Source organism: Sciurus vulgaris (genome assembly GCF_902686455.1).
Source record: "Sciurus vulgaris genome assembly, chromosome: 5".
In the NCBI taxonomy this organism is placed as follows: domain Eukaryota; kingdom Metazoa; phylum Chordata; class Mammalia; order Rodentia; family Sciuridae; genus Sciurus; species Sciurus vulgaris.
In genome coordinates, this window is record NC_136465.1 from 74085040 (window position 1) to 74155576 (window position 70537).

General features: G+C 42.3%; 3 protein-coding genes and 1 long non-coding RNA gene across 10 annotated transcripts; 2 read left to right on the forward strand and 2 right to left on the reverse strand.

The window, feature by feature from the left end:
* The first annotated feature begins 395 nt into the window (after positions 1 to 395).
* On the forward strand, positions 396 to 3384 carry LOC306661849. The gene is made up of 2 exons (XR_013763981.1): positions 396 to 1115; positions 2240 to 3384. It is a non-coding gene; the product is annotated as an uncharacterized lncRNA (long non-coding RNA).
* Positions 3124 to 7903, reverse strand: PHB2 (prohibitin 2). The gene is made up of 8 exons (XM_079141106.1): positions 7637 to 7903; positions 7375 to 7459; positions 6995 to 7074; positions 5955 to 6139; positions 5315 to 5444; positions 5091 to 5194; positions 4606 to 4683; positions 3124 to 4355 (listed from the first exon to the last, which is right to left on the reverse strand). The coding sequence occupies exons 1-8, from the start codon at positions 7761 to 7763 to the stop codon at positions 4275 to 4277; spliced, it is 870 nt and encodes a 289-aa protein (XP_078997232.1). The 5' UTR covers positions 7764 to 7903; the 3' UTR covers positions 3124 to 4274.
* Positions 7904 to 7988: 85 nt separating this feature from the next.
* On the forward strand, positions 7989 to 14915 carry EMG1 (EMG1 N1-specific pseudouridine methyltransferase). Of its 6 annotated transcripts, none has more exons than XM_079141109.1 (6): positions 7989 to 8319; positions 13293 to 13394; positions 13498 to 13639; positions 14024 to 14082; positions 14161 to 14310; positions 14653 to 14915. In XM_079141109.1, exons 1-6 carry the CDS (start codon positions 8128 to 8130, stop codon positions 14764 to 14766), a joined length of 759 nt encoding a protein of 252 aa, XP_078997235.1. In that variant the 5' UTR covers positions 7989 to 8127; the 3' UTR covers positions 14767 to 14915. The 6 variants fall into 6 exon arrangements, with proteins under 6 accessions (XP_078997235.1, XP_078997236.1, XP_078997237.1 ...); XM_079141110.1 differs by having other exon boundaries at positions 14658 to 14915; XM_079141111.1 differs by having other exon boundaries at positions 14029 to 14082; positions 14234 to 14310.
* A 254-nt stretch (positions 14916 to 15169) lies between these two features.
* LPCAT3 (lysophosphatidylcholine acyltransferase 3) lies at positions 15170 to 59434 on the reverse strand. Of its 2 annotated transcripts, XM_079141100.1 has the most exons (14): positions 59061 to 59199; positions 54060 to 54141; positions 22074 to 22181; positions 20701 to 20807; positions 20039 to 20132; positions 19834 to 19871; positions 19240 to 19418; positions 18074 to 18182; positions 17220 to 17306; positions 16958 to 17124; positions 16259 to 16406; positions 16022 to 16180; positions 15801 to 15929; positions 15170 to 15568 (listed from the first exon to the last, which is right to left on the reverse strand). In XM_079141100.1, exons 2-13 carry the CDS (start codon positions 54064 to 54066, stop codon positions 15813 to 15815), a joined length of 1320 nt encoding a protein of 439 aa, XP_078997226.1. In that variant the 5' UTR covers positions 54067 to 54141; positions 59061 to 59199; the 3' UTR covers positions 15170 to 15568; positions 15801 to 15812. The 2 variants fall into 2 exon arrangements, with proteins under 2 accessions (XP_078997226.1, XP_078997227.1); XM_079141101.1 differs by lacking the exon at positions 54060 to 54141 and having other exon boundaries at positions 59061 to 59434.
* Between the last annotated feature and the right edge of the window lie 11103 nt (positions 59435 to 70537).

Consider the following 70537-nt stretch of genomic DNA (forward strand, 5'->3'; position numbering starts at 1 on the left):
CATCATATCAAGGGACAGAACTAGCTCTCTGGGAATGATGGTGACAGAATAGTTTCTGTCCTTCTGGAACTCAGGAGATTGGTCAGGGAGACAGTTTGTGACGAGGTACACAAACCAAATAATTTCTAGCAGGTGTGGAGGAGGCACACAAAGAGAGCAGGAAGGGCTCAGGGACAGAGCCACACAATAGCTCCCTGGAGCTGCCGCCCTCCAGGGGGTGGATGGGTGGGGCCCTCACCTGTGGGCCTCAGGGCTCTGTGCCCAGCAACGCCTGAGCAGCACGGAAGAAAGGCAGGTCCCACCCCTCTAACTGCCCTTGGGCTAACTGCCCTTGGGTGAGAACTTGAACTCCTGAGGGCTTCGGAGGACTGTGTTGTAAGGTGGGTCCTTGAGAATGAGCAGGTCGTTCATTCCCCCTCCCAGGACTTATGGAAAGCAGTTCCCCGCTTTAATCAGAAGGGTCAGGCTAGCTGGGGCCTCTAGTGGGGTTGAAATCCCAACACTAGGGGTGAGGACCTGGAGGCACCCTGCTGGTACCTGCTATTCACAGACCCTGCGGAGCCTCTCCTCTCCCCTGTCCCTCAGGGGTTGCTCAGTCCAGGCCAGCACTGGGCAAGGGTGCAGCCCAAATCCTGCTGAGCTGACCCCTCACTGACCTCAGGGATTCTAGTCCTCCAGGTCTGGATATGGGCAGGGTCAGAGGCTGCAGAGGGGGCTGTCTCCTGAAGGCATGGTAGCCATGGAGAGTGGACGCAAGGACAGCTTCTTCCTTGTTCCCTGGAAACTGGGAAGAGAATAGGCAGATAGGAGGAAACGGGCCACCAGGAAAGAGTGAGAGGCCTAGTGGGGTAGCCAGGCCTCATAGGAGATGACTGTGGCTGATGCTGGGAGAGAAGGGGTTAAGACGGTGAGGGGGGCAGCCTATGGCAGGAGGACACACCTGTGCGCAGAGCGGCGGGCGGGGCCCAGGTGAGGCGCTGGTGCTGCCTGGCAGGCAGAGAAGGAAGAAGGAAGAGTGGAAGCCACAGCGGGCTCTAGGTCGTTGAATCCGGGCTTTGACGCCCCTTCTTCTCCTCGGCACCCACTCTCTAGGGGGCAGGCAGGCCTGGTGACAGGTAAAAGCCATCAGGCAAGGGGTCCTGGTGCTGAGCTAGAACTGTAGAGTGGGGTCTGAGGGCCAGGGAATTGGGGTGTGTTGGGGGCAGGGACAGGCTGTAAGGGTGGTAGGGGAAGGGGCTCAGAAGAGAACAGAGGGACAAGGGGCTGCTGAGGCACTGCCTAGGCCCTGGCAATCTTAACCACTCAGGGTGGGGCTGGTGGTGGGCAGCAGGGCTCACCCGGAAGCGTCCCCAGGGACACGGGTGGTGGGGGGATGGGAACCAGGGATCTGTAGCTTCCCCGCAGGGAGTGTGGAGCTGGGCCTGCTGACTGGAGGTGGGCAGGCTGGGTGGGGGCCCTCGTCTTACCCAGCAGTGTTTGGGTGCTGGTTGGGAGTCTCTAATACTGCCGGGTAATGATGGAGGCCTCTGACCCTGTGTTCGTTCCATCCATCCGTTCGCTTAGGTCCTGGGCCCCCCAGCTGGTTGTAACTACCCCCACCTCCCCACATAACCTGGAAACTCCACGTCCTGAGCAGAGGGTGCTGCAGGAGGGGTGGCTCTCTGTTGGCTGACTGCCCGCTAAGGGAACACAATGGCCCCAGCCCTCCTCCAATCCCGATGTGTCATCTGTTGGATCCAGAACCCATGCCCGACCTTGAGCGCGGGATTGGCTCATACGCTTCTCAAATGGCCTCAGCAGGCTTGCTGCCAGGGTCCCTGTAGCAACTGGTCAACTGTAGCCTGGAGTTCCATGTTGGCCGGCTCTGGGTCCATCTTCCAGTACAGTGTTGGATGGTCTTTGTGAAACTCCTAACACTGTCTGGTAAAGATGGCCCCCGGGTTGGTTCCTTCAGCAGTGAACTTCCTGGAGTCCTGAAGAACGTGGAGGCCTCCTGACCAACAACCTATGAAGCTTTCCCCTCTTGATGAAGGTGTAAATCACTAGGAAAAGGGGAACAATGGGAAAGGAGACAAAATGGCTACCTCTAGAGCAGCAGCAAGATTTGGAAACATATTTATTCCCTAGGTACCTCCATTGTTTTCCCACCTTGGGAATTTGAAAGAAATGAAGTGTGAACAGCAACAGGTGGATGACTAATCCAGGTTTCTTGATCCTTAATTTGTCAATCTCACCTTAGGGAGAGTGGCTACCACATCAACTTCATCTCCGTTTCCCCTTCTTGACATTTAACCCCCAGAGGATGGAGAAATTATCTACTTATTTCAAAACCCTTAAGAGGTTTACTTGCCGCTTCCGACCCTATTAAAGTTTACTTCCTCTTCTACCATGTATCTTGTAATTACTTCATCCCCAGTGTTGTCCCCTCAAAAGGACAAGGGACAAGAGTAGGGCTATAGTGGAATTAGGTATAATAGGCAGACTTCATTTTCTTGGTGCTTGAGATCCAGTGAGGGCTGTCTTTTCCTGTGAGCCAGCTTACCTATGGATTAAAACTAGGATGCTCTTCTGTTGGGGCTCCAGAGCTGTAGGAATGAGAAGCCCACCTCCTTAGGTCCATCCCTCTCTGCAAACTGCCCTTCACATCTTGTGAAAATGAAAGTTGCAGGTGCCCACAGGATACACAACCCATTGGGCTTTTGCATGCCACTGAGGTCCCTCAGTTGGTACTCATGATCTTCACCACAACTTCATGGAGGCCTGTTACCAAGGAAGCAGCCCACAACTCCGTGGAGGCCTGTTACCAAGGAAGCAACTCCCATTGGGGTCATCAGATTTTTTGTTTGGCTCAGCAAAGCCACAGCTGCTCTAGCCTTAAAAAAGGAGATGTTGAAAAATAAATGGAGTGGTGTGGTAGATGTGCAGGGCGGGGTGATGGGTACAGCTGGGCTTCTAGATCTGAGCCTCACTGCTCCCAGCTTGGGTGCTGTTTTGGAGCAGATTGCTGGGTTTGGAGAGCTCAGGCCAGACTCCTTGCGCCCTCTGCTGGCAGATGGAGACCTGAGGCACAAGCTTGATTGGGTAACATTTGCTTCCCATATGACCAGACACCTAAAGCCTTAATTTTGGCTTAAGTAATAAAAATTTATTGAGAATTCCTGGTACGGCGGTTATCTCCTCCCACCTTGAGGGAGGGAACAACAGTGTAGGAAATCACTGAGAAATCACAAACTGTCCCAACACCCCTGGCCAACACAGGGAGAAAGAAAGTCATTCCCCTAAATAGGGTTGGTCTTCAGTCTTCCTCAATCCACGAGGGCTCAAGAGGATGGGCACAGAGGGGACCATCACATGATATTGGGATGGGGTGTGCTGGACCCCTAGCTGGTTCCTCAAAAACTGGTGGAGAAACACATCTGCTTCCTCCCTGGGGGTAGAGTTCTGCTCATCAGGCTCATTTCTTACCCTTGATGAGGCTGTCACTGGAGAAAAAGGACAGAAGGATGACATTACTGAAGACATAAAGGTGAGATGCAGAATATCCAGGTCATTCCCACCTCTTCTGTTTGAGGGTCTGTGGAGGAGGTGACTTAGGGGAGGTAGTAGGGCTAGGCACTGGGAGAAGATGGACTATAGGACCCCTCCCCCACCCCCTAAGGACAGCAACAACTTACCTTCCCCTGTGACCACCAGACCATGAGGTGAACAGGAAAGAGAAAAAGAGAAATGCATGTGATTTAACAGCTTCAGGCCCCAGTCAGCTCTAGGGCCTCCACTCCCAAGAGAAACACACAAACAGTAGAGACCAGGATCTCAGGCTCACAAAAGACTTGCTCTCTTGGCCACTCTCATTTCTGCTCCCTCCTTTCCTTATACGCTTCCATGTACCACAGCAACTGTTTGAGAGTTCTTAACACTGAATATTATCTGTGATTACAATCAAAGTGCCTTTTATACAAATAATCAACCACCCCCTGGTTTTTGGGTGGTTCTAGAGATTAAACCCAGGGGCTCTCTACCACTGAGCAACATCCCCAGCTCTTTGGGTGTATTTTTAAGATTTTGAGATAGGGTCTTGCTGGCCTAGAACCTGCAATTCTCCTGCCCCTGAGTGGCAGGCATATGCCACTGCACCTGGCCAGCCACCCCCTTTTCTAATTGTGGTTGAAAAAGTATCAAGAGTCATATGAGTAGCTGTAACAGGCTCCAGAGCCCAAGAGACCCCAGACTCAAGCCTCATGTTTTTTGTGACATCACATTGTGCAGCTCTATTCTCACCGGGTAAAACTTTCATCCTGTAGGTTCAGCACAAGGTTATCAGCCGTAAGATAGATACGATTTTGTGATGTGGCAATCTACAGAGCAGCAAATAAGACAAATGCAAGCATTAGTAAAGACCTTGATTCCTATGCTTTTGATTCAACAGCTACTTAATGGAACATGTGGCTAAGACAGGGATATAGCAATAAGCAATGACTATGACATATTAATACTATAACAGGAATGAATGGAAGGTCAGGGAAGCCCTGGGCAATCAAGGGAATGAGAGTCAGAGAACTCAGTTTGAGTAGAAACCTGAATGAGATGCTGAACTCCCAGACTCACCGTCTTGGAGATGTTCTGGGCTGCCCGTATTTTGCGAAGCTTGATGTAGCCAGGATTTTTGCTCAGTGCTTCTCCAAGGTGAACAGGGCAGGGTTAAGGGTCCACACAAAGTGAGATCTCAACTCCCGGCCCCACTCTTACTTACTCTCTCATGGCAGTCCACCTCTGGGCTGTCAGATCCAAGGTTGTGATCACATGGCTGGTGCCCATCCCTTTTGGCTCCCACCTGTGGGCCTCCCTGCAAACTGCTGCCAGGAACTAGGGGCAGCAACAGACATGAGGGCAAGGCCAGCAGTGCTATTGATCTGGCCTTACAGTAGGGAGCCAGGAACTCAGGTTCCCCACCAAGATTTAAGATCCCATCTGTACCTACCCCCCAGGAGCCAAGGGTCAGAGAGCACAAAGTCACATTCGCCTTATTCTCATCAGTCGGCCCTTGAGGGAGGATGGGGAAAGCAGGGTGCCTGGGGGCAGGCCAAGGATATCATCTTGGCAGCCTCTGCCTCACCCTCAGCCTGCACAATTTTCTGCCGTTGTTCCTGTTTTGCTTTTTCCACCAAGAACTGGGCCCGCTGGGCTTCTTGCTGAGCTGTGGTGGGAAAGTGGGGGTGGGGGGGGAGCACAGTGAGGTGACAGGATCCCCAACTTTGGACAGCTCTGTCTTCCTCCTGTCTTCAAAAGCCCTTGCTCCACTCCTCTTGTGACTCACCCACTTGTTTGGCTTCTACAGCAGCTGTGTACTCCCGGCTAAAACTCAGCTCTGTGATGGCTACATCATCCAGGATGAGGCTGAAATCCTTGGCCCTTTCTGTCAGCTCCCGTCGGATCAACAGAGATACCTGGGGGCAATGGTGGGGATGGTAATGAAGGGATGTTTGAGGGGACTGAAGAACTGGAAGGCTGTACTGCTGTAACCATTTGAATACCAGATCTCCTGGTATAGCAAGAAATTCATCAGTCCATTCTCAGTTCCTTAGAACTAGGACATTCACTAGGACAGCTGAATTGGAAGGACTTGGTTCAATCTATCCATTTGATAGATGAGACAGCCTCCAAGAGATAGTATGATTGTCCCAAGTCACAAAGACTCCTAAACCTTCACTCTTCAATATAGCAAGCATTCCCTTAGCTTCCTACCAGGCAAACTTACAACAAAACTTTGTCATTATTTCCTCCTATGCTTCCTTCATAATATTGATTGCTACTGTGTTCTGTGCCCTACAGTGGCAATTAGTACAGCATTTATGTGGAAATGAAACTAGGATCACAACCCTTTTTTCCATAATTCCTAGTACCCTGGGTCTAGGAGGGAAATGTTTCCACCATGCAGATGGTGATGGGAGTCAGACCTGAGCCCTCTGGGTGATCAGCTGTGACGCATTGAACTTGGCCACCACACTCTTGAGCACCTCGTTGACAATGGACGGCAATACTCGCTCCTCATAGTCTAGCCCTAGGCGCTGGTACATGCTGGGGAGCTCTTGGGCATTGGGTCGAGACAGCACGCGCAGGGAGATGTTCACCATCTGCAGGTCTGAGAGAGAGGTCAGCAGTGGCTGGTCAAGGCCAACTCTCCCCTCAAATATTTTCTTCTCCATGTGCTTTCATCTAAGCCTACTGTACACCCTAGCACTCTCCTGGGGGAGAATAATCAGGTTGAGAAAGAAGATGCTACAAGGCACATGCAAAGTGCATCCTTGTCCACCATGGACCTACAACCCCTACATTAGTAAACTTTACTCCTATTTTTACCACTGAATCTTGAGCAACCTCTTAATGTAATCTTTATCATGCAGTACTGCGATCAGCTGCCTCTTTTTACTACAGTATTAAGACTTCATAAAGATTGTGTTTTATGAATATTATTCCCAAGGCCTAGGGCTTAGTGAATGAATAAGTGATACACATTAAAAACAATATGAAGAAGCACATTGCCAGTTATATTAAGCTACATGTCTCAGGGAGTATGTGTGTGTGTTTGTGTCCAAATGAGGCAGGGGTCAGGGGAATCTCAAAGGCATGCTTCTAACTAAGTAGTCTGTAAGGAAAGGACAGTGAAGAGAGGAGTCAAACTTTTTCAGGGAAGGGCATATGAGTAAATGTTAACTGTGGATGTAATTAGTAAGTAAAAAAAATAAGAAAATGCTTAAAAAAAAAAAAGGCTTTGACTTAGGCACTAAGACATAAAACGACAGAGGGAAGGGGCTGTTAAGAATAAAAACATGCAGACACTCAGTGTGTTGGAATATACTGCTTTAGCCCCAGGAGGCAGACACTTTTCCAGATGTGGAAACCAAGGCCTAAAAGATCCCACACTACCATTTTGCCAGGCTCCCTGTTCACTTCAGGTATCTATTCTGCCACGTGACTTCCAATTGCCCACACTTACCTTTGGAGCCTGTGGGGGAGGATATTTTTCTGGGTCTGGCCCGAATGTCATAGATAATGGGGTACTGGAACCAGGGAATCCTGAAGGGGAGAGGGCAGGGACAGAAATTAGGAAACTGAAGTTTCATTAATTCGGTCTGGCTTCCCTTCACCTCACCACTGTTTTTTTTTTTTTTTGCTTGCTCCTCTCGATAACAGGAGATTCTCTTCGTCCTTTGCAGAACAGTTTATGTTGCTAGAGTTTGAGGAGCCATCACTGTCCTGGGGCCAGGGGTGATTATGGGAAAGAGCAGCGCTGAATCCTGATGCAAGTTCTACTAGTCCTTGGTGGGTCGCGTCAAGGGTGAAGGGTCAGAGTTAGTACGCTCTGCTCGCCATTACCTGAAATGAAGGCCCTCGGCCAGAATGGTGTCCTGCTGTACGCCACCGATCCGATTAAAGAAGATGGCTCTGTGCCCGCCTTCCACTGTGGAGAGATGGGTAGGGATCGGACCAGGCCGCTGCTCAGAGTACATGCGCGGCTCAGAGAACGGGATCGGTTCAGGTGGGACAGGGTGAGGCGCTAGGTGAATGCGGACAGTTGGAGAGACAGGGCAGGGATTTGGGGCCTGGGGATTCCAGTGAGCGGGCGGAGGTGGCTCACCGGTGAACACGGATTCGCGGACGCCATAGGCCACAGCGCCGGCCCCCAGCAGCAGCTTCAGCGCCGTGCCCATACCCCGAGGCCCGGCGGGCAAGCGTCCCGCTAAGTCCTTCAAATTCTGGGCCATATCTGATTCTGAGGGCGGCGGCACCTGAGGTCAGGAGGGGGTGCCCGCCCGTCTCTACCCGACTCCAGTTTGGAGATCACAACCAGCACACGAGGGATCGGAGCGGCAGCGCTCGCGGGGAAAGGGCACCGGAAGTGCGCTCTCTTCTAAACCCTCCCCTTTTGCCTGCAGCGGACCCGAACTTCGCGCATAGGAATCGCGCATCCGGAAGCTCCTCCCCTTTCTGGAACCCTCCGCACCCTGAGAGGCTTCGGTAGCGCCAGACTTCAAGCCCTCGCCATTTCCAAGCGCCCACTTTCAAAATGGCCGCCCTCAGGAAGTTTACGATTCTGACGCGCGCGAGGTGCTAGTTTAAGACGATAGCATGACTTCCGGGCTGGCTGTAAAGATGGCTGCTCCCAGTGATGAATTCCAACCGCGTGATCTGCGCTTTGGGGAGCAGGAGCAGGACTGGGATGCTGCGGCGTCCAAGAGGCCTCGACTCGGGGCAGGAAGCAAGAGCGGAGGTCGTAGGCTTATTGTGGTCTTGGAAGGGGCCAGTCTGGAAACCGTCAAGGTAGCTTGGAACAGGAAGTCCACACTAGTAGCCATATAAGCTGGTACTTCGTGGGATAAGGGAGGGTTAGGGGCACAAAGTGAATGGAGAAAGAGTTGAAACATGCTTTTGGACGATGATGGGTCACCTAGTTGGTCATCTCTTGGTTTCACATCCTGTGTTGGCAATACCAGTTTTCTTTTTGTCTTTCTTGACACCCACTCTAGCCCTCGCCTCCTTGATTCCATTTGTTTACCAAGATTCCATAATAGAAAAATCAACTAAAGTGAGGCGAGGTCATCTATCGCGGCCTCCTACATCCCAAAAAGAAAGGTAAATTACTGTAGCCTAGGTTGCCCAGTCATTTATTGCTAAAGACTTGACCTTTCATTTCGTTAAAAGGATCTCCACTGTCAGCAGTTTCTATCCACCTCGAAATACTGCCTGGACCAGATTATAATTTAATACATTTTATTTTTATCATCATTCATTAATTTTTCTGAAAGGAATAAAACCAGGAGTTCATTGCCCTAAAGCCTTGGGCAGTGTTCTCATTTCCTCTCTTACCATTGAGAGCTAAATTTGTTCATCGAGTAGCTACCAAAGTAGTTTAGATGTCAGACCTTGGTTTTTAACACTTATTTTACTGTATGATTTTGGGAAAATAAGTTTGTCTTCATTTTATAAAATGGGGATATACTTCAATTGTGGGCCACAAGGGGGACTGTAATGAAAGTCCTTCAAAAAGTAGTAGTACATTTTGGGCTGGGGATACAGCTCAGTTGGTAGAGTGCTTGCCTCACATGCACAGGCCCGGGTTCAGTCCCCAGCACCACAAAGAAAAAGGAATAGTACATTTTAATAATCTAAGGTGAGACTCTTTTCCATATTTTTTTTTTTTTTGGTACTGGTATTTGAATCCAGGGGTGCTTTACCACTGAGCTACATCCCCAGGTTTTTTTTACTTTGTATTTTGAGACATGACCTGGTAAAATTGCCAAGGCTAACCTTGAATTTGTGATCCTCCTGCCTCAACCTTCCATGTGACTGGGATTACAGGTGTGCACTGGTCCCTTTTCATTTTCTCTGGTATTGATACCTTTCTTCTTTTCCTTCCTTCTTTTTTTTCCCCTTTTCTTTTCCCAGGGGTTCTCTACCATGAGGATTAGGCTCAGAAGTTCTTTACTACTCTTTTTATTTTTTAAATTTGAGACAGGGTCTTGCTAAATTGCTTAGGGCCTTGCTGTGTTGCTGAGGCTGGCCTCAAACTTGTGATCCTCTTTGCCTCAGCCTCTCAAATTGCTGGGATTGTAGGTATGCAACATTGTATCTGGTGGCACAAGCTGGCCTCAATTTGTAATTCTCCTGCCTCTGTCTCCCAAGTAGCTGGGAGTACAAACAAGTGTGCTCCACCATGCCTGGCTTCTGTAATTCATACCTTTTTTCTTTCCGGATTGAACCAAGGGGTACTTTACCACCAACCTACATCCCTAGGGCCCTGCCCTCCTTTTATGTTGAAAAAGTTTCTTATTGTCCAGGCTGGCCTCCATCTTGGAATCCTCATGCCTCAGCTTTCCTAAGTCATTGGGATTACAGGTTTTGTGTCTGTCTGTGGCCCAGCCCTTTTTGTTTTGACTAAGTTTTCCTAAATTGCCCAGGTTGACCGTGAATGTTATTCATATTTCTACCTTATAGGTTCTTATTTCTCAGTAATTACCTGCTAGCTTTCTAACCTGTTAACTGTGTTCTTTGTTTTTTTTTTTTTTTGGTACCAGGGATTGAAGCCAGGGGTGCTTAACCATTGAGCTACATCCCCAGACCTTATTTATTTATTTATTTATTTATTTATTTATATTTTGCGGTACTGGGGATTGAACCCAGGGCCTTGTGCTTGCGAGGCAAACACTCTACCAACTGAGCTATATCCCCAGCCCCCTTTTTTATTTTTTATTTAGACACAGGGTCTTGCTAAGTTGCTTAGAGCCTCACTGATTTCTGAGGCTGGATTTGAACTTGCAGTCCTGCCTCAGCCTCTTGAGCTGCTGGGATTACAGTTGTGCACTACCTTGCCTGGCCTAACCTATTAACTTTGAATGTTAATTTTTTTTTTTTTTTTTTTTTTTTGTGGTGCTGCGGTTCAAACCAGTGCCTGACACGTGCATGGTAAGTGCTCTACCACTGAGCCACAACCCCAGCCCCTGAATGTTAATTTTGACATTTGTCATGTCAGGCTATACCATAATAACTGTAATTTGCAAATGTGAAAAGCTTGTTTGTGTCAGCAGTATTCGAGAATGCAGACTCAACAGTAGAGTGCTTGGATTCAGATCTTTTTGGCTACTAGTCGTGTGACCTTAGGCAAATAATTTTACTTAATTGCTTTAAGTAGTCCATGGGGATAGTAATGGTTAGAAGGATTAAAGGAGTTAATAACATATAAAGTGTTTAGAATAAGTCTGGCGCTGGAATAGGTTTGTTAGTAATATTAATTCCAGATTACTTATTGAGAAGTTTATGGCCAAATTAAAATTCCTAGAGCTAACTCTAGAAGCCATTTGGGCCAAGTTGTCATAAGTGGTACTGTTAAGGGTGATAAGAATTCATAGCTGGTGGAAATCTTCATCAGACTGTATTGTAACTTTGTCTTCCTTGTGCTGTCATTTGTTGCTTCTGCCAGTCTTCTCTGAGCCTGTTCTTTTTATTTATTCCTCTATTCTGACCTCACTGACTTCCTTTAAGTTCTTTGAAAGCACCAAGTTCTTATTCCTTGAGGCCATTGAATATATTGTTCTTTAAATGCAAGCTCCCCTTGGTCAGCTTGTTGTCACACTGATTACTAATCTGTTTATTCACTTAATAATTGAGTTTCTGCTAGTCATGGTGTCACACACTATAATCCCAGCAATTTGGGAGACTGAGACAGGAGGATTGAAAGTTTGAGGACAGACTCAGCAACTTAGTGAGAACTTGTCTCAAGATTCAGAAAAACAAACTGTATAAAAAGGGTTAGGGATGTAGTGGTTGAGTGTCCCTGGGTTCAATCCCCAGAAAAAAAAAAAAAAAAAAAAAATCCTGAATTTCTATGATGTTGCTCATTCTTTTGTTACTAGGTTAAACCAAGGAATTTCAGGTTGTTTTATTACATCCTTAAAAATGAAGATGTAGAAATTCTTTTCTTCTGTCTCCAATGCCTTTTTTTTTTTTTTTTTTGGTACTGGGGATTGAACCCATGGGTGTTTTTTAATTTTTATTATTTTGCGGTGCTGGGGATCGTCGAACCCAGGGCCCTGTGCTTGCAAAGCAAGCACTTTTACCAACTGAGCTATCTCCCCAGCGCCCCCATAGGTGTTTTACCACTAAGTTGCACATCCCCAGCACTTTGTGTGTGTGTGTATGTTGTTTAGAAGGGGTCTTGCTAAAGTTGTGCAGGCTGGCCTCAAATTTGATTCTCCTGCCTCAGCCTCCCAAGACGCTGGGATTACAGGTATGCCAGCATGTCTGGTTTCCAATACCTTGTACAATAAAGATACCTGGTATTCATTCTCATTATTCTACTCAGTGGTTTTCAAGCTTATTAACTCACCAAAAGTTACATTGTGAGCCAGTATACACATTGAACTATATGAAAGCAAAAGTTTTATAAACCGTTATTTATCATTACTGTGTGAAGTACTTTCACCCCCCCCCCCCCCCCCCCCCCCCCCCCCCCCCCCGTTTACTGGGGATTTAACTCAGGGGTGCTCTAATATGGAGCTACATCCCTAGGTTTTTATTTTGTAACAGCCTAAGTTGCCCAGGTTGGGCTTGTACTTGCCATCCCCCTCCCTCAGCCTCTCAAGTAGTGGGGTTAATAGGTGTTCACCACCCACTCAGCTACTTCGATGTTTCTATTGTTTCATTCAAAGAACAAAATTGATGGTTAAATTCTAATGGGTTGAAACTGGATTAGTCTATTCAAGGGATGGTTCTTCAGGGTAGCCCATGGCTTCAGGTTTTGGTTCTTTGTTTTTTTCTTCTTGCTTACTCTTGACATTTCTGTTCTTTATTGCCCAGCACATGCTGGGCAAGTGCTCTGCCACTGAGCTATACCCCTGGTCCTTGTTATTTAGGCTGTTCAAGTGATTTCAGAGTCTATATTCCATTCCCCCAAACTTGGAGTTATTTCTTGAGCTGCTACAGGTGTAGTCCAATTCTTTATCACACTTCTAATTCACATAATGAATAGAATTACCAGACTAATATATTTGAGACATTTCCATCATGCTTCTCTTACTCTAGAATTCTCACTTTGTTTGATATATAAGGATTCTGCAGATTACAAAGCGATTTCATACATAATTCCTGTCTTTCAGTGCCTCTATTCTCTCTTTTCTCCAAATAATGTTTTTGCTTTTTGATTTGTCTGTAAATCTTTACTCATGCCAGTCCAAAACTAGGAGTAACACTTCTAAATTGTTTCACATCCTAGAAAAGTGTTCCTTGACTTTGTACATCATTAGGATTTCCACATTAATTCCTGTTCATGTTTGTAGCATATGCACTTAGTGTATGTTTGTTTCAAGCAAACTAAGGGTATTGATGATGTATTGTTTTCCCCAGTACATATGAATACATATACTCCTGTAATAAACATAAGCTTTCAGCCAAGTTCACTAACCTAACTTCTACCTGGTTCTAGGTGACCTTCCTAATAGCCACAGGTTTTAAAATTAGATTTAGTATAGACTACAGGTTGTGCCCTTCTTCCCTTCCCTTCTAAGATAGGTTACTTAGGAGGGTGTGCATGTAAATGTGACCACACAGTGATCCCCTGAAAGGCTTGCTGGGCCTCACCCCCTTAAGTTTCTGACTTTGTTGTAGGCATTAAGTCAGCCTGAGAGTTTTCTGTTGAACAAATTTTCAGATGACAATGCTGGTTCAGGGACCACATCTTTAGAAGTCTTGTGCTAAACAGAAGAACCTTCTGTTGCTTTATCATGTTCTCTGTTCTTCAGGTAGGAAAGACATATGAGCTACTCAACTGCGACAAGCATAAGTCCATGCTGTTGAAGAATGGACGGGATCCTGGGGAAGTGAGACCAGACATAGCCCACCAGGTAACAGAGCTCACAGCCCTTTGAACTTTTGTATAAAAACGTAAGGCAGCTGAATGCTGCCTCTCTTTAGCCTTCACTGTGCCTTTGTTTCTGTCTTCCTCAGAGCTTACTGATGCTGATGGATAGTCCCCTGAATCGAGCTGGCTTGCTGCAGGTTTATATCCACACACAGAAGAATGTGCTGATTGAAGTAAACCCCCAGACTCGAATTCCCAGAACCTTTGACCGCTTTTGTGGCCTCATGGGTGAGAAGCCTTAGGACTTAAGTTCAGAATGAAAAGTTGGCAGTGGTGAAGAAGGAAGAGGAAAGGGAGAATGAAATGTGGCATTCTTCAGTGAGGGAGAGGGGCGTGACTAATGCCAGGATAGACTCTTTTATTTTTCCACATGCATGGAAATTCCACTCTCCTGTTTGTTATAGTGGGTTCCTGGCTGAGCCAAAAAGGGAGAGTCTGAACCTATTACTACCTGCTGGTCAAATGCTTGATAGGTGTTTGTTTGCAACATTTTAGTAGTACAGTCTGGATATAAAGGGCACATGGAACCCATCTTACCTGTGGGTTTTTCTGGTTGTATCACTGGGTAGGAATACAGACTCTACCTAAATCTGAACTTTTTTCCTCTCCTAGTTCAGCTTTTACACAAACTCAGTGTTCGAGCAGCCGATGGTCCCCAGAAGCTTTTGAAGGTGAGGTGTTTAAAACCTAATAGTTGGAGGTCGGGTTATGGGACTGTTACTGGGGCTGATTTTTCTGTTTTTCTTTAGGTAATTAAGAATCCAGTGTCAGATCACTTTCCAGTTGGTTGTTTGAAAGTTGGCACTTCTTTTTCCGTTCCAGTCATCAGTGATGTGCGACACCTAGTGCCTAGTAGTGACCCTATTGTTTTTGTGGTGGGGGCCTTTGCCCATGGCAAGGTAAGGTCTGGTTTAACCCTTAGATTCTTCAGAGTTGAAGCTTAGTACAGAATTCCAAGAGCAAGCACTTAACAAGTGCTCTGCCTAAGCCAGTTCCCCAGCCCTGACAATCCTTGTCCTTACAAATTGATAAATAGAGGGTAGCAACAGACTTAGAAGACAAATGGTGGTTCCAGCTCCTGCTGGCATATTTGTAACAGAAAAAGCTAGCATCTTCTTTATCCTTTGTGGAAGTTTGATGTTAGACACACTTGTGAAATATTAGTTCAGCTGTTTTTCCTGCCCCAAAGGAGGGCTGAACCTGCTATAGAGTGACGGTTGACCAGATTCTTCTTTTCTAAGGTCAGTGTGGAGTATACAGAGAAGATGGTGTCCATCAGCAACTATCCTCTTTCTGCTGCCCTAACCTGTGCCAAACTTACCACAGCTTTTGAAGAAGTATGGGGGGTCATTTGACAGTAGCAGAACCTAGCTCTGAAACAAAAGACTGTTGGCATTGTAGCCCTTGACCCCATTGACTGCTGCTGCACTGAAGACTGTGGAGTTTGGGGAATACATTGCTGTGTATTTGTTCTTCTTTATCCTATAAATACTGTTTTTGCAAACCTAGTTGTTTCTGGGGACGGCTGGGGGGGGCGGGGGGCGGGTCTTGAACTCAGTATCTACTGGTATAAATTGTTCCCCTTAGACATCAGGGACACAGAGTTTGCAGATTTGGTTGGTTCCAGGATTTGAAGGCAGGCTTTAGCTCCTGGTTTCCCAGATTCCTGTACTGTGAAGGGAAAGGACTTGATGACTCCAGCCATGGCAAGTACAGATAATTGTGTGTTTGAAAGAAAGTAGTCAGGGACGCTAGCAGTGAAAAACTGAACAAACAGAAGTGATTTTATCTGGTACAGTTCCAAGATAGAAAAAGTGGAGCAGGTGGGGCCTTGTGCCCTCCCTCCCCCCCATAGGGGGGGTGGGTGGTATCGGCACATATACAATCATAGTAAATTGGCAGAGAACACAACAGATTCCTGGCTAGAGAGGAGAGATAAGGCAACGTGCATGGGGGAGTCTGAGGGGGTTGCGGCCCCTGTGCTCCTCCCACAAGAACTTCCCCTTTGGCCCAGTGAAGACTTGGCGGGCAGCAGAGGCACAGCTAGGAGTGGCACGCTTCCAGCTCCCTGGCTTTTCTGTTCTCTGAGCTCTTGGGCGAGGGAGTGCTGTGAAAAAGGAGACAAGTAGTTTCTGCACCAGTCCTGCTCTAGGCCACCTGCAAGGAAAGATGTGATTGGAAGGCTGGTCAGAGTGGCACCTCCAGGTCCTGGTCCTGGAGCTTCCTCCTAGCATTCCTTAGTTAAGACTATCAGTGCCCCATACTGTGTCCCCCAGCAGCCAGGCTACCTTGAAATCCACCCCAAATTTCCAATACCGGCTTTTCCCCTAGTCTGTGGCTCCAGTCTAAAACCTGGCAGTTTAACGTTAGGTGTAGAATATTTACTTACCAGGGAAATAGATTATTCCATTTTCTTTAACTTCTCTTTCCTTGGCACCATTGATTTGTGAATATAAGGCAATATGAATAGTAGGCTCAGGAAGAAGACATGACCAAGAAAATAGACAGATTTATATACCTGTGGGAAGAGAGAGAGAAGCATGGGGTGTCTTGAGGTTTGAGATGTTTCAGTGAGTCTCTTGGCAACCTTTCAGGAGGGCCTTCACTAACCTTAAACCACTTGTCCCACGTGAAGAGGCAGAAGGCAGTCATTGAGTAACCCATGAAAAGCCAATGGATGGTCTGTTGCACCAAGTAGAAGAAGGGCTGCAGGACAGTAACGGAGGCCAGGTTGCTCAGGGCTGGGCTCTCTCGAATTAGGTTGGCAGCCTGGGAAGGAAGGAGAGTAGTTATCAGTGTCTTCATCCCTTCTGACTCCCCTTTTTACTTAGCAACCTTGAGGCCTACCTTCTTTTCCACAATAACAATGAGGAATTCCATCTGGAAGCAGACCAGGTATCCTGAGTGTAGGCCATGCCAGAGGGCCAAGAACAGCAACGAGAGACCCTGGGACAGTTCTTTATTTCCAAGGAACTTGAGTCGTTTGAAGAAGTAACTAGAGAAAAGGGTGGGCAAGGATAAGCCTTACACCGACTACTCACATTCCTACTATCCTGCGTCTGGGCTCCTGGTGCCCTGACAAGTAGAGTGGCAGCTGACTCCCACTTGTGGCCATGGGGGAGTTGGGGTACAGAAGGCAGTGGTAACTGGGTATCTTTAGAGATGGAAGGTGATGGCCATTGAGAGTCAGAAAACAAGACTCCAGGTTAACAACTGAGTGCCTACTCGGTGCTTGACGCTGAAAGGGCAGTGGGAAAAGAGATCAGTCTCAAGCTGCTACACTCTAGTGGGGACAAATGAAGATACAAATAGGGCAAAGGATAACAAATATAGTGGCAGAACTGGGATTAAGCCGGGGCTTGAGGCCCTTTTATGGAATGTTTTGGAGGGATGTGAGTAGGGATAATGGATATGTAAGAATGAATGGAGATTCTATTCAAGTGGGAAAGAGGGTCAGAGGTGGCATAATACATCCCCCACCTTCCAATGTGGGAAAGCATCAGAAGGAAGGAGCTCAGGTCCAAGCCTCTTCTCCCAACTGCTTACCGGGCTACCCAGGCATTGGTGTTGATGTTGAAAGAGGCAATGGTGCCATTGAAGCGGGGATTTGTCTCGAAGAGCCACACCTTCATGTTAGCACAGGCATCCCACTTTGCTTTTCCATTTTCTTCAAAGCCATTGAAGCCCAGACCCGTCAAAATGCATACTCCTTCCTGAGGGGAGGCACAGCTCAGGGTTCTCGCCACTCCTGCCCAACCAACCCCCACAGCTTGTCTAAATATGACCTTGTCTCATCTTTCCTACTTACTGTGACCAGCCAACAGGTGACGTATTTGTATAGCACAAACTTGCCCCAGATCAACATGTACATGCAGCGGAACCAGAAAGGGCGGTTCTTGAGGGAAGAGAACACGTGTGTTAGAGATAGCACACAGGCATGTTCCCCTTAGTGCCCTTCCTCTTCCAATCTGTGTCTGGTTTTCTCATTCTTATAAAATCCTGCTGTCAGTTAGGCCCTGACAATCTGGCCTAAGTGCCTTTAAGGCTAAGGGAAGTAGGCAGGGGAGCCCAGCGAACATCTCTCTCATTTTCCCTGAAGAGTCCCAGAAACAGCTCTGTCCTAACTCTTCTACTGGCTGGCTGTCTTCACAAGGTAATGTCAGGAACAGTAAGTACTGGGGGACCTTACATTTTCACATTTCATGTTAGTTTAAGGAGAAACCTACCCAGAATGGATACGAAACTGCTGCAAGCCTTTCAGCTGGGCAGGAACAAAGCCAGCATTTCCCTCTCCCTTGGTTTCTGAATTCCCTAGAAGTCCCCAAGTCTGTCAGTCAAGAGAAGAAAACAGGCTGGAGGATCAGCAGCTGCTGCGCTCCAGGGAGGAACTTGGACATAATAAAGCAAGCTAAAAGCTGCTTTAGGGGGAGGAAAAGGGTGCTAAAGTGCACCTGGCACAGCCCTGTGCCCACGAAGGTCATTCAGTGCAGGCTGATGAACATGTCCTGGCCCGGCTGGCACTGACACCAACTCTCACAGATCTAGAGCAAAACCAACATGCATTTGTAGATGGCATTGCCTACTTCTTTTCTATCTACAGGGGTCCTTGCCTATCCACTTTTCTATGAGGCAGTGGCAGTGCTGCTGTTAGCAACCACTCACTTCATAGTCTTCAGTGAGGAGATAGTCTTCTGTGATGTGGGGGCTGAGCAGGGTGTAGCCCACCAGGTAGATAAGACCAAGACTCAGGCGCTTGAGAGCAGGTATGGTGCTGGAAAGGAATGAGCTGGGTCACAGAGGGCAGAGTCTAGCCCTTCACCCTCTGACCCTCATTTACTCAGAGAAGTGTTTCAGGGAATGGCTACTGCTTGGAATGGCATGAGGACCACTCTTGCCCAAAGCTGGTACTGTTTCCAGGAAAGAGATCTCCCCTGAGTGGTTGGTTATGAGGAATAGTACCCACAAACCTGCAAGTTACAGGATGAAAAGGGCAGAGGAGAGAAGTGTGGGTGAGGCCCCCTTGGCGATGCTACTGAGCTCAGGTTCTCACCACGGTTCTCAATCTACATTGGAACTGACAATCCCATGTAGGTAATAATAACCACCACCATCAAATTCCAATTTGCTCCTTCCTATCTTGGTGGAACTGATGCTGAAATTCATGTTAGACAAGTTCTCAGTAAAGGAATTCTGGTGACTTTTACATTTTCTTCTGATATATCTTCATATATACTTTTATATATTTAACAATCTCTTTGTTTTTTCCTCTTTAAATGAGAAAACAGACTTTAAGGCAGGGATGTGACTGGTTCAGGCAAAATCCTGTGGCATAAAAATGAATGTTTATGTTTGTATTACAAGTGCAGCACGGACAGCTAGAGGTAACCTGGGTGGAGAAGTGTCTACTAGGACAACGAGCAGGCAGAGTGCCTGGTTGAAAGTCTAGGTCTGTGTGACATACATCGGTGTGCTAGGACCTGGCTGGAGAATGCAGCTGGGACTGGCCTTCAGGAAAGTCATTTCAGAAGTGAGTGTCAGAGCCGGGCGTGGTGGCACACACCTAAAATCACAGTGACTCAGGAGGCTGAGGCAGGAGGGTCTCAAGTTCAAACCCAGCCTTAGCAACTTAGCAAGGCTCTAAGCAACTCAGCGAGACCCTGTCTCTATAAAAAGTACAAAAAAGGGCTGGGGATGTGGCTTGGTGGTTAAGTGCCCCTGGGTTTAATCCTTGGTACCAGGAGAGGGAAAAAAAAAAAAAAAAAAAAAAAAAAAAAGTCACTGTCCAGTGAGACACCTATACAGAAGTCTTGACCAGGAGAGGCAGTTACCTGTTCGGCATCTTCCCTGGTATGTCAGTCAGCTGCCCCTGCACCAGCTTCATGTAGTGGTTCATTGAGAACTGGGGCCCTACCAAGAAGGCCCCATAGAAGTAGGAGAAACCAGCAACTTCCAGCAGGGAAGGGACACCCCGTATGGCATATTTCTGTTGTTCAGAGGACAAGGAATTCTATGCCGAGAAGAGAATGCATGGTTCAGGATAGCCTCGAATCTCCCCCCATGAGCCAGTTTGAGTGTCCCCCACCCCGGTGCCCCACTGTCTGGGGTTCTTCAGCTTGCCTTTTCCTTTGGGGATGGAAAAGAGCTGCTTCAAGTGGAAATGAATTATGTGTGGGGTAGCTCAGCAACTGTTGGCTGTTACTGCCTTGTTGGCATTGGTCTCTGGACTTTGTGCAGGAGCTGGATCCTGAGCAAGTTAGAGTTGTTGATCCTTGCTCAGAGCTATCTGAAATGAATATCACACAGGCTCGGGAATGAGAAAGAGGCTCTGCCCCTGGTATCTGGGTCCAGTCTTTTGGTAAAATAGCCTTCTTCCTTCCCTCTGGTTAAATCCTTAACCTCTCTGCAGAGGAACTGGCACTTACCTGATTTCTCCCTCCGTCAAAGTAGTCAACAGCCAAACCTGAGCAGAGAGAGAAGGGGTAGGTAGAGTAGAGGGAGAGGACATTGTGAGGATGTGGCCTGTGGACTGAGTGCAGCCAGGAGTGTAATGGGAAAGTACCAGTAAGGTTTTGGTCTGATGGGAGTGGGGCCCAGCTGGAAGGAGGAAGGCAGTGTTCAACCACTCACCAATCAGCTTTAAAGTCAAGACACAATGTGGCATTGTCCACTTGATATCGTAGTTGCCAGTGGCTGTGAAATAATATCCAGCAAGAAGGTAGGCCTAGAAGAGACAAACATTCCACCATCACTACTATGTCTTCCTTCACTTTCTCCTCGTTCTGGAATCCTTTGTTTTCTTTCATTTTTCCTTTCTCCTGGTCCCATCATTAAAAGCTTTAAGGAGTTCCTACAAATGGAGACACCTGAGCCTATAAAGGAAGAGAGTTGCTCAAGAATTCTTAGCAAAATAAGGGCTAAACTGAGATAAGAACTGAGATGCTTAGCTTCTTTATCTCATTCTAAATTGGTTTTCTTCCTTGCCTTTAGATAACTTCCCTCATGGATTGCTAAGCAAATCCCGATGAAAACTAGTGAACCTTAGTTGCATAGTCCTATGCAAAGGATTACCTAGTGCACCTTCCTTGAGTCATGGAGGGAGTTACTATTACAATCTGCATATGAAACACCTGGACCCATTAAGAAGTGACCTACCAAAAGTCATACTGCTAAGTGTTGGAAGGAGGGGTTGGAAATGAGATCTCCTAGTCCACACTGCTTTTCTATGCCATAGTCCCCTGCCTCTCTCCTGCCTCAGCTGTGACCTGAGATGCTAAGAGAAAGGTGTTTACCATTTGTAAGCAAAAGGTAGTGAGGACGGCAGTCATGGTGCGGCCCATCAGTCGAAGGATGAGGAACTGAAGTATAACACATAGCAAGGAGTGGTAGAACTGGTATCCTGGATGCAGAGAGCAGAATTTTAGCTTGGTCTTTATACTCACACTATTCCGAGGACTTTCAACCACAAAAAGGACATATAAAGACAACACTTTGGTATCAGTATTTTTTTCTTTTTTAAAGAACCTGTGGAAGGGATGCAAATTAGTTGTATAAACATTGAGATTATCAGGGTGTTTATGGTATTTCTGTATGTTTGAATTGAGGGATCATCTTGAGTGGGGACTGCTTGGATCTGCCATTCAGTTACAGCCACAGCAGAGAAACAGATCCTTTGCTGTTGAAGGGGTCTGGCAAGCTTGCTTGTATTTATTATTTAAAATTTATTTTCATAGTGCTACAGAATGAACCAGGAACTTATGTATGCTAGGCAAGTGCTCTACTGCTGAGGTACATTTCCAGCCCTAAATTTATATATTTTTTGTGGTACAAGGGATTGAACCCAGGGGTGTTCTACCACTAAGCGACATCCCTGGCCCTTTTAATTTTTTTATTTTGAGATGGGAGGTCTCACTAAGTTGCTTATAGACTTGTTAAATTGCTGAGGCTGGCCTTGAACTTGTGATCCTCCTGCCTCAGCCTCCCAAGTTGCTGGGATTACAGGTGTGTGCCACCAAACCTGGCTTTGAATTTTTTTTTTAATTGATACAGAAACATGTAAATATTTTACATGCTTCTGGGGTACTATGTGACATTTTGATACATGTATAATTTTTAATTGTTTAACATTTTTCAAAATGTTTTTATCTGACAGAGGAATGTACATAAAAGGGGGAAAAAGGAAAAGTTAAGCTGAACTCTGTCCATATAACCCTCTCTTTGCAAGCAGAGCATTAATTAAAACTTTCCAAGCCACTAAATTCCTCAAGGAGCCGGGCACACACCTGTAATCCCAGCAACTCGGGAGGCTGAGGCAGGAGGATCGAGAGTTCAAAGTCAGCCTAAGCAACTTAGGGAGGCATTTAGCAACTCAGTGAGACTCTGTCTCTAAATAAAATACAAAAAAGGACTGGGGAATGTGGCTCAGTGGTTGAGCACCCTGGATTCAATCCCCCATACCCAATAAAAAGAGAGAGAGAAAAAATTCTTTTTTTTTTTTTGTGGTGCTGGGAATTGAACCCAGGGCCTTGTGCTTGCAAGGCAAGTACTCTACCAACTGAGCTATATCCCCAGCCTGAGAGAAAATTCTTTAAGGAAGTTTTGTTCAAGTCTGTTCCTTCCCAGCATCCTTCTAATCATGGGGTCGCTGCTAACTTGGTTTACTTACCAAAGTTAAAATAAGCAATTGAGAGGCCAGTGAAGGCATGGAAGAGATGAATGAGGTAGCTGTCCTTGTAGAAAAGGTAATGCCGATAAAACAAAGCCAAGGGGTACCCTAGACGGGGAGAAAGATAACAAGGTTACTCATGTTTGGTGCCATGGAAGTTTATGTGGCTTGAAGCTCAGACCAGAACAGAGAAAACAAGGACAAAAACAAAACCCCACATGTATTATATGGATGTCAACAGAGAGGAGGATAACAGTACCCTCATGATTCAAAAGTTGTTTTGTAAATAAAATTGAGAAGTAAACATACTGATCTTTTATTGAGGTAATATAGTTTTGGATCCTAGGACTAGGTTTTATTTATAACCTATTAGCTATTGCTGGGAATTTTCTCTTCATTGAAAAAAATCTTTTTTTCCCTTTGGTGCTGGGATCAAACCTTAGAGCCTTTCATTTGACAAGCAAGTGCTGAGCTATAGCCCCAGTGTTTTTATTTTTATCTATCTTTTAATTCTTTTATTATTCTTTTTAAACAGCATGAGGAATAGGGGACCAGGAGAAGGGGGAGAAGGGAAAGTGAGGCTTCGGCCCCGCAATCCCTCCCCACCCACCCTTTACCCCTTGTGTATTTATAATCTATTACAAGCCCCAGGTAGTCGGGTGGGGGTAAGGGGAACTCCCTCAGCAGGGTGGAGGCAATTCAGGATACTTGTCCCTTTGGATGGAGGCTCTTTTGCCCTTCTGGAAGGCTCTTCTAATGAAGGAGGCCCTGTTCGATCCCAAGGTTTTGGCAAGCAGTGCAGGGTATGGAGGCCTGAGGATAAAGGTTGAAGTGCTAGGTGTGGAACACTTGACTACGGGTGGAAGTAGGGGGGCCTTAAGATGGGAATTGAGACCAGATAATTCCCTCATGAGGGAATATAAGACAACCCAGGTCCTCCAAGGCTGCTGCTCAGCTTTTGATAATCCTGGAAAGGTTTTTAGTTCTTCTAGGTACAGCTCTGCTCACCCCAGCTTGGGAGGAAGGGTCATGCAGGTGAAGGCAGCAGGAGCAGGTGGAGGCTGCACAGCCAGGCTGGGAGACTGCAGATCAGGGCCCACAGGTAACAGGGAAAGGGACTGGAGATAGGGTAGGAGCTAGTGCTGGTGGCAGGGAGCCAAAATTCACCATAGGCAGCTGTGAATATACAATCGTAGAAGCATCTGTAATGCAGGGGCCCCTGAGGAAGCCGCTTTGGCCACCAGGCTTCAGAGGAGAAGACTGCAATCCAAAGCAGATGGCACATCCTGGCATACCTGAAGCAAAGGTGGGTCAGGCAAAGAGCTGGGGCAGAAAGCTGGAGAGTATAGGAAGGAAGGTAGAGGGTAGAGAACTCTGCCATCAGCTTCCCCAGTTCTTTCACTTGCAGTGCTGAGAAATCAGGAAAACTGGCCCTTGAGTGCTACCCCAGAAGTTAGGTACAGGGGCTGTTGACCCATGGTGGAAGCCTCCATTGTTGAGATGTTAACTGAGAGTCCATGGCTACCCCAGAGATCAGGGAATTGAGAGGTACAAAGCTGTCATAGAAGACCTGAGGATACAGGTGCTAGCCTGAGAATGTCAACAGTGCTCAGAACCCAGGCTCTGGGATTGTGGCTCAGCTGAGGCAGAAGTACTGGGGAGTAGCTCCCAGTCTTGGGATATTGGAATGGCCTCAGTGACTAATGTCATTGTTTCCTTCTCTGCTTTTAAACTGTCTCCCACTACTATGTGCAGGTCTGTGTCCTTGTCACTAGATTGAAGGACCAGGTTGATGGGATGGCTGGGGGCCAGGCTGAGGCCCTCAGTCCATATGCTGCAATTGTTTTGTGCCTATGGGGTCACATGGCAGAGTCTGCTCTGGGGGCAGCTCCTTTCTGTCCCCATCATGGGAGTCAGGTGGCTGTCTCCTAGGAGGTTCAGAGCCAGGTGGACCCTCACCAGAAACAGGATTCAGGGATGAGGGGCCTCTGGTGTACTTGGGGGATCCCTCTGATGCCCCCCTGAGTCCTTTATTAGGGGAACTGTGCTGGCTGCAGGGACTTGATGACACCTCAGAATCCCCACCAGTCCACCCCATGTCAGACTGACTCATCTCTGTGCCAGCCATATCCTTAAATGGACTGAGGAGCTCCATCCAGGGCTCCATGGAGTTGGGTTGTGCCTCTTTTGGCTGGTGGCAGTTTGTAAACTATCCTAGATGTGGGGAGGTCATAGACTCTGTGCTTGTATCTCTTGATTTTCCCTGAGTGCCTGGGACCTCAGGTTTTCGGGGCAGGATTCCAGAGCTATGAGAAGCTGGCAGAGATTTCACCTGCAGCAGTTGCAGCCCGCCCCCACCCCCCAGGTCTCTTCTGCTATTAGCAAGAAGTCTGGGGATTAACCTCGGCAGAGTCCCAATCCCCAGAGTTTTAAAATTTTATTTTGAGAGCTGGGGATAGAGCTCATTTGGTAGAGTGTCTGCCTCAAATACACAAGGCCCTGGGTTCTAATCGCCAGCACAAAAAAAAAAAAAAAAAAAAAAAAAAAAAAATTGATACTAAATTCTCACTAAATTGTCCAAGATGGCCTTAAACTTGGGGTCCTTTTGCCTCAGCCTCCCAAGTAGCTGAGATTATAGGTGTGTGCCACTGCACCTGGCTCTTTTTTCAATTTTTAAAAATGATATAAAGGCCAGGCGTGGTGGTGCATGCCTGTAATCCCAGCAACTCCAGAGGCTGAGGCAGGAGGATCACAGTTTGAGGTCAGCTTTAGCAACATAGCAAGACCCTCAGCAACTCAGCAAGACTGTCTCAAAAAAAAAAAAAAAAAAAAAAAAAAAAAAAAAAAAAAGTCTGGGGATATAGCTCACTGGTAAAGCACCTCTGGATTCAATCCCTACCCCCCAGCTCAAAAAAAATACAAGGAATCAATGCTCACCTATGCCTACAAACATTATTTTACACTTTGTGATCTGTCCTGTTAGCATAATGTTATCAGATTATCAAGAGGATAAACATAAATTTACACTGGGCTACAATCTGGGATACCAGTTACAGGATACTTGTAGACAGATGCTCCTCACATTCTGCAATCTGGGCACCAACCAAGTTATAACTCTGCTTAGGTGTACTGGAAAAATGTCTTTGAAAGCTGTGGTTCATAGTACAGTCCAAGGGCCATGTGTGAATTATAGGGGATCTCCTGATGGGCCATGCACTGATCATACAGGACCAAGGGTTGCTTACCAAATTAAAAAGGATCAATACATTTGGGATTCTTGACTAAAATTAAGTATATCCTATGGTTTTACTGCAGACTCACCTTCAGTGTTCTGCGAAAAAGTCTGGCTGACATGCTTGCCAACATTCCTACTGCTCTAGTGATATGTGAAGAACCAGAATCTCCTTGCTGTTTTCTGGAAGGACACCTTATCTTTCCTGTCACTGCATAATTAGTATTCTTGAGTTGGTCATGGTTCACAATTACTGCAATTCTTGCTTTTAAATTATAAATTGCAGTTTGTTTATCATTGGCAATACAGTTTGTTTTGAGTTTGGTTAACTCTGCAATGCTTAGAAGTGTCATACAGAAAGAAAGTGCTCATTTATCTGTAAATGGGTAAGTAAATGGATAATCATGTTGTATGATGGCTTATGTTCTTCTAGTCTTTTTCCCCTAAGCTTTTTTTTTTAAACTTATGATCACTCTGTACACTTATGTATCATATTTTTTTCACATAACAATATATTAACCATTCGATCTTCTTGGTGCCAGAATTTACTGGTGTTCTCTGCTGTTCCCATAACAGGCTAGGGTCTTTATCAAGTTTATGCTTCATGCAAATATAGTCAACCCTTGAACATTGTGGGGATTGAGGGCATCAACACCCACCCCCTAGTAGAAAATCTGCATAAACCTTTTTTCCTTCCAGTGCTGGGTGCCTTGAGCATGTTAAGATACTAGGCCACATCCCCAGTGCCTGCATATTTTTGACTCTCCTCAAAATTTAATTGCTATTAGCCTGCTGTTGCCTGAAAACCTTTTCAGTAACATCAATACTCAATTAATGCATATTTTGTATGTTATATGTATAACGTATTTTTGTTTTTTGCAGTATTGGGGATGGAACCCAGATGTACTCTACCACTGAATATACCCCAGCTTTTTTTATTTTACATTTTTATTTAGAGACAAGGTCTCCCTAAATTGCCTAGGCTGACCTTGAACTTGTAACCCTCCTTCTTCAGCCTCCTGAACAGCTGGGATTACAGGCATGGATCTCCCCACAAGGTGTTTTAAATGGATACTTGCAACACTTGAGCTCATTGCAATAGCAACACCATGTGGCTATGAAATTATTATAGCAGTACAGTATGTATTACAGCTAGTTTTTAAAAATTTAAATTTGTTATTTTATGTAGTGCTGGGATAGAACTGAGGACCTTGTATATGCTAGGCAAGAGCTCTGAGCTAAAATGCCATATTTAATTTTTTAAACTTACACACGATAACACAGTAATTGCACATAGCTGTGGGGTATAGTGTGATGTTCTGATACACAAATACACTGTTTTTTAAAAATATTTTTTAGTTGTTAATGGATCTTTTATTTTATATACATATATATATAGGGATGGGGCGGGAGAGATAGCTAGCTGAGGATTGAACCCAAGGCTTCACACATGCCAGGCAAGCGCTCTACCACTGAGCCACAACTCCATCCCAAATACATATTTTAATGATGTTTAAGTCAGGGTAAACCTATCTGTCTCCTCAAACACTATTTATTTTTCCCATTTATTATTCATTTATATTAAAAATATTCAAACCCTTTCTTCTAACCTTTTTAAAAATGGGCCTGTGAATCAAACCTAGGACCTTTGGCATGCTAAGCAATGTAGCCAGCACTTTTTTTTAGCTTTTTAATATGTACAATACGCTATCATTATCTATAGTAATCCTGCTGTGCAAAGCACACCAGAATTTCTTACTCCTAACTATAACTCAGTATTCACTGAGCAACCTTTCCTCATTCTCATTTTTTTTTTTTTTTTTTTTTTTTTTTTTTTTTTTTGTGGTGCTGGGGATCAAACCCAGGGCCTTGTGCTTGCGAGGCAAGCACTCTACCAACTATCTCCCCAGCCCACTTTCCTCATTCTTATACTACAGTTCACTCTATGCAGTTATGATTTCACGTTGCAACTTTACATTTGTTTTACATTTCTCTGAACTGATGGTGCCATGTACAGTGTGTGTGTGTATGTAAGTTTGATAAATTTTAACTTTTTTTTATTAAGGGTCACCTGTAGATAATTCTATAAACATCCTAAGGATTACTGGCTCATTTATTCATTCAATAAATGCTTATTAAATGATTACTATATGCCAGGTATTCTGTTTATGGAGCATATAATGGAGGAGGGGTAGCATGTAATGTTTTACTTTCCAGTTGGCTGAGATGATGTGATATGTTATTACTAGCTCAAGGGAGAGAGAGATATCAATAACCCTTTCACAGTCAGATGATCAAGCACAGAAACAGGATCAAGTCTCACGTCATGTGAGCAGGAATTTGGCAGGGAGAGAACATCATATTAATAGGAAGCAATGCTAAGAACTAGTGTCAGGTACTAGAAGGTATACAGAATAGATGCAATGCCTTAAATCTTTTTTTTGGCAATAGTGGTATAAATGAATAAAAACAAAGTAAAAGGGGAAATCCTAATTGTCTAGAGCACTCATAAGTTATGGGTAGCTAAAATGTTTATCTCTTTAAGCACTAAAACTTTTTTAATATGTGTACTAGGGATTGAACTCAGGAATATTCCACCTCTCAGCTACATAAGCTATATCCCCCGTCCTTTTTTAATATTACTTTGAGACATGATCTCACTAGGTTGCCCAGGCTAGCCTCGAATATTTTTTTTTTGAGGGGGGGTACTGGGGGTTGAACTCAGGGACACTCAACCACTGAGCCACATTCCCAGCCCTATTTTGTATTTTATTTAGAGACAGGGTCTCACTGAGTTGCTTAGCACCTTGCCATTGCTGAGGCTGGCTATGAACTTGAGATCCTCTTGCCTTAGCCTTTCAAGCCACTGGAATTATAGGCATGCACCACTGTGTCTGGCTAGGCCTCAAATTTTTGATTTTCTGGCCTCAGTCTCCTTAGTAGTTGGGATCACAGGTGTACACATCATGCTTGACCACTAAAATCTTTTAACTAAATGGAATGCTTAAAAACTAAAAAAAAGAATGATGCTACTCTGTTCCCTTGAGCTGAATATGATTTAACATTTTCTTTGCGATCTGGATCATTTCTATTCCAAAGTAGTGTCACCATGGCTTCTAACCTTTGAGGTTGTGAGCATTTCTTTGCTCCAATTCTATAGGGCCTATACCATCCTGAATTCTGAGTTCTTGCATTCATTTCTTAAAGTTTTTCTGTCCCTTTCCTTGCTATTCTGGGATCAATAAGTCACTTCTTGAGCTTTCAGTGGGTCTGCCAAGAATAGTTCCCTTTCTTTTTTTTTTTTTTGTCCTGGGAATTGAACCCAGGGCCTTGCATGTTAGGTAAGTGCCTCTACCACTGAGCTACTTCCTCGGCCCCTCCTTTTCCCTTTTTTATGGTACTGGGAAATTAAACCTAGGGGTGCTTAATCACTGAGCTACATCCCCAGCCCTTTTTTATATTTTACTGTGACAGGGTCTCACTAAGTTGCTTAGGGTCTCATTAGATTTCTGAGGGTGGCTTTGAACTTGTAGTCCTCCTGGCTTAGCCTCCTGAACTCCTGGGATTATAGGTGTGTGCCAGTTCCTTTTCCCGTTTCTAACTTACTGCAGGCCTTAGAAACATTAACTTTGTTTTAGAGGAGTGAAAAAAAAGATGCAAGAGCCAGGGCTTTAAGTGCTTTCCCGGTAGACTTAATATATGGGCCTGGTAACATCAGTTCTGGCCACTCAAATGTCTTGTTTGGCCAGGTGTGTTGGTGCATGCCTATAATCTCAGCAACTCAAAAGGCTGAGGCAAGAGGAGTGGAAGTTCAAAGATAGCCTCAGCAACTTGGCAAGAACCCTGTCTCACTGTCTCAAAATAAAAATAAAAAGAGTTGGGGATGTGGCTCAGTGATTAAGCACCCCTGAATTCAATCACCAAAAAAAAAAAAAGGATCCTGTTTGTTCTGACCCATAGAAGTAAAGTATTATGGCACACCATAATACTTTACAAATACATGATAATACACAGCAAACACATGATAAGAAGATGGATGAACTGGGAGGAAAATATAATAAATGCAGTAGGCCACGTTACCAAGATTAAGACCCTAACAGATGAAGGACAAAGCCTGGAAGGAAGCTGCAAAGGGAAAGGGAAGGAATCATGCTGGGGTGAGTTGCTGGGACAACCTGGGCCCCTTGAGTTTATAAACACCAAACCTTGCTCTTGGCTGCCACCCCACTCAGCAGGCTTTGTAGCCTGGCCACCTGGGGATGACTGACATGCTGTTTTTAGGGAGGGTGGTGTCCTACAAGCTGTTTCTGAGTCTTAATGCATTTTTGTGGGAACCAGTGCTTTATATAGTGGCTATAGTTGCCTATAGAATCATAAAAAAGCCACCAATGTGCTTCCTTACTCACCCACTTACTCATCAGAGTCTGACTGAGTAGTGGAAAAGGACCTGTACTTTAAAAAGTGCCACAAGTGATTCTATGTGCAGTCAGGATTAAGAAGCAACACCTTCCTGAAACCCTAATGCAAGGCTGCAGTCCCCCCCCCCCCCTTTCTGAGAATAGAATTCTCACCTTGGCATTTGGGGGTGGCTGTCCTTTCTTAAATTGCACCAAATGGGTTTATAAAGCTGGTCCAGAGGTTTTTAAGAACTTGCTGGCAGTACTCTATCTCATTTGGCAGTATTGGGGATTGAATCCAGAGTGCTCTATCACTGAACTACATTCCCAGCCCTTTATTCTATTTTGAGACAAAGTCTCACTAAACTGCCCAGGCTGGCCTCAAATTTGTGTTCCTTCACCTCAGCCTTCCAAGTAGCTGGGATTATAGGTGTGCCCTACCATACCTGGTTTATTTCTTTTTTTCCCCCCTCTGTTTGCTGAGGGAGGGTCTTTAAAAACTCATTAGCAGATGGAATGGTGAACTAGAGAATACCCTAAGCTGAGGATCACCTATTAGAATGGGAGCTCTCCAAGAGCAAACGTTAGGACATTTGAGATGCTGTGCTCTTTTTATTTATTATTTTGAGATCCTGTGCTCTTTAAGGTAGGCTTCTGAGACCCATTTAATGTGGTCCTCTCCAGAGGCTGTAGTCAAGCTTGAGAAATGGATTCAGTTGTATTCTTCAGGCACTGAAGGTTTACATAGTTTCACGTGCTGTTTGCATTTGGGACCAGGACTGATCATAAATGAATGGAATTCTTTATTTTCTGTACAACAATTGGGAAATACTTATACTAATTAATCCTAAAGTTCCTAAGACTTCACTTGTTAAACAGTACATTTCTTTTTTCCTTCATCCTATATAGCTATTTCTGGACTCTGGAGAAGTATCATTTAGTTCCACACAACCCTGGTGAAGGGAAATAATTTTGGCAAGTATGAGGGAGAAGATGGAATTAGACTGAACTACTATGTGTTTGTTCAATGAGCCAGATGTTGATATCAGTTTTATAGAAAAGACTACTTATAGACACTACACAAAGGACTGATGTGATATCACAGCATAGAGCAGTAGTTTTCAAACTTTTTGGGTTCAGGGCCACTTTATGCTCTTATGATCATGGAGCAAGCAGGAGTCAGTGCAGTGGCACATACCTATAATCCCAGCAACCTGAAAGGCTAAGGTAGAAGGATCACAAAGTTCAAGGCTAGCCTCAGCAATTTAGTAAGACCCTAAGCAACTTAGAGAGAGACCCAGTCTCAAAATGAAAAATAAAAAGGGTGGCTCAGTGGTAATGTGCCTGGACTCAATCCTCAGTACAACAAACAAACAAACAAACAAACAAAAGACCAGAAACAAAAACAAAACAAGAAACAAAAACCCAAAACAATAATACAAAACCAAAAAGTAGATATTTTCCTTTGATACTATACTAAAATTCAAAAAGGAGTAGTATCTCAAAGGTTAGTTGCAATGTGAAACCATATCAAGGAATTTTTCACACTGTTATATTAATATCCACTGGTGCCTGGAATGGTGGTACAAACTTAAGAGTGCTATTTACTTTGGAGGCTGAGGCAGCAGTCTGAGACCAGACTAGGCAACAAAGCAATACTCTGTCTCTAATTAAATAGGTAAAACAACAACAACAATAACAAAACCCCAAACAACAACAACAAATGATAAAAAACATAAAAACCCTCTGATCTCTCTTCAGCTTTGAATGGGTCTTTAGCCCAGGCATGATTTTGTAACCTCAGACATTGGTCAGCTGGAAAATACTGGTTCACTGAGTTAGGCAGATCTTCCAAATACTGATATACTTCGTTAGAATACAGTATAAAAATACACATTCAAATGGGGTGGGAGAGGGTGGGGGACAGAAAGATAGAATGGAACAGACAGTATTACTCTATGTATATTTATGATTACATGAATGGTGTGAATCTACACTGTATACAACCATAGAAATGAAAAGTTGTACCCCATTTGTGTATAATGAATCAAAATGCAGTCTAAAAAAAAAAAAAAAAAAACTTAACTAAAAAAACAAAAGAATCTTGACTGGAGTGTAGCACTTGCCTAGCATGTGCAATGCTCTGGGTTTCATCCCCAACACAGGGAGAAAAAAAGAAGAAAAAGAAATCTTTATTGAGGACATGTGATTCAAGTCCAACTGAATGAGAATATAGTGATCACACTGCCTTAAATAGGCTTCATGGCACTATTATCTATACTATTTTGTCAGAGAAAAAATGTTTTTCCTTCTAAACAAATAATATTTCATTTAGCTTTTAGAATGCAGTTCATCAGTAAACTGAATATGGCATACAAATTCAGACTAATGAAACATTAATAAAACATCCTGGACTAAAATAAAAAAAAAAACACATTTCTTAATATCACCATTAATTTAAGCAGAAAAGTCCATATACTGGTAAACTGTCAAACTCATGGTAGTAGTGGATACATTTTTCAAAATTCTAATTTTTACTTGAAAGCTTGAATTTTGTTATTGGCTACAAACATTTTCAGTTGTTTTCCTTGAAATGACAATTTTCAAGAGACTGTCTGCCAAATAACCAGTTTGTCAGTTACTCTTTCAAGTAAAACTGGTGGCCCATGAAAAAGAAGCTGCTAAACCAACATATAACTCAAGTTATTGCCCAAGTATTTCCTCCAGAGAGCCACTGCTCTCCACCAGGATGCAGAACTGCTTTATGCATATTTCCCATTTCTTCAATTGGAAGATTTTTTAAAAAAGACATATACTCAATGATTCAGGTATCTTTAGGAGTCCATGGGTAACACTTTGGCAACCACTGATGGTTTGGTTTTGTCTTCCTTCTTATAATGTAGTCCTTTCTTCCTCCTTAGTTTCAACAGTTCTGCTTTATTTGAGAACTTCTTTTTTATTGGTTTGAGATATACAGCCTTCTGGTTCTTTTTCTTCCTCCCTTTTTTTATTTTTCTCCCCCCCCCCCCCCCAGTACTGGGGGTAGAAACCCAGGAGTTCTCTACCACTGAGTTACATACTCAGCTGTTTTAAAATTAAAAAAAAAATTATTTTTTAAAATATTTTATGTAATGCTGAGGATTGAACCCAGTGCCTCAGACATGCTAGGCAAGTGCTCTACCACTGAACAACAGCTCCAGCCCAAATTTTTTTAAAATTTTGAAATAGGGTCTCACTAAGTTTCCCAGGCTGACCTAGAACTTGCCCTTCTCCTGCCGTAGCTTCTGGAGTAACTGTTATTACAGGCATGCATCACCACACCTGGCTATGTACAAGTTTTTTTTTTTTTTTAAATTTTTTAGTTGTAGATGGACACAATATCATTATTTATTTTTATGTGGTGCTGAGGTTCGAACCCAGTGCCCTGCATGTGCGAGGCAAGCGCTCTACCACTGAGTCACAGCCCCAGCCCCTATATAGAAGTTTTTAATGTGAACCTATCTTCTGCATTCTCTTGGATACATGCCTAGGAGTGGGTCTTCTGATTTTTTCCTGTAACCCAGTACTTCTCAGTCAGTCATAAAGACCAGTTTTTAGATTTCCCATCCATTGTGGACCAAAACTTTTGTAAAATACGAAGTCATCTGTGTGGATGTGGCAGTACTGTCAAATTGCTATGAAAGTTCTTAAGTATTTACTCTTATTTTCTATAGTCACTTTGACTGGCATGGGTTGGTTGACTATAATTTGTGCAGACTGCACCCACTTATCTTTCTGTTTCACTGAAGGCTTTCTTCTGGCTCTTAAATACAGGTGTCCTCCAGGAGGACTCTGCAACTTTGGAAACACCATCCATGCTCATGTAACTTAATATAATCTTTATACCAAAGACAAGCTAGTCCTAAATTCTCAAATTTCAGTTCCACATTTCCTTTTTCCTTGCTGGATGTTTTTAGTATATTTCATACCATCTCAAATCCTATATAACTAAAGCACAACTTTTTCTTTGTATCAGTCTTCTTTTAGCATTTTTAAAATTAATGGTGTTACATTCTCCAGGTCACACAACCGCATTCAAAAACTTGAAGCTGTCTTTGCCTCTTGCCTTTCCCTGGTTATCAAATCCTGTGATGCCTCCTTTCTTAGGTCTTTCACTATCATTATTACCATTCCCCTTTTCTGTGCTACATTTCATTAAGGTCTCAAGTACCTCATCCTGAAACTCTTGTAATGACCCCCTGACCTCTGCCCGCAGCCACATATTCCTGCAATCCTACACCAGAGTAAACCGTCAACAACTTCTCAGAATTCAGCAATGGCTCACAGCAGACTACTCACTGAGCCCCAATTCCTAGTTTAGAAATTCCTATTTTCTAAACTACATTTCTAGTTAAAGCTTCCATTTCTCTGTTTCAGTTAAAACTCATTTGCCTATTTTTGTCCAAACACATATTACATATTTTATATCTACATCTTAGCTCACACCAATCCCTTTGTGTATAGTAACTTCCCTAAGGACTCTCTACTAAATGAGGTCCTAGCTATTCTTCAAAACCCAGTTCAAGTATTCTCTAAGGATACCGTGGACCACAACAAACTCATGGCTCTGTATTATGGACTTGGGGCTTAAGTACCTGGCATGTAGGCCTCAAATTCTCATTTGATAAACCATTCCTCATATTTTTGTTTTACATTAAAATTTTCAAGTCAGGCATGGTGGTGTCCATCTATCAATCCCAGCAACTTGGGAGGCTGACACAGGATGATTATAAGTTTGAGGCCAGTCATGGCAAATTAGTGAGACTGTGTCAAAATAAAAAATAGAAAGGACTAGGAATGTAGCTCAGTAAAGGGCTTCCAGGTTCAATCCCCAGTACCAAAAAATAAAAAAATAAATTAAAAAATTCATGTTTGCAACTCTTTTCCTAATGACCTTCTACATACATCTCTGAACCTCCCATAATGTACTATCCTGCATACTTTATTATTGATTGATTCACCAACAGTTACTGACACTCAATAGCTGTTTGATCTTGCGCATCAGTTTCCTGAGTGAGTTGTTTTAAGGACTAAAGGAGGTAAAATGCACATACAGTAGTTATCACAATGCCTAAAATACTCTAGGTGTTCACTAAATTATATCTATACACATTCATGTAAGGCCAGAAGGTGGTAGAGCAGCCTTTTCTGAAAAACGCTGGGTCAAGTGCATATCAGAGCTTCTGAATCTAGTTTTCATAAAAAGTGAAAATCAAATTGAGGTCGGAGAGAAGAGTTTAAAGACAGAAAGGAGACAAAAGGAAGGATAAGGAAGTATAACCCACCCATAACTACATTAAGCAAAAAGAGATACAATATTTTAATAAATCTACAATTTTCAGCATTACCTACTGAAAGGATAATGGAGGACACATCAGCCTATGGATCCTGAGAATGATCATACCACCAAACTCTTCTGATCACCAGATTGATACCATTGCCACACACCTTCCCGTACCCACCCCTAGAATCCCCAAAACACATCTCACTCTTGAGACAGTACTTATTCTACTTTGAATATATATATATATATATATGCTTTCCTTAATAAATTTGAGTCTCTGACACATGCTGAAATTCTTTTCTGTTACATTAATTCTTTTCCATGAAGAACACCACTAGTCCTCGAGTTGAGATCCCCTTTCAGGAACTCCTCTCACCTCTTCTGATGACAAAATGACTAAGGGATTTCCCTTCCATCAGTGTTTCTAAAGATTTGTAGCATATTTATTTTATAAGGATATTAGTTATACTTTGCTGGGAACGTTCTCTAAATTGTAATGTACTATTTACATTAAGGCTGCTGGGTGTGGTGGCGCTCATCTGTAATTCCAGTGATTTTGAAGGCTTAGGCAGGAGAATTGAAAGTTGGAGGCCAGCCTTGGCAACTTAGTGAGACCCTGTCTCAAAATAAAAGGGGCTGGAAATATAGCTCACTGTAAAGTGCCCCTTGGGTTCAACTCCCAGCACCACAAAACCAAACTAAACCACCAAACCACCAGAACCTACAGGATGGATCTGTCAACCCTCTCTCCCTGTCTGACCTTTCTCTGACTCATCTTTTTCTTTTTGACCTTCACTGTTCTGCTCCAGCCACAAAGCTCTCCCTTCCTGGAATATTAGATAGGGCCAGCCTTAGATTCTTCACATGAATGGGTTCCCTGCCTGGAATGCTCTCTCTACAAACAAGCATTTCAGATCTTCAATGAAATGTCACAGCGAGGTCTTCCCTGAGTGGCTTATCTAAAATTGCATACAACAACACAAAAATTGCATACAACAACTACCCCCAACCCCTGCAACCTTCCCATCAACACGCATTCCGTTTTACTGTGCTTTCTTTTTCTCCTCAGCACTTATTGCTGTTTAGCATATGACATATTTTATTTTTTGGGGGGTGCTGGGGATCAAACCCAGGGCCTGATGCTTATAAGGCAAGCACTCTACTGACTGAGCTATCTCCCCAGCCCCACGACATATTTTATTTATCAGTCTCTGAAAGCAGGAATTGTGGTCTGTTTTGTTCCCTATTGTACCCTAGTGCCTAGCATGATTCCTGGACCCCTAAAATATTTGTTCAGCAAAGAGAGTGAATAAATGCTCTGAATTCTGGTCAATAAAATATTTATTAAGCATCTATTATGTGGTTAGCATTGTACTTTGCATTAAGAGGAATATGGTAAAACTGTTAAGAGGTGCTTTTACTGTTAAGAAACTTGCTTCCTAGAGATCAAAAAAAATATATATATCAATATCCCAGCGGCTTGGGAGGCTGAGGCAGGAGGATCTTGAGTTCAAAGCCTGCCTCAGCAACTTACTGAGGTGCTAAGCAACTCAGGGCGACCCTGCCTCTAAATAAAATACAAAATAGGGCTGGGAATGTGGCTCAGTGGTCAAGTGCCCCTGGGTTCAATTCCTGGTACAACCCCCCCAAATATATATCTCAAATATTATGTTCTATGGCAAGTGCTAATTGTATGAAATAGACAATGTTTTAGAGTTAGAGAAGAGAGATCAGTCTCAACCAGAGTAGTCAGAATGAGTAAGATTTGAATAAAGAAGTGAGGACAGTCCTAGGAAAGTCTGAAACTGATACCAAAAAAAAAAAAAAAAAAAAAAAAATCAAGAGGATTGATAGAATCTGAGGGAAGAGGGAAAAGGACAAATCAAAGATGGTTAAACTGTTAACACAGGGTCTTCAAACCTTTTTGGTGGTATAGCCACTGAGAAATTTGTGACTATATTTCTCTTACTTTATTTATTTATTTATATTTTAGTACTGGGGATTAAACTAAGGGGCACTTGGTCACTGAGCCACATCCCCATTCCTATTTTGTATTTTATTAAAGACAGGGTCTCACTGAGTTGCTTAGAGCCTTGCCATTGCTGAGGCTGGCTTTGAACTCATGATCCTGCCTCAGCCTCTGGACCTGCTGGGATTACAGGTGTGTGTGTAATTTTAATTTTAAACTTAACTTTGTAAGTTTAAACAACAGCAAATGATGTATGTGTGTGAGTGCATGTGCTTTGATTTTGTTTTTGCAGTGCCAGGGACTGAACCCAGGGTGCTCTGCCACTGAGCTACACTTCCAGCCCTAATTATTTTTTGAGGCAGGTTCTCCCTGGCTGGCCTTGAATTTGCAATCCTCCTGCCTCAGCCTTGAGTCACTGGGATTTATAGGTGTGTGCTACCAAGTTCCGTTGAAAATGTGTTTTAAGTATATGGTGAATATTTGCCATGCAGTCTGTTAAATAAGAATTACAGGAAGCCATTGTTTTAGACTAAATTCCTACAGTGGGCCTCAACAGACCTAGCTGAAAATTACTTATGCTAAAGTTCCATGTTACCAGGCACAGCAACACATGCCTGTAATCCCAGCTACTTGGGAGAATGAGGGAGGCTGAGGCAAGAGGATTACAAATTCCAGGCCAGTCTGGAAAACTCAGTAAGATATTGTCTCAAAATAAAAGAGCTGGGAGCAGTGGCACATGCCAGTAATCTCAGCGACTCATTGGTGGGTCATATCCTCATCCTTTTCTTATTTATTTATTTTTAAATTTTGAGACAAGGTCTTATTAAGCTGCTGAGGCTGACCTTGAACTTGTGATCCTCTTGCCTCAGCCTCTTGATTTGCTGGGATAACAGGCCTGCACCAGGTGGTCCACTCATTTTCTTTTTTAAAGGATGATTATAAAAGAATTAGGAAAGAAGATGCCTCAGGGTACAGACATAGCCTCAAGCATACCAATTTTAGAAAAAGCACAGGTGGAGGTTGACAACCTGGAACTGCTTTTCTTAAAACTCTCCATGTCTGTGTATCTTCTGGGAAGTCTGTGTACAACCAAGCACTGGTATCCCAGTGACAGAGCTCCCATCTCAAGGTGCCAAGTCTCATGATACCATGGTTAGCAAGAAGGTGGTGCCATTGAAAAGAGAGAAAGATTGGTTTGCTCTGGTGGTGGTGCTGCTGGCGATAGCTGAAGCTTGGAAAGAAGATAAATTCTTACAGAGACAGACCATAAAATAAGGGCAGACTAAGGGCTGAGTCTTGGAAAACACCAGTATTTAAGGGAGTGGAAGCAAAAGAGACTGAAGGCTGGGGATGTGACTCAATGTAGAGTGCTTGTCTAGCATGCACTAGGCCTTGGGTTCAATACCCCAGTATCTCAAAAAGAGACTGAGATAAGAGAGGTGTAATGGGGCATGCCTGTAATCCAGCTACTGGGTAATCCCAGGCCCTCAGGAGGCTGAGGCAGAAGGATCACAAGTTCCAGGCTATCCAGGGCAAGTTAATGAGATCCTATTTCAAAATAAAATAAAAAGGGTTGGAGTGCAGAAGAAACAAGATCTAAAGTAATGAAATAATCATGTGACCATTTGAGCAAACTAAGTAGTATAGAAAAGTGCTGTGATACAGATGTTTAAGCATAATGTTTCTTGCCATTCTTTCTGCCATTTGATCAGACTAGAAATACTCCCATGGGCAGCCACTGAGGGATGACTAACTTCTTCCTGGGCTAAGAAGCTTGTGACCTTTGAGTGCCTAATTCCTGTATGTTGTATCATAACTTTTCAGTTTTTGTTGATACCAGTCAGCCAACTGGTATAACATCACTCACTAGCACTGAATGTAAGAAGCCTTACTTAACTAAGAGCATTTGCTTAAATGGAGAAATTAAATATTTTTGGTAGGGCTTTGGGGATAGTTCAGGTTAATTTGGGCCTGAGACTGCAAACTATTTCTTAACATTCATAACAATACTTTGTTTTCTGCAAGTATTAACTATCCACTAGTTCATCTTTAAAATGTTTCCTATAGATTCGGGTACAGTGGCGCACACCTGTAATCCCAGCAGCTCAGGAGGCTGAGGCAGGAAGGTTGCAAGTTTGGGCCCAGCCTGAGAAACTGAGACCCTGCCTCAAAATAAAAAAATAAAGGGGCTGGAGTTGTGGCCCAGTGGTAGAGCGCTTGCCTAGCATGTATGAGGCACTGGGTTCAATTATCAGCACCACATGTAAATAAATGAGTAAAATAGTCATCTCGTTATTTAAAAAAAAATAAAAATAAATAAAAAATAAAAGGGACAGGATTGTAACTCAGTGGTAGAGTACCCCTGGGCTCAATCCCCATTACCACCCCCCCCCAAAAAAAAAGTCCCCTCTAGTATGAGGGTGTCACTCTGACCTTGAAGGAATGAATCCCTGGGTTTCATCCTCCAGCACCAAAAAGAAAAAAAAAAATAAGTTCCTCTATTCTTCATCCCCAGGACTTTTTGTGGGGCAGAGGAGTGCAGGTACTAGGAATTGAACACAGGGCACTGTACCACTTAGCTACATCCCCAGCTCTTTATTTTTTATATCTTGAGACAGGGTTTGCTAAATTGCCAATCCTTCTGCCTCAGACTTCCGAGTCACTGGGATTACAAAGGTATAACACCATGCCTGGCCCCAGGGTGTTTTTGATCACTTACCCTAGTTTTCTTGAATCCCATATCACAATTGTCAAACTATTTGAGATATTCAGACTGATGTAACTCTCAGAAATGAACTACCTTTTCCTCACAGTGCAGGAAGAGGAGATGGAGTCCCCAAGAAATAGATTAACAAAGTACAATAAAGCACTTAAATTTAGTATTAAGATGAAATGTTTTTTATTGTTGTTTGTTTTTTGTGTGTTTTGTTGTGTGGCTCAGGCTAGCCTTGAACTCCTGAACCCAAGCTATCCTGCCTCACCTCAGCTTTACTGGGACTAGAGCAGTATACTACCACACCTGGCTTAAAATTAAGTTTATAAATGTTTTTAGCTAGAAAGATAAGCAAGTTTAAATGTCTGTAGGGAGAGGGGATGAAACCAGAGAATAACAGTTGTAGCGTTAAAAGAGCATACAGCTAGTTACTAATGATTCCACTCCCAGATCACTGCCAAGTACCAAGGCATGTGGCAAGAATTTTAGAATGGAAATCAGGTGATGTGGATTCTAATTTGAGCCCTACCCTATTAAACTTGGGCATGCCAATTATCCCCTTTGGGCCTTAGTTTCTTATCTGTCTAATGAAGGGTTTGGAGCAGGTAATTTCTAAGATTTCTTTACTTCTAAAATTCTGTATTCATGAATAACCATTCAGCATATGACTCAGCTGGAGATATACAGAATTGTTGGAGTACGGAAGGTGGGTTGGCACCCTGCCCGTACTAATCAGCAAGGTTTAATCTGCTATACAGGGCCGGTTCTGAGCAAATTCCAAAGGTGGGGCACACCCCCCTAAATGTCCATAACCTACAAGGGCTTTTGGCAGCTGACAGAGGAGGTCATTAAGGAAGTTCTAAGCACTAATGTGCTTAATTGATTACCTATCACTTAAATAGTGCAAAGCAGGGCTGAACTCTTCTTTCTAGTTCTATTAGTCTCTCTTTTCTGTCAGTTCTCTAGCACAACAATTTCCATTTTGGTGAAAGCATAGGGAAAAAATGACAAATCTTCAAAATCTTCAAAGTAGAAATAGTTTAAATTATCATATCAAAATATTTGACAAAAACAAGCTACAAATAAGCCATATTTGGAAGCAGTCTTTTTTTCTTTCTTTCTTTCTTTTTTTTTGGTGGTACTAGAGATTAAGCCCAGGGCCTTGTACATGTTAGGCAAACACTCTTGATCAGCTATACACCCAGCCTATTTTCTAGTCTGTGAGCCTGTGAGTCTTGGGAGAATCTATTGGAATTTTTTGTTGTTGTTGGGAGTGGGGTGTGCATTAGTACTGTGGATTGAACCCAGGACCTCATAAAAGCACCCTACCACTGAGCTATATTTCCAGTTCCTTTTTATTTTGAGACAGGGTCTCTCTAGGTTGCTCAGGCTGGTCTCAAACTTTGGATTCTCCTGCCCTAGCCTCCTAAGTCCCTCCTATTAGGGGCATGTTCCACCCCACCCAGCTGTTTGAAATTTGATTCAAAGAGCAGGCAGCTCTCTGATAGACCCTGCATGTAGCCATCCAAGATTGTCTAAAGGAAATTACCCATTATCTATGGTAACATTTCATAGTCTAGAAAAGTTTTGAATTTTTGGTACCAGGGATTTGAAAAATATTTTCATGAAAATTTATAGACTGAAAGAACATTAAAGCTAAGAGAGACTTGTTTACTGTCACTTCTGTATTACAGCAGAAAAATAAAGTACCCCTAGGTTCAAGCCCCAGTTTAAAAAAAAAAAAAAAAAAAAAAGACACCTCTGTTGCCTGTATTCATTTATTTTTATTTTATTTTTTTTGGTACTGGGGACTGAACCCAGGGATGCTAAACCACTGAACCACATTCCTAACCCTTTTCATCTTTTGAGACAGGGTCTCACTAAGTTGCTTGGGGCCTCACTAAGTTGCTGAGGCTTTCCTCAAACTTGTGATTCTCTTGCCTTAGCCTCTCAAGCCCCTTGTAGACTTGCACCACCATGCCTGACTGCTATACTAAGGACATTTAATTACATTTTAATTATTTGTAAATTGGTAACCATGGGGCTGAGCTCTGGAATCCAGAGTGATCTATTTTAGAAATTCAGCTCTGCAGCTTGGGCAAATTATTCACATTATTTGTACCTCAATTTTTTCATTGTGATATAGGGAAAATACCAGTCATCCTGCAGGGTTGTTGTGCAAAAGCACCGTATATACATAGTATATATACAGTAGTCCCCCTTATCCAAGATTTTGCTTTCTGAACTTCCAGTTACCTGAGGTTTCCGTTATCTGTGGTCAACTTTATATGAAAATATTGAATGACGGGGCTGGGGTTGTGGCTCAGTAGTAGAGCCTTGTCTAGCATGTGTGAGGCAGTGGTTCATTTCTCAGCACCACATATAAATACATGAATACAATAAAGATCTATCAACTTTAAAAAAATTTTTTTAATACTGAATGGAAAATTTAAGAAATAAGCAAGTCATAAATTTTATATTACACATAATTCCATTCTGAGAAGTGTGACAAAATCTTGCACTGTCATGCACTGTCCAGTCCAGTATATAAACCATCTCTTTATGGTTTATATCTTTATCTAGGGTATCCACACTGTGTATGCTACACACTTATTAGTCACTTTGATAAGCACTTGGTTATCAGAGTGCTGTGGCAATATCAGTGTCCCAGTGCTTGTATTCAAGTAAGCTCTGTTTTACTTAATAATGGCCCCAAAGTAATGCTGGCAATTTAGATATGCCAAACAGAAGCTGTAAATAGTGCTCTCCTTTTTTTTTTTTTTTTTTGGTGGTGCTGGGGATCGAACCCCAGGGCCTTGTGCATGCAAGGCAAGCACTCTACCGACTGAGCTATCTCCCCAGCCCCCAATAGTGCTCTCCTGAAGTGAAAAAGTTGCAGTACAGCCCGATGAACTGGCACACACCAGAATTCCAGCTACTTGAGAGGCTCAGGAAGGAGGATCCCAAAGTTTAAGGTCAGCCTGGGCAACTTAGTGACACCCTGCCTCAAAAAAGGGCAGGGATGTACTTTAGTGGTAGAATACCCTGGCAAACAAACAAACCCCGCCCCCCAACAAAGCCCAAAACCAAGAGACCACATTCCTATAACTTATTAAAATACATTGTTATATTTGTTTTATTATTATTAATTTATTACTGTGCCTAATTTGTCAATTAAACTATCATATGTATGTACAGGGGAAAAGACATATATAGGGTTTGGTACTGTGCTTTCAGGTATCCACGGTAGGGATGGTCTTGGACCCTACTATATTTCATTTAGACTACTTTAAAAATACTCTCTATATGATCAAATACTCTGTGTAAGCATATCTGTCCATAACTTCTTAAAAATTAGTTTTTTATGTTTTTTAAGATAAAACTCAGATTCAAAAATCTGAGTCACTTAGGGATGACAAAATTTGGGCATTTACCCATCTTGAACTTATTAAACTAAATAAAAGCTATGGAAAATTTAAAAAATGAAGTTAGGGCTGGTACACCTGGAACTTGTGCCTCAGTCTCCCAAGTAGCTGGAATTATAGGTGTAAGCCACCACACCAGGCTTACTTTTGTAAAACTTGTTAGAGGATATTTTTGTATTCTTTTTAACTCTTCAGGGCTGGGGATGGAACCCAGGATGGTTTCATGAATGCATGCTAAGTACCCACCCTACCACTAGCTACATCCCTAACCCTGATTTTTATAAAGAAGTTGTATAAGCTTCACGTCCCATAAATTCTGGATTATTAAAAAAAATAAACTGGGCATGGTGGCGGATACCTGTAGTACCAAGTGACTCAGAAGGCTGAGGTGAGGCAGGAGGAGTCCAAGTTTGAGGCCAGCCTGGTCAACTTGGTGAGACAGTAGACCTATCTCAAAATAAAAAAGAAAGAGGACTGGGAATGGAGCTCAGTGATATTAGTGCCCTTGGGTTCAAGCCTAAGTACCAATAATAACAACAACAAAAAATCCAATACAACAAAACTAGATATATGCCTAAAAATTCTGTTGCTTCTTCCAGAATTCTGTGGTAACAGAGCTTCATCAAGGTTTTCCAATAAATAGACATACTCCCAAAATTAGTTCCAGTGGGGCTTCGCAGGGAGGGGGTTGTCTGGCCAAGTGTTGTTGGTGGTAGGAACCTGGCTGTTAGTAGCTGCATCAGGCCTGAGGAGCAGGGAAGCTTAGTAGTGTGATTCCCAGGAAGAGCCAGCTGGGATGTGGGTGGCAAGGGGTAGTACCTCGGAAGCCAATGTGAAAAGAAGAGGCAGCAAGACTAATTAATAGTCTGGACTTTGGGATACACCATCACCCCAATTCATGGTGCTTATACATATAAAGGAAAATCATGTGATGCAGAGCCTCTTTCTTTTTCATTAACATTTTTACATACAGTGGCTAAAATCTGGTGTTTATCAAAAGAGCTGCAGCCAGAATTAGGGCAGGCAGGGAAAAGAATGATGGTGGGATGTAGCTGAGGTAAGCTGAATTTTTATATGCTAAAGCTGTGTAGTATAGACAGTAGGAACAACTGTTTCAGTCCAGGATTGGAAAGGATGGTGCAAACTGAACATAGCTGTTTTTCACCTGGGGCAATAGATCCATCAGAGGCACAGAGAAGCAGTGAGTGGGCCACTCCTGTTCCAGGTTTCTCTGGTTCTCCCACTTGCTCCTGATCTTTCTCTCAAGTCCTTTAACTTCTTGTTCTCTCCTTTTCATTCTATTCTATATTCTTGTAAGTGCTTTGTTTCTATTTTTAATATTTATTGGACTACATACTTCATGGTTCTCAAGGAAGTCCAACTAGCATGTGGTATTGTGCCCCTTCCCCCCATGGCCCTGGTCTGTAGCACAGAAAAGGTTGTTCACTCCTGGTCTAACTTGATCTAGACTAGGGTTGCCCACAGGTTGCCCTGTCACTGCCAAGTGACTAATCAGCTGCTCTTTCTCCAGTCCTCCCAAACACTTGTCAGGAAAACATCTCTTTTAGAGTGTCCAAACCTAATCTCTGTATACACAATTAAGACAGGTGAGACTTCCTTTCTCAATAGGTGTTTCAGCAAATGAAACAACAAGCTGCTTTTTACCCAGATAAGATTCTAAGAGAACCCTAGTTGTTCTTAGGAATCTGAATACATGTAATTGCTGGTCTTTCTCACTCTCTTTATCCCTCAAAAGAAAATAGAAAGGGGGAGTATGAACTCTATAAAAATATTTTCCTGCTACTTTTCTGTCTTCCTTCTGAGAATTGAAGCAGGGGCGTTTTACTACTGAGACTTATCCTCAGTTCTTTTTGTTATTTACTTATAGATCGACACAACACCTTTATTTATTTATATGTGGTGCTGAAGATCAAACACAGTGCCTCACAAGTGCTAGGTGAGTGCTCTACCACTGAGCCACAACCCCAGCCCTTATCCTCAGTTCTTTTTGTTTAAATTTTGAGACAGGGCCTTATTAAGTTGCTGAGGCTGGTCTCAAACTTGAGATCCTCCTGCCTCAGCCTCCCAAGTTACTGGGATCACAGGTATGGGTCACTGTGCCCAGCTTCTCCTGCAATGTATTCTCTTCAATACCCACATACCTTTGTAGCAGTTTTTCCTTTAGAAAATAAAGAAATAAGTAAAAATGGGCAAAGTAAAACACTGGATTTTGTTAAGTCCCATGTCACCTTAGGAACTTGAAATTGGCCTAAACAAAAATCATTTTATTTTCAGTGATAGAGCCCCTTGCCTAGTATGCCCAAGGCCTTGGGTTCAATTCCCAGCACTCCACAAAAACAAAAATTTAAAAACAAGATTTTACAGGCAGTGTAGTACAAAATGCACTTCTCTCCCTATAGCATTTATTAATGGAAGTAATTAGGGAACAGTCCCCCCCCCCCCCCCTTTTGGTACTGGAGATTGAACCCAGGGGTGTTTTACTACTAAGCCACATTCCCAGTCCTTTTTAAAAATTTTGGGACAGGGTCTGAAAATTAACTGAGTTGCTAAGGCTGGCCTCGAACTTGCAATCCCACCTGTCTCATCTTCCAGTGTTGCTGGGATTACAGGAATGTGCCACCATGTGTTGTGAGTAGGGTGATTTATTTGATAAATTTTTGATTCAATTAAGCACAAATATCTTTTTTCATGTTTCAACGAAATGAATCAATTCTACTACTATTCATTGGTTTTCAGTTTTTCACATGTCATAGGTGAAATACAACTGACTCAAAAGTCATTGCTGGAGCCAGGCGTGGTGATACACATCCATAATCCCAGTTGTTTGGGACGCTGAAGCAGGAGTATCACAAGTTCAAAGTCAGCCTCAGCAATTTAGCAAGGCCCTTTCTCAAAATAAAAAATAAAAAGGGCTGGGGATGTGGCTCAGTGGCAAGTGCCCCTGGGTTCAATCCCAGGTACCAAAAAAATAAGTAAATAAAATGTAGATTTAAAATTTCTGAAGGGAGGCCATACCCTCACATCATGCTGCAGAGAAAATATGGGAGAATGGTTCAAAGCAAAGAACAGAACCAGAACTAGGGGTGTGGCTCAGTAGTACAGGGCTTGCCTCTAAAGTGGAAGGCCCTGGGTTTCTCCCCAGCAGGGCAAAACAAAACAATTACCAAATTCAACATTATGCTTGTTAAGGTATACAAAACCTTCTGGCTAAGAATGATCATTCTGTCACTTCCACTTCATTATTAGTAGATGGATTTTCTTTATAGGGTAATTTTATACAAAGTAAAGGTTGTTGCATTTTTCTTTAACACAATTGTTACTTCATGTTATCAGGAGCAGAGAACAAAGCTGGGATTCAGCTGCCCACTAATTCTCATGCCTGCACTAGATCTCAGACTAGCTAACATTTATGGGAATATTTCTTTGAACAAGAATTGTAAGCACTTTGTAAACATTGACTCTTATAACAACCCTAAAATGGGTTACCCTCATTTTCAGGTGAGAAAGCTGAAGCACAGAGAAGTTTAGTTACTTACCTAAAGCTACAGAGCCGGCTGGTAGCACAGCTGGGATTTCAACCCAGACCCTTGGCTCCAGTCTGTTTTTTAACTACTCTGCTATACCACCTCTCTAGTGCCTCAGTCTTCCCCAAATGACCACCATATTCTATACATATACATACATACCCAGGGTCATTCATGAAAATCTGAACCTTGAACCCATGACATCATAGAATTTTCTACCTCTCCTGGCTGCCCAGTATCTCTCCTTCCCATTTCACAAATTAAACTTCCTCTAACACTGCTTTGAATACACCATACCCTGCTCAAAATACTCCATGGTTTCCTACTAGCCACAGATGAAAATCAACTTTTTTTTTTTTGAGTACTGGGGATTGAATCCAGGGACACTTAACCACTAAGCCACATCGTTAGCTCTTTTTTGTATTTTTACTTAAAGATAAGGTCTCACTGAGTTGCTTAGGGCCTTGACAAGTTGTTGAGGCTGGCTTTGAACTCATAATTCTCATGCCTCAGCCTCCTGAGCTGCTGGGATTATAGGCATGTGCCACTGTGCCGGGTTTGAAAATCGACTTTTGAATTTGGCACTTGAGGCCCTTCACAACCTGTCTTTCTGATCATACTGTTCATTCTATCCCTATGTGAACCCAAGGTTTTTTTTTCCCCCCTCTATGATCATACATAGTCCCTCTTCCTTCTTTAAAGAAAGTGTCCAATTAGTGGACTGTAGTATATTCACAATGTTTTGCAACTATCTTCAAGATCTAATGCCAGAACATTTCCATGAGCCCAACAAGAAACCCTATACTTTGTAGCAGACTCTCCCAGTTCACCCCTTCTCTTATTTCCAGGCAACCACCAACCTATTTTTTGTTTTTATGGATTTACTTATTTTGGGTCTTTCATATAAATGAAGCCAAGTAATATGTGGCCATTTGTGGTTTTTTTCCACTTAGCATAATATTTTCAAAGTTTATGTGTGTGGTAGCATGTATTGGTACCTCTTTCATTTTTATAGCTTAATAATAGTCCATTGTATTATGAAATATTCATCAGCTGATGGACAACTGGGTTACTTCTACTTTTTAGCCATTGTAACAACACTATGAACACTGGGTGCAGTGGCAACCTGGGAGGTTGAGCAGGATCCCACCGTTGAGACTAGTCTGGGCAACTTAGTGAGCTCTGTCTCAAAATTTAAAGAAAAGGGTAGGGAATATAGCTCAGGGATAAAACAGTGGGTTCTATTCCCAGTACTGTTAAAACAACAAAGAAAAAAAAAAAGCTATGAATACTTAAGTACAAGGTTTTGTCTGAACTACTGTTTTCAGTTTTTTGAGTATATCTTTAGGAGTGGAACTGCTAGGTCATATGGTAACTGTTTAACTTTTTGAGAAACTTCCTAACTGCTTTCCAAAGGGACTGCACCATTTTATATTCCCACTAGCAATGCATGAGGGCTACAATTTCTCCACATCCTTGCCAACACTTGTTTTTTTTGTTGTTGTATTTTTTATTATAGCCACCCTAGTGGGTGTGAAGTGATACGTCAGTGTGGTTTTGATTTTAATTTCCCTAATGAGTAATGATGTTGAACATTGTTCCATGTGCTTATCAGTCATTTGTGTATTTTCTTTAGAGAACTGTCTATTCATAACCCTTGCCCATTCTGGTTTTTTGTATGTTTGTTTTGGTGGTACCCAGGGTATTTTACCATCGAGTTACACCCTCAGTCCTTTTTATTTTGTGTTTTGAGGTAAGGTCTCATTCAGTTGCTTAGGATCTCCTTAGGTTCCCCAGGCTGGCCTTGAACTTGTGATTCTCTTGCCTCAGTCTCCCAAAATGCCTGAATTGCACAAGTCTTAATTTTGATCACCTCCAACTTATCACTGACCATACCAGTCAGAAATGATCTACTTCTTTCAACATCAGCATCTTAGTATTACTTGATTTGGGGAGAATTTTTGAAAATATTAAAAATTACATATTTTACAATTTAATAAAATATACATAAAATTTGATATAAAACAGGATGGCAGAATCTGGGGATATGGCTCAGTAGTAGTCCTGGGCTCAATTCCCAGCACCAAAATAAAGCAAAACAAAATAACAACAATTAAAAAAAAACAAAACAAAAACAAACAAACAAACAAAACATACAGAGGACAACACTTGAAGAAATTTGGAATTTCTGGTGAGATAGTGACCTGGATCTCCTTGACAGTTTGTTAGGCTCTTAGTGGCTTACAGCACTTCTGCTGTACTGCTGAGCCTAACTGACACTGGGCATACTTGCAAGTTGGCTGCATATATTTAAAAAATAAATGCAAGTTGGGGTATGTAGCTCAGCTCAGAAGTAGAGTGCTTGCCTACTACGTGTGAGGCCCTGGGCTTGAATCCAGCACTGGAGAGAAAAAAAGAAAGAAAGCACTGCTATCTAGAAGCATGCATATTTGCCTTTACATCCTATTATTATTTGTACTCGGGATTGGACCAAGGGATGCTTTACCACTGAGCTACATCCCTAGTCCTTATTTTATTTTATTTTAGGACTATCTCGCCAAGTTGCAGAGGCTGGCCTGGAACTTGTGATCCTCCTAGCCTTCCAAATTGCTGGGATTATAGGCATGCCCAGTTCATTTCCTATTCTTTTGTGTGTGTGGTGCTGGGGATTGAACCCAGGGCCTCATGCATATAGGCAAGCACTCTACCACTGAGCTACATCCCCAGCTTATTTCCTATTTTTTCAGAGTCAATGATCGTGAAGAATTAAAAAGTTGAGTTAGATTATCCTTTAGCTAAAGAATGAGGATTTCTAATAACTCAAAGTTCACCACTTTCAGTCAAGGTCCCAGTATGTCTGTACTTCAACTTTAATCAATCTTTTCCACTTCTGGCTCAGTAGTAGCCCTGGGCTCAATTCCCAGCACCAAAACAAAGCAAAACAAAACAACAGCAATAAACAAACACAAAACAACAAAACCCCCAAGCAACACAGAAAACAATACTTGAAGAAATTGTCTGAGGTATATGCTATATAGGGCACTAGGGCACTATTCCAGTTGGCTTCTGCTTGCTGGCCTGTAAACAGTAGTTTTATGGACAGTAATCCAGAATGGTGTCCAAGTCCATCTGAGTTTAGAATTGCTATCACAGCAGAAATTGGAAACTTCTAGCCATTTACCATTTCTACATGGATGCTGTTTCTCATTATAGCATGCAAATATACTGAAATCAAAACTTTAGCCTTCTGGAATTTAATATCCCAAGATTTGCACACAATTATCTGCACATAAATCCTCTAGTTTCACAGTGAATTCTTTTATTGCCTGCAAAATTACTATCTTACCATATATAAATTTTATGTAGCAGATATGATCACTTATGGTTTTCTTATGAAAATGCCATAGCAACCTGAATACTTGGTACTGAAAAACAGCTTTAATTGACAGAAGCTTTTTATTCTTAATTTAGTTAGAGTGAGACATTTAAATGATCTACTTGAAGACTTCATGTAAGCTAAAATCAAAACCTGGGTCTGATAATTTCTGACCTAATCTTCTGACAAACTGTTATAGTAATAATGAGACAGAATCTATATGTGAAGCCTCTGTTACTAACAATAGCCATACATGTATGTGGTTCTTATACAGAATTCTTTATTCAGCGTGTCCAGAGCTTCATGAATTTCACTGATCTTCAAAACTACTGACTGAAGAGGGAGGAACTTAGATTTAAAAAAGTGTCTCAAGTCAAAAAGAAATTCTTATCTAGAAATTACTCATCTTTTTTTCTCCCTTTAATGTTTTACTCTCCATGCCCCCTTCCTGTTTTGAAGACAGAGAAGAAACAATGATACATATGATATCTTTTGAACTATATAAATTATAGATAGCTTTGGAGTGTCTAGGAAGCCGTTATTGTTTGACCAAGAGAACTCCAATTTGGGGAATGGGGTTGTGGCTCAGTGGCAGAGCACTTGTCTTGCATGTGTGGGACACTGGGTTTGATCTTCAGCACTACATAAATAAATAAAATAAACGTATTGTATCTATTTACAACTTAAAAAAAAAAAAAAAAAAAAAGAAAAGAACTCCCATTGGGCCCTAAATCTCCTGGTACTTGATTTAGGCAACTGTAGGGAAAATTAATCTCTCTCTCTCAAACACATACCCATACCCCTTAAAAACTATGCTTGGGAAGTTTTTTTTTTTCCCCCTTTAGGGGCACTCTACCACTAAGCTGGCCTCAAACTTGCGATTCTCTTGCTTCGGCCTCTTGAGTAGCTGGGATTAACAGGGGGCTGGCTTGGAGAGAATTCTTTTCTTTAATATTATAACAGCTTTCCCTGGCATCTGCAACCCTGTAACCAGGACACTAATTTTTGTTAAAGTCACAGATTTAGTAAGTGTATTAAGAAAAATGTAAGGAGATAATTAGGAGTATTTTATTGCTTAAGGTGGCCGATATGAGACAGAAGGAAAGATGGAGCTACTAGTCCAAACACCTTATGAAAAAAATTCTGTATCTGATCTCATCAAAAGTATGAAGCAGTTGGTGCAGATTATGATAGTTATGACAATGGTGACCATGATCTTAACAATATTATTTGATAATATTATCAACATCTGAAGAACAAGAGATGCCAGCTAATGAGGGGATACTAAGCCATACATAATAATCTGATAAAGTTTTGGTTATTTCTAAGATCATAGCACACAACATTTCAAAAAGTTTAAGATCCTATTATAATCTCAAGTATTATAAAATAAGATTCATGAAGAAAAACCTACTGCAGTCATCTTCAAATTCCAGGGGTAATAAGTAGAATCTGGAAGGCTTGTTAAAAGGCACTGGTCCTGGGTCCCTGGACAGTCTCTCATTCTCCAGGTCTGGGGTAGACCCAGAAATATGCTCTTCTAACAAGTTCCCAAGAAATGCAGATGCTCTTGGTTCTAAGACACACTTTAGGGGCTGGGAAGAGCTCAGTCGGTAGAGTGCTTGCCTTGTAAGCACAAGGCCCTGGGTTCAATCCTCAGCACCAAAAACAAAACAAAAAAAAACGATGCTCTTTAAGTCTCTCCTTGGAAAGGGAAATTAATGTTTACTGAGAGTAAAGGAAAAGAACAATTATTTAAAACTGTTGGGACAGGCTTAGTCAGATGTTTACATAGTTCATATACACTTAGTGCTTATGGCATCCCAATAAGCAATGATTCTCAACTGTTTCCACAGCAGAGGAGAATGAGCATGTCACACAAAGGGCGTGCCTAAGAAGTCCTCTAGAAATATAAAATGATTCTTTTGATGACTATTGTTTTAAAAATTCATATGAATTTTGCATTGTTTGTAAATACTGTTTGTTTTTATACATTAAATATAATTCTAAAAATTTTTTATCAGATAAAAGTGCTTAGCTTTTAGTCTTAATACTTTAGAAAAATTGGTCTTTGGGGCATGAAAAAATGGATGGCTTAAACAGCTAGTACATATTTGATCCAGAACTTGAACCTAGGCCTATAGGTCTTTAAAGACAATCACAAATTACTACCTTATTCTGCCACCCACCCTTACCTACCTGAAAGGTCTGATTTTTTTTCTTGACTCTTTTAAGGCTATTCTATTTTTCTAGCCAAAGTGGACTATTTACTGTTCCTCAGATTTTTCTCAGTTTTCCTGATCTCCACATATATGTTCATTACTCTTTGTAGTGGGCAAGCACTCCCTTTCAACTCTACCTGACTGGAATCCTACCATCCTTTTAAGGCCCTGCAGAAATGCTATTTTTCCCTCTGAAAATCAAATACCATTTCTGTAAGGCTGCTAGACTGAACACAAGCGAGTTCCCATGGTTGCCCAGACATGCTTTAATGCCAGTGGGCATGTAATTTTCCTGTAAATTAGCTTGTGCAAATAATCTCAAGGGCCCTAATTTATGCATGTCTTTGCAAAGAGATGGTTATGTTTGACAATAAACTTATACTGGAATTCAAAACATGAAGTTTTGTACAATGTAAGATCTTGAAGTATAGAAAAAGTAGTTGAAAAAATATATTTAAAATAAATTCTCGAGCTGGGGTTCTAGCTCAGTGGAAGAATGCTTGCCTAGCACGTGTGAGGCACACATATAAACAAAAACAAAATAAAGTCCATCGACAACTAAAAAATATTTTTAAAAAATTCCCAAATAAGTTTTAGGTGATGATGAAATTTATGGCTATGAATTAGCATAAAGTCTAAAAAAATGTCTAAAAAATGAACAAGTAATAAGACTTTCAGAATTAGAAAGGCCTTTGAAAGGCATTTAGGATACCCCTCCCTATTTTATAGAATTTTTGGATCCTGCTTTGTATTATGATCAGAAGTCCCATTCGTTTAGTTAATTCTATTTAATTTCCAGCTAGTTTAACCTTGGTTTCTTTATATTTTGATTTCAAAGCTACCCAAAGAAAGTTTTTTGTACTGAATAATGGATTTTTCCTGAAGGGTCAGTTGTGACTTTGGTCCAAAGGGAACTAAACCACATGATTTCCTTTGATTTTAAAGCTTGCTAATGTTAATGATGCTAATTCTGAACCTCTGAGGAGTGAATTCTTACCCCAACTGCAATTTTTGATCAGCCTGATTGCCAAGCTACAGCCATGGCCAAGACTAGGGAACACTCATACTCAGCATAGTGGCCATCTGCTCCATTTGGCCAGCTCTAGCTTTGGACACTGAGAGGTATCTCATGCTGGGCACATCTTGGTTTAACCACAGAGAGCCAAGAAAAAGGATTATCAAGAGCACTTCTTTTCCACCCCCACATGCTCTTCCCAATTAAACTATGGTTAAGAGCAGACAGGGAAGAGTCTAGCAGAACTGAGTGTGACCTTAGTCAAGTTACTTAACCTTTGTAGGCCCTCATTTCCTATTTGTACAAGGGAGATCATACCAGTACTGTAATTATCTTATGGGTAATTGGCAGGTTTCACCAGGGAGTTGCCTGTGGAGCATTTAGGATAATGTCTGGTATGCAGTAAAAGCTTTAATAAATGCCAGCTGTTACTACTATCAATAAGGGGCAGTAACATTAACATAATCAATATGAATTAGATTCTCTTTTCTTTTTAATGGTATGGGGAATGAACCCAGGAGCACTTTACTGCATCCCTAGTCCTTTTTTTTTTTTTTTTTTTTAAGACAGACTCTCACTAAATTGCTCAGGCTGGCCTTGAAAACTTGTGATCCTTCTGCCTCAGACTCCCAAGTTGCTGGGATTACAGGCGAGCGCCACCACGCCCAGCTGCTGCTAAATGCCTTTTCTGAAGAACTCAAAGGTGGCCACGTGGCTAAAAGTTGTGAACTTGCTTGACGCGAGGCTGGAGCAGTAGGCAGGGGCTTACCAGCCATGTATGGAAGCCCCTGAAGGGATCTGAACAGAAGAGGCACAGCATCGGCTCCCTCTGGCTGCTTTTGGAGAGTGGACTGGAGGGGGCAAGAAGAGAATTAGAGACCAGTCAGGAGGCTGCTTGGGTGGTTCTAACGAGAGATGGCTGGTGGCTGTGGTGATGGAGAGAAGTAGATGAATTTGAGACACAATCTGGAAGTTATATTGATAGGATTTGGTGACTGGAATGTGAGGGGTAAGTGATGGGGGATGACAAAGTTGATTCTTTGGTTTCTGGCATGAACAACTGTGTAGATAAAAGTGATTCTTTTTCTCAGTGCAACCCCCCTGCCTCCAAGTCATTAAAATTTCCTGTCCAGATAATTGTTTTTTCTCATTAGTTTCTCTAGCTCCTGTCTATGACTACTTCAGATCACCCTATGCTGTGGGCTGGGTGCAGTGGTATTTCTATAATTATAGCAAGTTGGGAGGCTGAGGCAGGAAAATTGCAAGAGCGAGACCCTCAGCAGGTTATGGAGACCCCCGTCTCAATATTAGGGAGAAAAAAAAAAGGGTGCAATGTAGCTTAGTGGTAAAGCATCCACGGATCCAATTCCCAGTACCATAAAACAAAAAACAAGCCAAACCACCCTATGCTGTATTATCTTCCCAAATACAGTTCCAATCACATTACTTCCCAGTCAGAACTCTCTACTGGGGGTGAAGGTGTAGCTCAGTGGTAGAGCTCTTGTCTCCTATGTGTGAGGTCTTGGGTTTGAGCCCTAGCCCCATGAAAAACAACAACAACGAAAAACTCTTACTTAAGTAAGAACTCATTACTTTGGTTTTCAGGGCTCCATAACCTAACAGTTCTGGCCTCTTTCTCTCTTTTTTTTTGTACCAAGGATTGAACACAGGGGCACTTTAACCACTGAGCCACATCCCTAGCCCTTTTTATTTTTCATTTTAAGAAAGGGCCTCACTAAGTTGCTGAGGCTGGCTTTGAACTTGTAATCCTCCTGCCTCCGTCTCCAGAGCTGCTCCAGTGCTTCCACTGCCCTTGCCTCTACAGGGTCATGAATATTGCTTGGTCCACAGTAGGTACATTTTCTTGAATTTATTTGAAACAATTTATGTTAAGGAGTAACAAGACTCACTTGTTGAAGGGGAGGTTTCCCAGCAGCATCTGCCAGCACCAGGGCTCAAGCAAAATTCACTATTAGCACCCTTCTACCAAATTCCTTGAAATGATACATAATACAAATGTACCTACACACACCCTTTTAATAGAGTCTTTTGGCTACTCAAAATGCTCCAACATAGCAGTTCACAAAAACTTACCCTTTCCTTGAAATATTAAATATTAAAAATTACAAGGGATATCTGGGGTTGTAGCTCAGTGGTAGAGCACATGTGAAGCACTGGATTTAATCCTCAGCACCACATAAAAATAAATAAAATGAAGGAACTGTATATATCTACAACTAAAAATATTTTTTAAATCTTACAAGGGAGAAGGGGGTTAGTTCAGTAATGTGTGCTTAGCACGTATGAAGACCCTAGTTCAATTCCCAGCACTGTTTTCCACTCCAACCTCCACCCTTCAAATGACAGCCTCTACTTCAGAATTTCTCAAATTGCTTTCTATAACTCATTAATGGACCATGAAATCAATTTAGTGGGTCATAAATAATAATAATAATAAAACAGTGAGGGCACATATCATTTTCTGAAACTTGTTTCGAATACATATATACACATATATACCTGTGTGTGTTCTGGGTCACAATGTAAAATATATTTCTTTTTAAAAAAATATTTTTAGTTATATCTGGACCCAATACCTTTATTTTTCTTATTTTTAGGTGGTGCTGAGAATCGAACCCAGTGCCTCACATGTGCTAGGCAAGCACTGTACCACTGAGCCACAACCCAGCTCTGTAAAATGTATTTCTTACCATTAGTCCTAGTAAAAAGTTTGAAAGTCAGTGCTTTAATGCTATGTGCCCCATTCCCAGTTCAGCACACACAACTCAAGCAGAGAAAGTAAGATGTTAATAGTGATGATTAAAAGTGATTTACACTTTATTTTTTGTGGTACTGGGGATTGAACCCAGGGGCTCTTTACCATTGAGCTACATCCCCATCCCTTTTTAATTTTTTAATTTTAAGACAGGGTCTCACCAAGTGCTAAAGGTCTCATTAACTTGCTAGGGCTGGCCTTGAACTTGCAATCCACCTGCCTCAGCCTCTAGAGTTGCTAGGATTATAGGCATGTGTCAGTGTGTACACTTTAAAATGTGACTAATACACCTAACTCTCCCCTTCAGAGGTGCTTTCAACTCAAATTCATCTCTAATTAGTAGAAGTGAATAAGAAATCATTTTGGACTACAGGCCTTCTTAGTATCCCTACAAAGATTTCCTCCAGAGTTAGGCACAGTGGCACCCACCTTTAATCCCAGGGACTCAAAGGTTGAAGCAGTAGGACTGCAAGTTCAAGACCAGCCTCAGCAGCTGAGGCTGTAAGTTGAGGCTGTAAGCAACTGAGTGAGATCTTGTCTCAAAATAAAAAAAATAAAAAAGGATTGAAGACGTGGTTCATTGGTAAAGTGGCCTTGGCATCAATCACCAGTACCAAATTAAAAAAAAAAAAAAAAAAAAAAAAAGAAAGAAAAAAAAGATTTCCTCCAAGATTCCAGTTCCCTGAGAGAGCTGGGTTCAGGAACAGGAACTCACTGCTAAAAGGTCAATGTTTCTAGATTACAATATACAGAAGTGGTAATATTTTTGAAAGGGAGAAATATTTACAACCAAAATGCACTCCTTCTTCCATGCACATGTCAAACTTATCAATTTATATTTACATATACTTAACTTATGCCTACAAATACAATCATACATATCCACCTAAAAACAGCTATAACTGGGCTGTGTATAGCTCAGTGGTAGACTAGTTGCTTAGTTCATGCAAGGCCCCAGGTTCAATGCCTAGCACTGCAAAAAAAACAAAAACAAAACTATAACTCATATGAGGCAACATAAAGCCCAAGTTGATCTAAAGTGAGAAACAATGAACTATTGCTACTGAAAGCAATATTACATTTAAGATAAGAAGAAGAATGGTAGTATGGACAAGGGGGGCTTGGGAGTGTGGTACAAGTACTGCACCAAGCAATAAGATGAGAAAAGAGGGGTAGCGTATGGAGCTATTTCCTAGTCAGCTGGATGCCCCAAGACAGTACATAGCAGTAACCCCCAAGAGTGCACAAGCAGTATTTGATTTTTCAGCACACAAATGACAAATTCCAAGTCCTACTTCCAGCCTGCTTCATTTAACAGGTTGCTCCTTATAGTGTCACTACCTCTGTTATGTTTTCAATATATGATTGAGAATCAACAGTGAGCTTCCTAACTAATGAATGTAAACACTCTTAATTGCCAATTTCAATTCCAACAAATAACTGGGTCAGAAGCAAGGTTCAAAGAGTAGGAAGTTCAAAGCTGGTATGGTACAAAGAAGCCTTTAGATCTGGGTGCTGATAAAATTGGGTTATGCCTGGGTGACACTGAGCAAATTTACAACTTGAGATCTCTTCCGTTTCTGAAATCCACAATTCTACAAGGGAGGGAAAAAGTGACCTTTATTTGGAAGAAAAGAAGATAATATTGGTTAGATAGGTTAATAGGTAAATAACAATGATATTAGCCAAGGTTGTTTAAATATGAATTGATGCCTCTTCCATTATCTAGATTGGGTTAACACCCTCTGGTGATATTATATGTCAACATCTCTACTGACTATTGGATAAATTCCAAACTTCATTCTGGCACTTAAGCCCTTTCACATCTGCCCAACCTCATCTCAAACTTAAGGTTCAGATCTGTAATATTCTGTTCTTGCCCCATTCCTGTTACTTATGATCCCTTTAGCTTTCACTTAATTCTTCCTCTCATACACACACCTGTCTCTCTCGATAAAGTTCTACAAACTCCTAGCTAAACTTCTATAACCTTCATAAAAACTTCCACTACTCAAATTATCTATTAATCAATTCTGATCTTTTGACATTTGAATTCCTACAGGACTTTACAGTAATCCTATGTAGGTGCTGTTGTTCTCATTTCATAGATGGCCCAGGGCAGTTACGTGGCTTGTTTAGGGTCCCACCATTTGTAAGAAAGCAGCAAGGCTGGGTCCAATTCTTTGCCTTCAAAGTCCACATACTATTTCATTGTACTATGCTGCCTCCATATTATTTTTTAAAAGCCTATAAACCAGTTATAATACAGCTTGTTGTGACATAAATTCAGACACATCACATCCTTTGAACCACATAGGTAATAGACGTTTGGAACAGCATGGATAGTTTTTAAGGGGGTTGTTGGTTCTTTTTTCCAAATTCAACATTAAAATGATATTCCAGGATAAATGACAGGTGGGTGGCTGGGGGGTGGGAGAGGCAATGTGGTATAAGAAAATATTATTAATGGGACACAAAGAGATGAAAGTGTAATATAAGCTCGCAATGCACAAGACAGACTCAGAATATGGAAGTATGGTATATGGGGCTGAGGAGGCCGGAAGGGCTAAAATACTTAAGTTAGGGGGCCTCTGCATACCGATAAGAAGCGCGCATGTGTGGGGGCTGCTAATAAGCGATTAGCAATACACATGATCTGAGAGTGGAACTCAAGAGAGCAACACAATAAAGACAAGTCGTGGGGGGCACGGTACAGCATGGTTTGACCGGAAGGTGGGGGCACAGAATAAGGGGCCAGAGGGCAGACCAGGGGTCGAGGAGAAAGGTGAAGAAGTTCAAAGAGCACAGCGCCCCCAGACTCGAGACCTGACTTCTATCTTCCCCTTAATAAATGGTTGGTATGTTTTAGGATTCACACCCGCACCCCACAGAGCCCTCCTGAGTGGCTCCAGGAAAAGAGAGGTCTTGTCCCCATTCCTCCACTATTCCCCGGGGACTCCGCGAGGGGGCGAAGGGAGGCAGGAGGGTCCTTACCCAGGAAGATGGAGATGATGAGCCGCAGCGCCTGTTCCGACGCGCCCAGGGACGTCGCCAACTTGTTAAGGCTCAGCTCCTCAAAACCTGACCGTAGCCCCCAAATCGGCTCCACCACCTTTCCCACGTCCCTCTCCACTGCGGACGCCATCTTAACTGCGGGCGCCCACCAGGGACCCCCCCCCAGCTCCGCGCGCCCCGAATGTGGGCAAAATGCTGTAGCTTCACCCCCAATTCCGGCCGGGGGCCCGCCCACGGCGTGCGCATTGGCTGCGGGCCCGCCCAGAGTCGCCAGGCCCACCCGATTATTGGTCGATACGAGCAGGGGGCGGGGCCTAGCGAACAAGGTAGGAAGAAGGCGGGTCTGAACGTTTGTAAGGCAAAGGTGACTCCTACCGAGAGTGAAAACAGGGCAGACCCGGGTTGGGCGGGGCTTGGAGTCAGGACCCCGGGCTGCTATTGGAAAAGTCTAAAACGCGCGGCGTGGTGACTGTTCAACTCTGTCCTAAGTGCGCGGGGAGGAGTCGGCGCCGGCGAGTGTCCGGCCGGCTCGTTCGCTGCCTTCCCATTGGCTGAGATAGGAGCAGGCGAGAGTCAGGGCGGGGGGGCGGGGCGTCATCCGACCGCGAGGTTACTCTCGGTCACCGGCGCGCTGGGGTTACTGGGGCATGTAACGGAGAGGCGGGAATTCCTGATGCAGCTTCGCGAGCTCCTCCTAACGGTACTTCCCGGACCCTTCTTCAATTCTTGAGCTGTTAGGTGTGTCGCCCTCTCTTCCAAGAGAGGTCTGGGGAGAGCCCAGTGCCTAGAACCACTCCTGCCTAATTTTTTAAAATTTATTTTTATTTTTTAAAAAAATTAATCCAACGGATCCCTGTATAGTTTCCTTTTTGGAGGTTCCAGGAATCGAACCTAGAGGTTCCCCCATGCTAAGCAACCACTGAACTACATTCACACTCCACGTGTCAGTTCCTATAGTAAAACGTGATCTTCTCCCGAGAGGCGATGAAATTAAGAAATGCCTATTTAACACTTGCTACTTTAATTAACAATTCAACTAGTTTTCTCACTTTTCAAGTAATGCATGTTCATGATAAAAGTTCAAACAGAATAGAAACATGAAACAAAATAAAAAGATCTCTGTTCCCACACTGCTTCCTATTCTCACTTCCTACGTGTAACCCTACTCCCTCCCCCCCATATACAATGTATTGAGCACTTTAGTATATGCCCAGAACTGCCCTGGGTTTGGAAATATAATAACGAGTACAAAGCCATGGAGTGCACAAATAGTGGCATTAGTGAATGTGTGACTGTACTCTGAAGGAAAGTGTCAAGGTTCTATGAGAGTATGTAACCATGAAACACTAAGAGTTTCTTGTTAACTATGTAGAGCATTCTTGTGCAATGACGGTTTATATTTCTACAGCATTTTGTTCTTTAAAAAGCATATTTATTTTTTATTTTAAAAAGTTTTTATTTATTTAAAATATATTTTTAAGCTGTAGGTGGACACAATACCTTTATTTTATTTATTTTACGTGGTGCTAAGGATCGAACCCAGTGCCTCACACTTGCTAGACAAGCGCTCTACCACGGAGTCACAACTGCAGCCCCCAAAAGTTTTTATTTTTAATTTACATGTAATAATTGTACATATTTATAGAATACAATATAATATTTTGATACACAAATAGTATAAATAGTATAGTGATCAAATAGGATAATAAGCATATGCATCATCTCAAACATTTATTATTTTCTTTGTGGTGAGAACATTAAAAAAAATCTCTCTTCTAGTTATTTTGAAGATACACAATATCTTTATTTTTTAATTTTAATTTTTTTTTTGGCAGGAATTGAACCCAAAGGCACTTAACCACTAAAACATATCCCCAGCCCTTTTTATTTTTTATTTTGAGACAGGGCCTCACCAAGTTGCTGACGGCCTCGCTGAATTTCTGGAACCTACAATCCTCCTGCCTCAGCCTCTAGAGCCACTGGGAGTATAGGTGTAATTAAAATTAAATCCCTTGTCCTCTGGGCTCTGAGCTGAATGCCAAAGTAAAGGAGGAGGCCTTGATCATAATCCTACATAGAAGAGGTCACAAAATCATGTTTATTCATATTATTTCACTTAATTTGGCTACACAACAGTATATTTATTGTTATGGTATCCTCTTACAGTTCCAGAGCCTTGGAAAAATTAAGGAACTTATTAGGTTCCTTTCTAGCAGGTGGCAGAGACATAACTGAAACCTAGTATTGCCAAATTCTTCCTACTCCTTTTTTGGGGGACAATGTGTTGTTTTTTTTTTTTTTTTTTCTTTTTAAATTTCTAGTACTGGAGATTGAACCATTGAACCCAGGGTATTAAGGACTGAACCCAGGACCTCACACATACTAGGCAAGTACTCTACTATTGTGCTACACTGCCAGGCCCCAACTTTTAAAAAATATGAAATATTTCACTCACACAGAAAAGTAAATAGTACTGTAGATTATACTATAACCAACCTAAGTTAAAAAACAAATGTCACATATATAGTTGAAGAACCTGGCCTATCCTTTTCTGATGGCACTTCCTTTCTCAGAACTAATAAGATGGATGAACACACACACACACATACACACACACACACACACACACACACACACAGAGCACACACACGTGCAGGGTCTCGCTCAGTTGTTGAGCGTCTCACCTTAAGCTTGCAATCCTTCTACTTCAGCCTTGTGAGTAACCAGTGTGTGCTGTCACACCTGGTTCATGGATATTTTCCTTTAAGCAGCTGGAGGGTTTCTCTTAAGGACTATGACTTCTAAACTTAAGAAAAGAATTAGCTGGAAGGCATATAATTTATATATATATATATAAATAAATAAATAAAATTCTGAGTCTGAAGGCCTTAGTCACTTACCACTTGGACTTTAGTATTTATCAATGTCTTTTCTATTTTATACTTCACATACTGTACATATACAGAAACAATATACAGTATAATTTTGCATGCTTTCAAACGTTATATTAATGTTACTACAATGAATGTATCATTGCAATTTGTTTTTACATTTGACATCTTTAATGAGATATATTCACGTATGTGTACATGTTGTTACATGTAGTCCTAATCCATTCATTCTAACTGGGATGTTAGAGTCCATTATTAAAAATGATTATACTATAATTAATTTACCATGGTCATATTGAGGAATACTTGGATTATTTATTTATTTATGTTTATGTCCTCTCAAACATTGCTGCAGTGGATACTCTCCTTTAAGAAACAGTGAGAGTTTCTCTAGGACTGTGACTTCCAAACTTAAAAAAACAGTACTTGGGCCCTACTATAAAAAAAAATTGGTACCTAGTATACATATATTCATACACTACACAATCAGTACATACACTACTCACACAAATATGTACTAGACAGACACTCTCATACTATGAATGTGTTCTCTTATAATTTTGATTATATTCTAATTCATTAAAAAATTGCCAGCCAGATTGGTTGTGTTGGCACTTGCCTATAATCCCAGCTACATAGGAGGTTGAGGCAGGAGGACCCAAGTTTGAGGCCAACCTGGGCAACTTAGATCCTACCTCAATAAATAAATAAATAAATAAATAAATAAATAAATAAATAAATAAATAATTGGAGAGATGTTACTGACCGGTAGAAAACTCCTGGGTTTAATTCCCATTACAAAGAGAGCAAGAGAGAGGGAGAGAGAGAGAGGAAGAGAGGGAGAGCAAGAGAATTATAAAACAAACTGGAAATTCTGGTATAGAAATAAGCAAAATGTATTGGCGAAATCACTTTTTTTTTTTCTGAGATGGCTTCTCACTATGTTGTCCAAGCTAGCCTTGAATTTTTGGACTCAAGAAATCCTCCTACCTTAGCCTCTAATGTAGCTGGGACTACAGGCTCACACCATTGTGCCCAGCTGTGTTTTGTTTTGTTTTGTTTTTTCCCCCTTGCAGTATTGGGTACTGAACCCAGAGCTTCCTGCGATCTAGACAAGCACTCTACCAATAAGCTATATCTCCAGTTCTCATTCTTACTGTTGTTTTCCCCTGTTCTTTTCTTCCTTCTTTAGCCATCTCAGTATCTCTTTCTACTTTTCCCTTCTTGTCCTTGTACATTTGCCCTGCTATAACAAAATATCTGAAACTGGGTGATTTATTTTTTGGCACTGGGGATTGAACCCAGGGGCTCTTACCTACATAGCCACATCCCTAGTCATTTTTTCATATTTTATTTAGAGACAGGGTCTTACTAAATTGCTTAGGGTCTCACTAAATTGCTGAGGCTGGCTTGAACTTGTGATCCTCCTGCCTCAGCCTCCCTAACTTCTGGGATTACAGGCATATGCCACCATGCACAGCTGGGTAATTTATAACAGACATTTATTTCTCAGTTTTCATGACTGTAAGTCCAAGATGAAGTGTATCATTTCCTGGTCAAAGTGATGAAGGGCCAGTGTAACTACCAAATTTCTCTCTTCCCCTCTTATAGTGTTCTTACAAAGGCCATATGTTCTACATGGCAGAGCAATAAGATAAAGAAGGCCACATAACTTGCATCAGACTTAGCTTGAGCAAGATACAAACCTTTGTAGTATTAAACTGTTGAGAACAGGGTGATATCTGTGCAGCTAGCTGTCTTAATTACCAGGATGCAGGCAGTTGCGACTGCTCCCTCAAAAGCCAATACAGCACAAACAGGACTGCTGGGCCCCCATGCTTATCGAGGTTGTTAAGAAATATTTGCCTGAGAAATGTGCAGCTGCCTAGAAACCTTATCTATCAAGGACAGGGGGGCCTAACGGCAACTCATCTCCTGCACAGTTCACCCCTTCCCTCCTCCCTTCTTCCTCTAGGGCCGTTCAGTTCTGGTGGGACCCAATGAGAATCAAATAGATTGGCAGGACCCAACCAGAGGAGGACTAATGTTTAGCTGTTCAAATGTTAACCAATTAAAAAGAACACTGTAAAACTGTTTGCCTTTCCTTATAAAAGCCTGCTGAACAAAGGCTCAGGGCCTCTTAGCGTCACTGGTTACCAAGTGCGCAGAGGACCAGGCTCGAGCTTGCTAATAAATGACTCTTTGTTGCTTGCATTGATCGTGGTCTCTGGTGGTCTTTGTGGGGTCTCGAGCCGCTGGGCACAACAAAACCTCAAGATTACCCAAGGCCTGTACATGCTAGGAAAGTACTCTATCACTGAGCAATCTAGCCCTTGTTACTTTAAGACAGGGTCTTGCTAAGTTGCCCAGGCTGACCTTGAACTTGTGGTCCTTCTGCCTCAGCCTCCTGAATATCTGAGAGTACAGGAGTGTATCACAGTGCCTACTACCCACTACTCTTTATTCCCATAGGAATTTGGTATTTGCATTATTTTTGAAACTACTGAGGAATTTAGGAATACAGAGGGGAAAAAAATACTGAATCTCAACACCCATGAACCCTTGGAATACAGGCTCTGCCCATGAACTATTGGAATGCAAAACAAGAAACTAGTGAGCAACCCAGTCCAGGTCCTTGTGCCCATGTCCTTGCCCATAGAAGGCAGCATGATGTAAGAGCAATGAACAAGCAAGGAAAACTGGTGGGAAATTGTGTAATTCCACCTTGACTCTGCCTCTAATTGAATTCCCAAGCTACAGTCCTTCTATAAATATTAGAACCCCAGACCAAAGCATTGCTTCTCATTCTCAAGATGGCTCACATTCTCTTTCCCTTTGACTGCATAATCCTGTTTTCCTAGTTAAATCCCTGCTAGTGCCTCTATTTGATGTGTCCCTAAATTCTTTTCTACAGTGTTTGTCAGGAACCCCACTCATCCTGAGTTGAGCTCCACTTCTCTGAAACCTTCTCTGAAACCTTCTCTGACCCTCTTCCAGTGACACTACAACTCATATAAGACCATTAATAGTTACAATAGCAATGGTTAATTTATATTGTCAACTTGATTGGATTAAGAGATGTGATGATTAAGAGGCTTCTGGGTGTGTCAGTGAGGGTGTGTCTAGGAATGATTGGAATGTGGGATAGAGAACTGAAGTGGAGACCCTCCCTAAGCATGTGCAGCATCACCCAATAGGATGATGGCTTGGGTGAAATAAAAGTTGGAAGAACAAGGAAGCAGATGCAGATGTAAACTCCACTCTTCTTGAATGGGTTCTTGATTGCTGCTTGGATTATCTGAGGATATCGGATTCTCACTTCTTCACTCTTCCAAAGTGGACTCTGCCAGTGATTCTCCAGGGGGTTTCCAGAAGTCTTAGTCTTGGAGTAGGGTATCAATGTTGATCCTTCTTGTTCTGGGGCTTCTGCCTGTTGGACTGTGCAGTTACTGGTTCTTCTAGCTCTCCTGCTGCAGATGCACATTGTGGACTATCCAGCTTCTGGTTGTATAAGTCAATCTACTAAATCCCCTTTTTCTAATCATACTTCCTGTTGATTCTGTTTCTCTAGAGAACCCTCTATTCACTCTCTATTTTCTGTCTAATGTTTTTAATTTGCAAGAACCCTTTTTATGCTAGGACAGCTCATTTTTTTCCATAGCATTTTTGTTTCATGGATGCAATCTACTGTTTTAGCGTTCCAAGAACATTAATTGGGGCTTGGGCAGGGTTCTTTTTTGTACCTATTTTAAAATTCCTCTTCTTTTATTCCTAGCATTGTCTTTTACTTAGTTTATTTTGTCACCTTTATTATAATCACTGTTCTTTCAAAATTGAACAAGCATATGGGCTGTAGGTAGGGCTATTGACAGGTGAGTTTCTCTAAAGGTATTTGGGCTGGGAGTTCTCCTTCTGGTTGAAAACTTCCGAATGTTAGTATTAGGAGGGTTGGTTTATTCATTAGGGATTTATTTATTTATTTATTTATTTTCTGAGAGAAATCTAGTCTCCTATCAGGAAGATATTTGCCCACTTTCAGCTCTACAAATCTCTCTGTTCCTTGCTCTGCCTCCTGTCCTTGAGTCCAGGGTTTCTCACATCTGCTTTCTCCAGAGAATCTAGCATCAATTATCTGCCTGATGGTGGTGAGGTTGGGCATTTGTCATGTGTTAGGTTGGGAACAGACTGAGAGTCCAACCTCTTGAGTTTTGGCTTTCAGGCCAGCTGTCCAGTCTTGGCTCCTCACTGAGGTGCCTCCCCTCTGCTCTGTCATCACTATGCTACCATCTCTCACTTCTTTCCTAAAATGTGTTGGAGTATTTAATCTTCTGGAATATCATCTTTCATTTACTTTATCCCTAGAGAATTTGTACCTTCTGTGTTCCACGCTTCATTATTATTTTAGTGAGCTATTGGGCACTGGAGGCAAGTCAGTCTGACACTTTCATTATAAGTTTCCTTTTTTAAAGAAAAAATTTTTTTTAAAATAAATGGTCTGCTTTTAAAAAGTAACAAAGTAATTAATTTTTCTAATAGTTTTATATCTTTAAAGACCATGCTTAAGCTTTCATATTGCTCTGGGTTCTCCAGAGAAACAGAATCCATAGTCAGGGTGTTGCATGCCTGTTACTCCAGCAATTTGGGACGTTGAGGCAGGAGAATCCCAAGTTCAAAGCCAACTGGAGCAACTTAGTGAGGCCCTATCGCAAAACAAAAAATAAAAACTAAGAGGGACTGGGGATGTAGCTCTGTGGTAAAGTGTCCCTGGGTTCAATCCCCAGTACCAAAAAAAAAAAAAAAAGGGAAGAAAACCTTAGGCCAGAAGGGTGTGTGTGTGTGTGTGTGTGTATTGAGTCTGAGCCTGAAGGCCTTAGGATCAGGAGAGGCAATGGTGTAAGTTCCAGTCTGAGTCAGAGTCCAGTGGTAGAAGATTGATTTTCCATCTTGAACATAGGTAGAAAGAGTATATTCTCCCTTATTGACAGGTGAGTTTCTCTAAAGGTATTTGGGCTGGGAGTTCTCCTTCTGGTTGAAAACTTCCAAATGTTAGTATTAGGAGGGTTGGTTTATTCATTAGGGATATATTTATTTATTTATTTATTTTTTTAAATGTTATTTTCATCTGGACGTGCCTTCCCAGATATAACCCAAATAATGTTTGAATAAATATTTAGGCTTCCATAACCCAGTCAAATTGACACATAAACTTAACCATTACAGGCCAGTGCAGTTGCACATGCCTGTAATCCAGCAGTTAGGGAGGCTGAGGCAGGAGGATTGCAAGTTCAAGTCCAGCCTCAGCAACTTAGTGAGGCCGTAAGCAACTTAGCAAGACCACATCTCAAAATAGAAAATAAAGAGGGTTAGGGATGTGGCTCAGTGGTTGAGCGCCCCTGGATTCAATCCCTGGTTCCAAAAGGAAAAAAAAGTACCCATATTCATCTCCTTAAACCATATTTTTTCTCCAAATAGACAATGATAAGGTCATAATTTTATATAACATGTTGTAACCATTCTGTGTACAGCTGAAAATGTACTTTTTCCCCAGGAGACAAAAATCCTTGAATGATGTTTACTCTTCTCTTTGATATTTCATAACTACTATGATGAAAAATTAAAACTAGTTAAGTACTATGATATAGAGTCAATATATCCTGAGTGTTTTAGTCAACTTTTTTGCTGTTGTGACCAAAAGACCTAACAAGAACAATTTTAGAAGAGGAAAATTTATTTGGTGCTTACTTTTTCAGAGGCTTAAGTCCATAGATGACTGATTTCATGGCTCTGAGCCCAAGGTGAAGTATAATATCATGGTGGAAGGGTGTGGAGGATGAAAGCAGCACAGGACATGGCACTCAGGAAGCTGAGAGCCTCAGCTCCCTAGGGACCAAAGGCATGCCCCCAGTGACCCACCTTCTCCAGCCACACCCTACCTGTCTTTAGGTACTACCAAGTTAATCCTTTGGGTAATCCACTCATTAGGTTACAACTCTCATAGTTTAATCATTTCACCTCTGAATGTTCTTACATTATCTCACACATGAGCTCTTGGGGGACACTTCATATCTGAACTATTAGATCCTGTGTTACATGAAAGAGAACAAATACCCAGGGGTGTTTTACCACTTAGTGACATCTCCAGGCCTTTTTATTTTGAGACAGGGTCTTGATAAATTGCTGATAATGGTCTCAAACTTGCAATCCTCCTACCTTAGCCTCTTGAGTAGTTGGGATTACAAGTGTACATGACTGGTACAATGTGCCTGACTCCATAGCTGGTATTTATAACTCTGTTCTTCCAACTACCTGTTCTGTATTTCCTTGGCTTTTAGCAAGAATGTTACTCAGCTGGTAGTGGTTCCTTACCTAGTGAAGTGAACCAAACTTTCCTTGCTGAAGGATCTGAGCTGTTGTAGTCCTGCCTGGATTGGGTTGTTGTAGTTTCCATTAATCTTAATCACAGGCATGGTAGTACTAAGAATTGACCTAAGCCATCTCTGAGTTTCAGAAATTTTCTTCCTTCCCTCTATTGTGGAGTGACAGTTGACTTCCTTTTGGTAGTCAGGATCTAACAACAGCCAGTACAGTAACTCCCTTCTTTGCATATTATTCAGAGGCATGAGAAGTCCTAAGTGACTGGGTAGCAGCCTGGAATAATTTTGTCTTCTGGCAGAAGCATTCTTCCCTTTGGAATTAAGACCAGCAAAGCATAAAGTTGCAGGAAAAGGAAGCAAAAAATTTGTTAGTGGTTCATGAGGTGAAATAGCAAGTGGTTCCACTTTCATTTCTTCCTCTTCATTCCTGAACCTGTCAAATCTTGGCTATGGGAGAAATAGTACAATACAATGGATGCTTATTCAGAATACTTTTAGCCCCTTGGGGAACATTGCCCCAGTCCTGTAAGGTTTGGTGCTGTAACTATGTCTTCAAACTAATCTACCATTCTATCAAGCTAGTTACTTCAAGATGAAGGGGAACATGAAAAGATCAGTGAAGTCCATGAGCAGAAGCACATTTCCACACTTCTTTTGCTTTGAAATGTGTTCCCTAATTAGAACCATGTTTGGAATATGACGATGGATAAAGCACTCTTTAAGTTCATAGATGATAGTTTTATCAGAATCATCCTACACAAGGAAGGCATATCTTTTTCCCAGAGTACGTACCTAATCCAATAAGAACAAAACATTGCACTTTCTGCCAGGCGCAGTGGTACATGCCTGTAATCCCAGCAACTCAGGAGACTGAGGCAGGAGGATCATAAATTCAAAGCCAACCTTAGCAACTGAGTGAGGTCCTCGGCAACTCAGTGAGACCCTCTCTCTAAATAAACATAAAAAAGGGCTGGGGATGTGGCTCGGTGGTTAAGCACCTTGGGTTCAATCTCCAGAAGCAAAAACAAACAAACAATTGCACTTTCTTACGGTGGAAGCAGTCCAATGTAATCAACCTGCCACTGGGTAGGTGGCTGATTAACTTGGGGACTAGTGCCATACCAAAGACTCAGTATTGATTTCTGGTGCTGTCAGACCAGACCCTCAGCAGTGGCTGCAGACTTTGTGGGTGGAAATCTATGTGGTTGAGGCCATGCATAACATTCACCCCTACCACTGTGGCCACTTTGTGCAGTGGGCATTTACAGGGGTGGTTGGGGAAAAAGGCTGACTGGTATCCAAAGAACAAGTCATCCTATCTACTTTGTTATTTAAATCCTCCTACATTGCTGTCACCCTTTGTTGAGTAGTCACATGACATGGAACACAAATATCTTGGAGGTTTTTTTGGCCCATGAAAGGATTTATTCACACACCTCTTCCATAAGTTTCCTTGTCATATTTCTTTCAAGTTTTTTTTTTTTTTTTCGCTGCTGTTAAATTGAACAACCCATGTCTTGTACATGCTAGGCAAGTGCTCTAACATTGCACTATATCCCAATCCCCTTTCCAAGTTCCTAACCACGTAGTTAAACCATTGGCCACAGCCCATGAATCAGTACATAATTGTATATCTGGTATTTTTCTTTCTAACCAAAATGAACTACAAGGTACTTACTTAAAGTTTTGCCCATTGGGAATATTTCAAGTCACCACCAACCTTCAGGAATGTCACAGAAAGAAACTGTAGTGTTGCAGCTGTCCCTTCTTGGAAGGTGTCTCCATTTATGCAGAACCAGGTCTTAGTCTCTTCTTCTGTCCACTTGTTGATCATAGGAAAATCCTCAAAACCATAGATACAAACTAGGAGAGAGAAGGCAGTATAGCCAGAGTGGGGACTGTAGGTGTTTGGGCCATTTCCTCATGTAACTTACTTGTACCTTCAGATCACGTGAGCCCAATAACATACACATCAATTCCATTTGAGGATAGAGTGCCGCTATATATGTCAACTTTTGTAGTTTGTTAGGTCAGGTAATACCCATTTCAGCTCATGTCTGTGTTAATTTGGTGGCCCATGTTTAAGTGTCCAGTCTCTACTCCAGTAGCAGGTTCGGCTATTTTCTTTTCTGGTACTGGGACTTGAACCCATGAGCACTTCACTACTGAGCTACATTCCCAGTTCTTTTTA

Excerpts from the sequence above, each read along its gene's own strand:
- PHB2 (XM_079141106.1), bottom strand. The coding sequence starts at position 7,763 with ATGGCCCAGAATTTGAAGGACTTAGCGGGACGCTTGCCCGCCGGGCCT. Across the intron at positions 7,460-7,636 it reads CCGCGAATCCGTGTTCACCG|TGGAAGGCGGGCACAGAGCC; the intron begins GTGAGCCACCTC and ends ATCTCTCCACAG. Across the intron at positions 4,356-4,605 it reads CCCAGAACATCTCCAAGACG|ATTGCCACATCACAAAATCG; the intron begins GTGAGTCTGGGA and ends GCTGCTCTGTAG.
- EMG1 (XM_079141109.1), top strand. The coding sequence starts at position 8,128 with ATGACTTCCGGGCTGGCTGTAAAGATGGCTGCTCCCAGTGATGAATTC. Across the intron at positions 8,320-13,292 it reads CCAGTCTGGAAACCGTCAAG|GTAGGAAAGACATATGAGCT; the intron begins GTAGCTTGGAAC and ends TCTGTTCTTCAG. Across the intron at positions 14,311-14,652 it reads GGGCCTTTGCCCATGGCAAG|GTCAGTGTGGAGTATACAGA; the intron begins GTAAGGTCTGGT and ends TTCTTTTCTAAG.
- LPCAT3 (XM_079141101.1), bottom strand. The coding sequence starts at position 59,211 with ATGGCGTCCGCAGTGGAGAGGGACGTGGGAAAGGTGGTGGAGCCGATT. Across the intron at positions 17,125-17,219 it reads TCACCTGTTGGCTGGTCACA|GAAGGAGTATGCATTTTGAC; the intron begins GTAAGTAGGAAA and ends GCCTCCCCTCAG. Across the intron at positions 15,930-16,021 it reads CGTGGGACAAGTGGTTTAAG|GTATATAAATCTGTCTATTT; the intron begins GTTAGTGAAGGC and ends CTCTTCCCACAG.